We start from the raw sequence: 72,089 nt of genomic DNA, 5'->3' as shown, positions 1-72,089 counted from the left end.
AATTATAGGACTAGTTAATTAGTAATCAAACTCTAAAAATATGATAAACTATTACAGTTTTCTATAACACCTAAAGGAACTCATAATTTCGATGATTATCGATATTATATAATAATATGTCATAATCTTTCTAACTTTATCTGTCCTCATACATAAACCCAAATAAACCCATAATTAATATCCTTATCCCCAATTATGAAACCATTTGTTTTAAGTTTAATATAAAAGTTGACACAGTGACATGCAAATCAATTAAAAATGTAATAAAAGGTCACATTTGTTTTAACCACATCCAACCCTAAAATAGAAGTAGTAAAAGAGAAAAAAAGAAAAAGAAAAAGGATAAGGTAGTATTAAAATAAAACCCGGTCCGGTTTATTCGTGTCACCTTTATTAAAAAAGACTGTGACTCTGTGAGAGTGAAGCTGAATAAAGATTTATAGATATACAAATACAACATTATACCCACTACTCTATAGTGAGAGAAAGTGATGGAAAAAGCAGATGGGTCCATGTTCCTCAACCGCATGACATCCAATTGAAGGTACCCTCTCCATTTCAATCTCCTTCAAAGTTATTCAATTCTGATTACTCGATCTCTTTCTCTCCTTCTGTTTCAGTTGCTTTGCAGGAGTGGCAACCTAGGGTTCCAACTCGATTGCTTTTCAGGTGCATTTCCAGATCTGAACAACCTTCTTTTCAAACCCTAGCTCGTACTGTACTTCTTTTGCTGATTAACTTATGGTTTTGATTCAGATCTCGGAATTGGTTGACATTTCTTGAATTTGTAGTTGATTGATGGTTATGTCGTTTATGTTCTTCGCGATTGGTTTTTAACTCTAAATTGGTGAACTTGTTCTGCATGTTACCTACGATTGAATGAAAATTGAGTAACCTTTTATTTTAAGCCTGTTCTCTTTTTCATAGCTCAGACTTGTTTAGTTGCTCTTTTTGCTAGATCTAATTGACCAATTGTAACTGGAAATGCGTAGATTTTTTTTTTCTTTTTTTCTTTTTCGGCAGTGTGATATGTATAGGAGAAGCAACTAGTTAAATTTCATCTTTTTGACGTGACGATATTGTGTTATTTCAAACACTAATGAAATTGGATTCAAACAGTGGCCCTTTGGGATGATTAAATTCAAATTTCAAGTTAATGTATGTAGGAATGATGTTATTCACATTTCACAGTTTTGGTTGTGTTTTATGTTTCATTTCCTGTAGCTTCATTGAGAATTTGTTTTCGGGATAATGCAGAGAATTTAAAGCTGTAACATTTCTATTAGTCAACAATGGGGAAGTCTCCTGGAAAGTGGATCAAGACTGTGTTTTTTGGGAAGAAGTCGTCTAAATCTAATCTCTCAAAAGTAAGAAAAATGTTATTTTTTATACATCACTTGTCTCTTATTATGTGATCCTGATGTCATCTAATTCTTGCAGGATGCTACTTCAGAAATAAAAGTATCCATCACTGGTAAAACACCATCAAACAATTTTGGTGCTGATTCAATGATCATCTCAAGTCCAGTGCGCCCTGTAATTGATTCAAGTGATCATACAGAACTTGAAAAGAGCTCAAGAGCTAACTTAATAACCGATACACCTGAAAATGTAACAAGTCCCATGGACTTAACTGCTATAACTGGTGAGGAGTTAATCAAACTTGAACAAGCTGCCACAAAGGCACAAGCTGCTTTCAGGGGCTATTTGGTAATATTCTTGAGATATTTCTGCTACACATCTTGTCTCATTACTATCATACATTCATACCTACATTGAGATATGAATTAACAATATGTGAAGGCGCGAAGGGCATTTTGGGCACTCAAGGGTATCATAAGGCTTCAAGCCCTAGTTCGTGGTCATTTAGTTAGAAGACAAGCTGTTGCTACTTTGAAATGTATGCGTGCAATTGTTGAGTTCCAAGCATTGGCTCGTGGCCGAAAAGTCAGACTTGGTCAACCCCTTCAAAAACACCCTTCAAGAGAATTTCTGGTAAAATTATCTTTATCCTTTATTATTTCTATCTACAATTTTTCTTCATATTATTAATTTCTTTTTCTCATTTTTGTTTCCTCAGAATAAGAAACCATCCGAGTTGCTTCAAACATCCATCAAACAAGAAAAACTGTCAACAAATGTGTTTGCCACTAAGGTATACTCAAATATATATATATATATATATATATATATATATATATATTATCTTATAATCCAAGCGTAAAATGACTTTTTTCAAATATTTGTCTTTGTTTTAACTTTTAATTTTCTTAGCTTGTTGCTTCATCAAACACTACAATGCCATTAAGCTTCCAATACGAACCAATTGAACCAAATTCAGTCAAAAACTGGCTTGAAAGATGGTCAAAATCCCACTTTTGGGACCCACTGCCACAACCGAAAAAGTCAACCGAATCAAAACCTAAAAGAAAGCAGACTAAATTGCAAAGTGAAGAAACGGAAACAGGGAAGCCAAAAAGAAGTGTCCGGAAAGTTCCTGATAACAATTTATCAAATTCATCTGAAAATGAAAAATCCAGAAGAACAGTGAGAAAATTCTCAAACCACCAATCAGAACCAGTTCAAGAACAATCTATTAATGAACTCGAAAAAGTTAAACGTAATTTAAGAAAAATATCCTTATCCACTTCTGAAAAATCAGAAACCGAGACTGAAAAGACGGAAATACCCCTACAATCCCCAATTCATGAAACAAAAACAAATGGCTCATATGTGGAAAGTGTTGTTAAAGATCCTGAACCGGTTATGGTTATAGAAAATAAAGCGGTTGATGAAGTGGAAGTGATACAAATTGAACAGCCACCTCCTCCCATTCCCATGGAGCCATTGTTATCCATGGAAACTAATAATGAAGAACCTGCAAATGGGGAGGTAAATGGGAAGGAAGAGAATAATGGTGTGAGTGTGAATGTGAATGTGAATGGGAAGGAAAGTCAGAAAACAAGGAGGAGAAAATCTTTACCTGCAAAACAAGAATATAATCATGAGAGTGTATCACAGACCACACCTACCTTACCGAGTTACATGGCGGCTACTGAGTCAGCAAAGGCCAAGCTTAGAGCACAAGCGGCGGCAGAGGCGGCTGAGAATGGCGGCAGGCGGCAGTCTTTACCCTCCTCCGGTGGGAAACCGAGTCTGCCTTCACCGCGTATTCAGAAGCCTGTAGTGAATGGGAAAGGAGGGAGTAAACCTAACAAATCACAGATATCACCTAGAGATGGTGAGAATAGTTTTTTATTTATTTATATTTGAGTATTTGTTTTGGTGATTTAATTAGTTTATGTTTTTTTGTTTTTTTTAGAGAAAGTGATGCAGGCGGGGTGGAAGAGATGAGACAATGTGATGGTTTGGTTGGTTGGTTCTTATTGTGCGAACTTTTGTGTTGTGCTAAATTGTTATATTAGGAGGGCATTAAGAGAATAACTGATGTTTGTTTTTGGGGGTGTTAATGTTATTGTTATTGTTATAGTTGATGTTTGAATGTATAGTTATGAACTAAAACATGTTTTGGAGGTGTGTTTTACTGTCTGGGATTGTTTGAGAATATATATAACTTCCTTTCACATATCACAACATATCTTCTCTTGCTAAAGCCTTTGTCAACATATCAGAACCATTATCAGCAACACAGACAATTATCTTCAAGAGCATTTCTAATTATCCATATGATTTGTTCTTTTATGAAATGCACAATCCTTAGCACACTTTGATTATCATAAAGAACCATGCGGTGTTGTCGCTTTTAGCAATGTTCTTGCAATTTTTTTTTTCAACCATCATAGTTCTTTGCATGCTTCTATTGTGACCTCCCATTTCCAAATATTATACCCAAAATCTAGTTAGCTACTTCCCAATGATTCTTGCCCAGATTTTACAAAAACCGAGTAACAATAGCGCTATATCATGAACAATATCATGCTTTCTGCACACCATTACATACATCAAGTATCTGACACTTGATGCAAATGGAATTGTATCCATCTCTCCAATCTCCTTCGTAGAAGAGAACAATCTTTAAGGGGTGAAGTAACCACTTTAGCTTTATCCGTATTGAATTTGTAAAACACCTTAATGTAACTTCTCCAAAGCGCTACCAAGTGTGATCTATATGCCAAAAATCTGTTTTCTTGGCCCAAAGTCTTTCATAACAAAGACTTATTCAACTGTCACTGCTTCTTTAGTAAGATAATTCTCTTGGAGTCATGAACAAATTGACAAGTTCTCAAGAGCTAAATGACCATAAATGTAACATGACAATTAACAATTGAATTGAATTGTTGGGTGAACGTCCCTATCACCGGCTCTCATGTGAAAATGGAAATTTGTTACGGCTGCAGAAAAGCAACATTAAATACATGAGAATTATTTTCAACGTAGGCATGTGAAGGTAAATTTTTTGTGGCAGTCTATTAACAAAATTCAAACGGTGGCTTTATCAATTTCACATGTGTGTGAATGGAAGAAAAAGCTTACGACTCAAAATACTATAAATAGGTTTCTTCCTTTCAATTGTTATAACAACGTAAATTTTAAAACAATTTTTCATTTTTCACATAATAAAAACTCATATAATATTCTCAAATCTCATGTATCAAATGTCATCATAATAAAACATATCCCAAAATCTCAAAACATAATCCTCTGCCAGTGTGTACAAATCATGCCGGCCCCTTCCTGCGATCCTCGCTGGTACCTGAAACACATATCACATAACACGTTACGCATAAATGCTTAGTGAGTTCCCCAAAATACCACATGCAACACATAAGCCACTCGAGGCTATAACTCGATATGACCCTCCGGTCAATGTGTCTCAGCGGGACCCTCCAGTCCCGTAGCTCGCTGGACCCTCCAGTCTGGTCTAGCTCGTTGGACCCTCCGGTCCGGTCTAAATCGTTGGACCCTCCGGTCCGGTATGACTCGTTGGACCTTCCGGTCCGGTCTATATAACATATAACATACATATAACACAATGCACATAAACTCAAACATACACATAACACATAAGACCCTCCGGTCTGCACATAGATACCACTCTAGGTAATGTATAGTGAGAAGACTCACCTCGGGTAATCTCGGAAAGTCTCGAACTCGAATATCTAATCTAGCCTCCGCCTAATCACATAAAGTAATTATCTCTAATTAATACGGCTCTCAAAGGCTAAACTAATCCCTCCCTATATTCTTTCAGAAGGGGAAAAGACCATTTTACCCCTCCAATGGTCCAATGTCCAAATGTTGACCAAACCCTAAAAGTCAACCCCAGTCAACGGTCCAACTTTGACCAGACTCGTCGAGTGCACTCGGGTGACTCGGCGAGTCCATACGTGTCCTCTGAATCCTCCTAAGGCCTCACTCGACTCGTCGAGTTAACCTTTTTCTCAACGGTTACCACTGATCACGAATCGTGGTGCAACACGACCCGACTCGTCGAGTCCGCTCATGGACTCGGCGAGTTTCGTCCATGAGATTACTCAAATGACCTTCTGAGGTCAGATCTGCTTCTCTAACCTATAGATCTGACCTTCTAGTGCCCAATAATTACGTAAAGGTCCAACCTTTACGCTCATGCAACACTCCTAGGGCTTCTTTTGGTGAAATAGCTCCTAAAATGGCAACCAAGGTCCATAACTCTAAAGGGACTGCATAAAGCTGGAAGGTTGGGACTCTCTGGACCTCTTAAGGTCCAGATCTAATGCTTATTCCACAAAGGGACTTCAAATACTCCAAGATCCTTTGAAGACAAGGGTCAAGAAACCCTAGATTCATGAAATCTACACCATATAGAAAGAGAGGGCCGATTTGTTACCTCAAAGTGAAGCTCCTTGCTCCAAGATCTCAGAATGACACCCTCCTTTGGTCCTTCTTGCTGGAACCCTTCTTTTCCCTTTGCAAAATCACACCAAAATGCACTCACAATCTCAAGTAAAGCTCAAGACTCTCTCACAAGCTCAAGGGGCGTTTAGGGTTTATTCTCAGAGAGGTGTGGCCTCAAATGAGGCTATAAGTGCCTTTAAATAGGTCCCAAACCCGGGGATCTAGGGTTTCCACTTACAGCGCCTACTTGGCGAGTCTACTCTTGGACTCGTTGAGTAGTTCATTAAATTTGCGTGGCCACCCCGCTTCTACTCGACGAGTCATAGCACCAACTCGTCGAGTAGATCAATGATCCTCAAAAATAAATAATTAAAAATAACATACCTGAAAATCCGGATGTTACAATTCTCCCCCACTAGAATCAAACTTCGCCCTCGAAGTCTTACTCGGCAAACAACTCTGGATGTTGCTCCCGCATCTTTGACTCCGGTTCCCAAGTCTGCTCGGACCCTCTCAGATGTTGCCACTGGACCTGAACCAGGGGCACCTCCTTATTCCTCAGCACCTTGATCTTCCGATCCAAGATCGCGGTCGGCCTCTCAATGTAATTCAAACTCGCGTCCACCTGAATATCCTCTAGCGGCACAACCGCCGTTTCATCGACTATACACTTCCTCAACTGGGATACATGGAAGGTATCATGGATCTGACTCAACTCCTCGGGTAGCTCCAGACGGTATGCTACCTTACCTACCCTCGCGGTCACCCTGAACGGACCAATGTATCGGGGCCCCAGCTTGCCCCTCTTCCTGAATCGGATCACTCCTTTCCAAGGAGATACCTTCAGGAGTACAAAATCTCCAACCTGGAACTCGAGCTCGGATCGCCGTCTATCCGCATAACTCTTCTGACGGCTCTGGGCTGTCAGTAACCTCTGTCTGACCTGCTGTATCTGCTCAGTCGTCTTAAGCACTATCTCAGTGCTACCCATCACTCGCTGCCCTACCTTTCCCCAACAGATGGGAGTTCGACACCTCCTCCCATACAAAAGCTCGAAGGAAGGCATACCAATACTTGAATGGTGGCTGTTGTTGTAGGAAAACTCAGCCAAAGGTAGGTATGTATCCCAACTTCCACCGAAGTCCATAACACATGCTCGAAGCATATCCTCAAGTGTCTGAATCGTCCGCTCACTCTGTCCGTCCGTCTGGGGGTGGTAAGCAGTGCTGAAATGCAATCTCGTACCCAACTCCTCACGGAACTTCTTCCAGAATGTGGAAGTGAAACGTACGTCTCGATCTGACACAATCGAGACCGGCACTCCGTGCCGCGGCACCACCTCCCTCACATATATCTCTGCCAGCCTCTCCGCAGAATAGCTCTCACTGATAGCAAGGAAGTGAGTGCTCTTCGTTAGCCGGTCCACAATCACCCAAATTGCATCAACACTCCTCGCGGTCCTCGACAATTTGGTGATAAAATCCATAGAAATTTGTTCCCACTTCCACTGGGGAACCTCCAGTGGCTTCAACTTGCCATGCGGGCGCTGGTGCTCGGCCTTGACCCGACGACAGGTCAAACAACTCTCTACTACCCATGTAACATCCCTCTTCATACATGGCCACCGGTAGTCTCTCTTCAGGTCCACATACATCTTCGTGGCCCCGGGATGGATCGAGAATCTCGATCTATGCGCCTCCTCCATCAAGGTGCTACGTGCCCGCCCGTATACGGCACCCAAATACGACCACGAAAGGTCATGAGCCCTCGGCTATCCATCACAAACTCGGACACCTGTCCAATCACCCGCTCCCTTTTACGATTCTCCGGTCTCACAGCCTCTTCCTGGGCCTCTCGGATGGTATCCAACACCGGAGTCATCACCGTCATCCTCATACAAATGTCTCGAATCGGGGCACTCTCCGCCCTACGGCTCAGAGCATCGGCTACAACGTTAGTCTTGCCCGGGTGGTACAGGATCTCGCAGTCATAATCCTTTACCACATCCAACCATCTTCTCTGGCGCATGTTCAGGTTGGGTTGATCCATCAAGTACTTCAAACTCTTGTGGTCCATGTATATGATACACCGAACCCCATACAGATAATGACGCCATATCTTGAGGGCGAACACCACGACCCCCAACTCCAAATCGTGGGTGGGATACCTCACCTCGTGAGGCTTCAGCTGCCTCGATGCGTACGCTACCACGTGGCCTCTCTGCATAAGCACCGCACCCAACCCTGATATCGATGCGTCACAATACCCCACAAAATCCTCCATTCCCTCTGGAAGGGCTAACACCGGGGCTTCGCACAGCTTCTGGCGAAAAATCTCAAACGAGGTCTGCTGCTCTGGACCCCACGTAAGAGCAACGCCCTTCCGGGTCAACCTGGTGAGTGACACGGCAATCTTGGAGAAATCCTTGATAAATCTCCGATAGTAGCCGACCAACCCCAGAAAACTCCTGATCTCGGTGGGGGACCTCGGCACTTCCCAACTCATCACTGCCTCAATCTTGGCCGGATCGACCAATATCCCATTCTGATTAACGAGATGCCCCAAGAACTGGACCTCTCGTAACCAGAAATCACACTTGGAGAATTTGGCGTAAAGCCTCTCCGATCTCAAAACCTCGATGATCTCTCTCAAATGCTCCTCATGCTGCTCTCGGGATCTCGAATACACCAGGATATCGTCGATGAACACGATCACCGATCGATCCAACATCGGCCTGCACACCCTGTTCATGAGATCCATGAACGCTGCCGGTGCATTGGTGAGCCCAAAAGGCATCACCACAAACTCGTAATACCCATAACGAGTCCTGAACGCCGTCTTCTGGATATCCTCATCCCACACTCTCATCTGATGATATCCAGATCTCAAATTTATCTTGGAGAACCAAGACGCTCCCTGCAATTGATCGAACAGATCATCGATCCTTGGTAAGGGGTAACGGTTCTTGACCGTCAACTTGTTCAACTCCCGGTAATCAATGCACATCCGGTGTGAACCATCCTTTTTCTTGACAAAAAGGATCGGCGCTCCCCACGACGAGCTACTCGGTCGAATAAACCCCTTCCCCAGTAGCTCCTGAAGCTGCAAGGATAACTCCTGCATCTCTGGCGGCGCAAGGCGATAAGGCGCCTTGGCGATAGGCGCTGCCCCCGGAACCAAATCGATGCGGAACTCCACCTGCCTCTCGGGAGGCACACCCGGCAACTCCTCGGGAAAAACATCCGGGAACTCACGCACTATCGGAACATCATCAACCGAACTCGGCCTCTCTGCGGCCACTCGTGTATCCATCACATAAGCTACAAACCCGCTGCGGCCCTGTTGTATACTCTGTCTCGCTCTGGCAGCCGAACAAAATGCTGACCCACATCGGGTACCCTCGCCATATACAGTCAGTACTCCCCCACTAGGGTCTCGTATCGACACCGTCTGCCGCTCGCAGTCTATAACCGCCCCAAATCGGCTCAACCAATCCATACTCACTATAACACAAACGTCCCCCATCGCAATCGGGACCAGATCTATCGGGAACTCAACACCGATGATCTCGAGCACACATCCTCGAATCACATCAGTAGCATATACCCCTCGCTCGTCAGCTATAGAAACTCGTAGAGGTCGACTCAACGCCTCTCGTCGGTTACTGATGTGCTGGCTAAACGCTAATGACACGAAAGATCGACTCGCACCCGAGTCAAATAACACCAAAGCAGGTACAAAACTCACAAGAAAAGTACCTAAGCATACCACAGAATAAGCACAATATCTCAAACTCAGTATAAATAAATAAAAGAATACATACCAGCCACGACATCGGGCGCTGCGCGGACCTCCTCCGCTGTCAACTGAAAGGCTCTCCCGCGAGCCTTCGGTGCCTCGGCCTTCGCTGGCCGAACCTCGGTAGCTCTAGCAGCAGGTGCAGATCCCTGCGCTGATCCCTGTAGTAGCTGCGGGCACTCGGCCTTCCGATGGCCTGTCTGGTTGCAATGGAAACAAACCGAAAATCCCTTGGGGCAATCCCTCGCGATATGCCCCTCCTTCCCACACTTGTAGCACACACCCGCTCTGCACACCCCATCATGGCTCTTGCCGCACTTCCCGCAAGTGCGTCCCTTCGGACCTCCAGATCTCGAATCAGCGGGCTTTGCCCGCTTGGCTGCCGGCTGAGACTGCACCGGCCGCCTATCCCTCCTCTGAGACTCGGCCTCCTCCCTGGCATGAGTCTCTAGCTCAATCTCCCTCTTCCGGGCATTCTCCTGGAGCTCGGAAAATGTCCGGTATGTCGAGTTCGCCACGAACTCACGAATGCCCCTCCTCAGTATGCTCATATATCGGCTCATACGTGCCTGCTCGGTAGACACGTGCTCAGGGCAAAACAACGCCCTCTCATGAAACATCCGTGTAATCACAGTCACGGACTCCGTCCCCTGCTTGAGGGATAAGAACTCCTGTGCCAACCGTTCCCTCTCCACCTGGGGGAACATACTCATCTCGGAACATGGTGGTGAACCTCTCCCAGGTCACCGCTATAATCTGCAGGAGTGAAGTCTGCCGTAACAAACTTCCACCAGTCCTTCGCTCCCAAGCGAAGCTGGTTCAGCGCGAACCGTACTCTCAGATGCTCCGGACAAGAACAGGTGTAGAAGCATCCCTCAATGTCAGAGATCCACCTCATCGCGGCTATCAGATCCTGAGTCCCATCAAACTCTGGTGGCTTCGTGTTGCTGAACTCTCGGTACAGCAACGAGTCACCCCCCTGTGGCCTGGCAGCGGCGATGGCTGCGGCAACAGCAGCCTCGGTAAAAGAAGCATACCGCTCATCAAACGTCTCAATCAAAGTGGTCTTGATAGACCCAAACATCTCAGGAATCTCAGCTCGAATGGTTGCGGCCACCTCCTCGTGAATCAACCTACATATCTCCTCATCACTGGTACCACTGCCTCCTGGGTGGTGGCGCGTCCCAACCATGATGTCTCTGAAATACAACACAAAAGAAGTCAGAGACTCGCTCGAGTATACTCGCACTCGATACTCAACCCTACTTGTTCTTTAGTCCCCTAAGGATTCTTACTTGGACTGCTCACCTATCCGGTGTTTCCAGTAGTACAGGCCCTTATACTACCTTCCACAACGCATCGGTATTCACCCCAAGTCCTCCTCCTAGGATCCCAGATCACAAGTACTCTATATCTCACTAAACTCAGGCTACTCTCCAGTAGACCACTCATAGGCTCCTTGCTGCTACCTACTCACTTACGAAGTATCTCATAGTAGCAGTAACTCCTAGGCTAAGGCATCACAAATCAGGCCCACTCTAGTCCTAACTATGAATACCTAGCCTACTCTAGCATGCATAACATATCACATAATGTCACACCCCAAAACCAAGAATGGCGGAAGCGTTCTGGGGCGGAGGACGTCATGTACAGTATCACAACAATGAATAGTAGTAAACCAGCAACAACATCTTCCATTGCATTAATCATATAATTTCATACAAGTGTGTTCTGTCAAGTTATATAGACACCAAAAATATACATCAAAATAAAAGATGAGTCTTGAACGAGCTCCATCTTCTTAAAACCTGGCTCCGGTACCTGTCTATTGGTGACCTGAGGATACAAGTTATTTTGAAAGAGTTTATCAGCTTTAAAGCTGGTGAGATCATAAGTATATTAGTGTCTGAATTTGTATGAAAGCATTTGTAAGATGTTTGTAAGATGTTTGTATGAGTTTTGTAAAAGTTTGTAATTGTTTGAACTCTCCTAGAAAACCCTATGTTTCCTACTAAAAGTAGCCTTCTACTAAGGCATCTAGTAACTATGTGTGTGTCTCTTGTAAGAGCGTGTATTTTCCCAACTCTGACTATCATTTATCAAAAATATAGTTTTACATTACTGAATATCGTGTGAAGATCACAAAGTGAATGCAATGGGAAAATGAAATAGTACCGTAGTATTGTAATAAGTAACTACTGCTGTACTAACTATCTTAAACCAATTGTAATTTAAAGTAACATGTGATCGGCCTGTACCCTGCTACCAACTATAGAACGCGACAATGTAAGATGTCGGAGAAAAATGACGTTTGGCACCCGTAGACTTGCAAGTCCCACTGTAGCTAGCAGCAAGGTGTAGGATAGTCAATCCAGTATAGATCTATACGCAAACTCATGCGCTCCCCAATTAAGGAGATTCTGGATACATGAACGGTCATGACAGGTAGTGCCATGCCCCGTTACGTGGCTCACATAACTTGATACATGAACGGTCATGACAGGTAGTCCCACTTGTTTGGTAGTTATTAATCACATGTGATTGATATAATAACTATAATAGTTCAACTTGTATTCCCCCCCCCCCCCATAAAAGCATTTAAAAACATTTAAAAGGTTAATTTAGGGGTATGAACTCACCTGTAGTGAGTAGTTTGGATGAACATATTGATATAGGATGCTAAGTGTCAAGTGAAGACTTGAGCACACACAAGGATCCTAGTTAACATATAATGACACATATATGTATCCAATTAGTTATAAAACAACTAATTAACCAAGTTAAGACATCCTAGGACATGTAAAACACCTTATTTAAGTGCTATAAGTCCTAAGGATTGTATCTAAGTGTTGTAGGACATTGCTATTGAGTTTAGGGTTCAAGGGGACCCTTTATTAGAGTTTACGGTTTTGTGACCATAACTCATTGAGTTTACGGTCGTAAACTCATGAGTTTACGGCCGTAAACTCTTGTTTCTTTGACCATTTTGAGTTTTGAAGCTTTACAAGTCCTTAGAAGCATTTCTACTTGAAGTATAAGCCTTAGGAAGAGATTAGGGCACCATTTCACTCCTTTGTGGAGTTTACGGTCCTTGGACCACTTCTCCTTGGGTTTACGGCGGTAAACCCAAATGGTTTATGGTCTTTTGATGTTTTCAAGTACTAAGCACATCAAGGAAGGGGTCTAGGCTAGTTTCCAAGGCTTAGAAAGGGAATAGGGACACTTTGGCACCCTTTTTAGGGTTTACGGTCCAAGAACATCTTGGACCGTAAACACCTTTATCTTGTGTTTCCTTGGTGTTTTCTTGATGATTTGAAGTGTAACAAGTCTTATAATACACTAGAGTAGGATTACTTACTAGGTAGAAGCTTGAAAAGGTGCTAAAAGTCCAAGAACACTAGTGTGTGTTCTTGGTGTTCTTGGTGAAACTTGAAGATCTACACTTTTGGAATGATTTCACGGATGGAATCATGTTAGATCACTAGATTAAGTAAGATATCAACTTTTTAGGGTAAGAAACACTTACATAGTTGAAGATCAAGAAGAAAGGTTGGATGATACTTGAGAGAGAATTGAGTTTTGGATCTTGAAAATGTGAAAAGTGGTAAATAATGACTAAGTGTCATATTTATACCCCCTTTTAGGGTTTACGGCCGTAAACACCTTTGTTTAGGCCGTAAACTCCAAACTCTTGGAGTTTTGGGACATTATTGTTGCACAATAAACCCTAGGGCATCCTCTCTCCTGATATCTCCCGAAGTACTAACTTTAAAACACTCAAACTTATTCCAAAAAGCTTGAAAGTTTGCAGAAATTGTTCTTACTTCTATTGAATTGAATGGTTGTACAGAATAGAAATTTCGGGTTGTCACATCATCCCCCCGTTAGAAGGAATTTTGTCCCAAAATTAGAGTTTAAGCAAATAAGTAGTTACAAATAACTAAGTAAAAAGATGAGGATATTTCAGTTTCATCTGGTCCTCTCGCTCCCAAGTGAATTCAGGTCCTCGCCTGGCGTTCCAGCGAACCTTCACTATCGGGATGCGGCTTTGTTTCGTTCGCTTGACCTACCAGTCCATGATCTCTACTGGTTCTTCCACAAAGTTGAGGCTCTCGTTGATCTCGATCTCGTCGAGTGGGATTACAAGAGTCTCGTCGGACATACACTTTTTGAAGTTCGAGACGTGGAAAGTAGAATGTACGTTACTGAGTTCGCGCGGTAAGTTAAGTTTGTAAGCTACAGGGCCGATTCTTGCGAGAATCTCGAAAGGCCCTATGTACCTTGGATTTAGCTTTCCACGCTTTCCAAAGCGTATCAAGCCCTTCCAGGGTGAGACCTTCAATAGAACATGATCACCCACCTGGAATTCCAACGGTTTCCTTCGTTTATCAGCGTAGCTTTTCTGTCGGTCTCTAGAGGCTTTCAATCGTTCACGAATCTGAACGATCTTCTCTGTCGTTTCCCGAATGATCTCCGGACCTGTGAGAGTGCTGTCAGGAACTCGTCCTTTAGCTAACTGGGTATCACCCACCTCAGCCCAACACAGAGGGGATCTGCACTTTCGGCCATAGAGGGCCTCGAATGGAGCAGCCTTTATGCTCGTGTGATAACTGTTGTTGTAGGAAAATTCGACAAGGGGTAAATGATTATCCCATGCTTTCCCAAAGTCGATCACACAGGCTCACAGCATATCTTCCAAGGTTTGGATAGTTCTCTCACTTTGTCCGTCGGTCTGTGGATGGTAGGCTGTACTCATGTCCAGCCTAGTTCCTAGGGAACTTTGTAGCGACTGCCAGAACCTCGAAGTAAACCTACTATCTCTATCCGAGATAATAGATATGGGAACACCGTGCAGTCGTACAATCTGCCGAATGTAAGTTCTTGTAAGCTTCTCCATCTTGTCTGTTTCCTTGATAGGCAGGAAGTGTGCGGACTTGGTCAATCTGTCGATGATGACCCATATGGTATCAAGTCCACCCGTGGTCTTGGGCAACTTGGTTATGAAGTCCATAGTGATCCGCTCCCACTTCCATTCCGGTATCTCCGGTTGTTGTAAAAGACCGGAGGGTTTCTGGTATTCAACCTTGACCTTGGCGCAAGTAAGGCATTTACTTACGAAGGTAGCAATCTCTGCTTTCATGTTAGGCCACCAGTATAACTTTTTAAGATCCAGATACATCTTATCTGAACCTGGGTGGACGGAATAACGAGTGTTGTGCGCCTCTTTCATGACCAAGTCTCTGAAATGACCGTGTTTCGGGGTCCAGATCCGATCCATGAGATATAAGGCTCCGCCACCCTTGACTTCCAAATTCTTTTCCATCCCTCTCAGGGATTCCCTCGCCACATTTTCAGGTTTCAAAGCGTCGAGCTGAGCCTCCTTAATTTGCGTGGACAAGTGTGATTGGATAGTTAGAGTCAAATATTTGACTCTACGACCAGAGTATTCTTTCCGACTTAGGGCATCAGCTACTACACTGGCTTTACCCGGATGATAACGAATTTCGCATTCGTAATCACTGAGTAGCTCTACCCACCGTCGTTGTCTCATGTTGAGCTCCTTCTGGTCGAATATATGTTGTAGGCTCTTGTGGTCTGTAAAGATAGTGCTTTTTGTACCGTACAGGTAGTGTCTCCAGATCTTCAGAGCAAACACAACTGCTCCTAGCTCAAGATCGTGGGTAGTGTAGTTAACCTCATGTGTCTTCAGCTGTCTTGAGGCATAGGCGATGACCTTACCTCGCTGCATCAGAACACATTCGAGTCCTTGATTTGACGCATCGCAATAGACAACGAAGTCTTCTATCCCTTCGGGGAGGGATAGTATTGGTGCGGTGCACAAGGCTCGCTTGAGCGTTTGGAACGCTCTCTCCTGCTTCTCTTCCCAGCCAAAGGCCACACCCTTCTGGGTCAGTGTTGTAAGAGGTTTCGCAATGCGGGAGAAGTTCTGAATGAACCTGCGATAGTAGCCAGCGAGGCCTAGAAATTGAGGAATTTCTGTAGGCGTCTTCGGTGCTGACCAGCTCTCAATGGCTTTGATTTTGGAAGGGTCCACGTGTATTCCCTCTTCGCTAACCACGTGCCCTAAGAATTCGACTCGTCAGATCTAAAATTCGCATTTTGAGAACTTCGCATAGAGCTTCTCCGAACGTAGTGTTTCTAAGACTAGTCGAAGATGTTGACTATGTTTCTCCTTACTACGAGAGTAGATAAGTATGTCATCGATGAAGACGATGACGAATTGATCCAAGTAAGGACGACACGCCCTATTCATTAAATCCATGAATACAGCGGGCGCGTTTGTTAATCCGAACGGCATCACTACGAATTCGTAGTGCCCATAACGAGTTCGGAAGGCTGTCTTCGGAACATCCTCCCCTAGCACTCGTAGTTGGTGATATCCGGATCTTAAGTCGATTTTTGAAAAGAAATTCGCCCCTTGAAGTTGGTCAAACAAATCGTCGATACGAGGCAGAGGGTAACGATTTTTGACGGTCAGTTTGTTGAGCTCCCTGTAGTCGATGCACATACGAAACGATCTGTCTTTCTTCTTGACGAACAAGACTGGAGCTCCCCAGGGTGAGAAGCTTGGTCTTATAAAGCCCTTGCTGAGCAGTTCGTTAAGTTGACAGGACAGTTCTTGCATCTCTGTAGGTGTTAGACGATAGGGCGATTTGGCTACGGGGGTAGCCCCTGGAACTAAGTCGATTCGGAACTCGACTTGACGTTGCGGAGGTAATCCTGGGAGTTCTTCTGGAAAGATGTCGGGAAAGTCGCGTACTACTGGAATGTTCTGAATGTCTTTCGTTTCTTGGCTCACATCGACCACATGAGCAAGGAATGTGCGACATTCCTTTCACAAGAACTTCTGAGCTTGGATGCTCGAGATGATACGAAGGTTCGTGTCGGGTTTGTCGCCATAAACTACTAGAGTTTCGTCAGACGACAGATTAAGGCGAATAGCCTTTTCATAGCACATGATGTCGGCACGATGAAGACTCAACCAATCCATGCCGATAATGACGTCGAAACTTTTAATTGAGACCGACATGAGGTCGATCGAAAATGAATGGCTATCTAGTGTTAAGGTACACCCTATGAATATACTGCTAGTGCTCTCCGTCTTTCCATTAGCCATATATACAGTGAACGGTTCTTTAAGTGCTCGTGATTTTTGCTTAAGTAAATGAGCAAATTTTTGGTTCACGAAACTCCTCTCCGCTCCACTATCAAACAGAATTCATGCATAAGAGTTATCGAGGAGAAACGTATCAGTGACCACTGTGGGGTCGACAACCGCCTCCTCGTGGCCTATGGCCAGCACTCTTCCCACCCTACCGGCATTCCCTGCCTTTGGTAAGTCCCTCTTGTAGTGGCTCACCTCGCCACAACCGTAGCAAGCTTGGCCCACACCAGCGCCGGGGACTTGGGTGATTGGTTTTGCTGGAGCCTTGCAGAAGCGGGCAGTGTGCCCCTTCCTGTTGCAGTTAGAGCACTGCATTTCACGACAGGCTCCAACATGGTGGAAGTTGCACTGATTGCACTTAGACAAACTTCCTGCGTACTGCTTTACCGGAGCAGTAACAGTGGCAGGTGCTATCGCAGCATGCACTGCCACGACCCACTGCTTTTTGGCAGCCTTCTTCTTTTTCTTGTCATCCCAGTTAGAGCACTGCATTTAAAAACATTTAAAAGGTTAATTAAGGGGTATGAACTCACCTGTAGTGAGTGGTTTGGATGAACGGATTGATATAGGATGCTAAGTGTCAAGTGAATACTTGAGCACACACAAGGATCCTAGTTAACATATAATGACACATATATGTATCCAATTAGTTATAAAACAACTAATTAACCAAGTTAAGACATCCTAGGACATGTAAAACACCTTATTTAAGTACTATAAGTCCTAAGGATTGTATCTAAGTGTTGTAGGACATTGCTATTGAGTTTAGGGTTCAAGGGGACCCTTTATTGGAGTTTACGGTTTTTGTGACCATAACTCATTGAGTTTACGGTCGTAAACTCATGATTTTATGGCCGTAAACTCTTGTTTCTTTGACCATTTTGAGTTTTGAAGCTTTACAAGTCCTTAGAAGCATTTCTACTTGAAGTATAAGCCTTAGGAAGAGATTAGGGCACCATTTCACTCCTTTGTGGAGTTTACGGTCCTTGGACCACTTCTCCTTGGGTTTACGACCGTAAACCCAAATGGTTTATGGTCTTTTGATGTTTTCAAGTACTAAGCACATCAAGGAAGGGGTCTAGGCTAGTTTCCAAGGCTTAGAAAGGGAACAGGGACACTTTGGCACCCTTTTTAGGGTTTACGGTCTAAGAACATCTTGGACCGTAAACACCTTGATCTTGTGTTTCCTTGGCGTTTTCTTGATGATTTGAAGTGTAACAAGTCTTATAATACACTAGAGTAGGAGTACTTACTAGGTAGAAGCTTGAAAAGGTGCTAAAAGTCCAAGAACACTAGTGTGTGTTCTTGGTGTTCTTGGTGAAACTTGAAGATCTACACTTTTGGAATGATTTCACGGATGGAATCATGTTAGATCACTAGATTAAGTAAGATATCAACTTTTTAGGGTAAGAAACACTTACATAGTTGAAGATCAAGAAGAAAGGTTGGATGATACTTGAGAGAGAATTGAGTTTTGGATCTTGAAAATGTGAAAAGTGGTAAATAATGACTAAGTGTCATATTTATACCCCCTTTTAGGGTTTACGGCCGTAAACACCTTTGTTTAGGCTGTAAACTCCAAACTCTTGGAGTTTTGGGACATTATTGTTGCACAATAAACCCTAGGGCATCCTCTCTCCTGATATCTCTCGAAGTACTAACTTTAAAACACTCAAACTTGTTCCAAAAAGCTTGAAAGTTTGCAGAAATTGTTCTTACTTCTATTGAATTGAATGGTTGTACAGAATAGAAATTTCGGGTTGTCACACATAATATCTCATAACACATAATGTAAGGGTATTTTGGGAAATCACCATTCGGGCGTTGGCTGCTTGTACACACTGCTTCGTTTTGCGTTTCTCAAAAATCTTTTTCTCTTTTTAGAAAATTGTTTCTTTTATGCAAAATTTCTCAAATCCTCAGTTTGAGTTCAGATACACTCGAAGGTGCATCTGAGTCTCTCAAACCAAGGCTCTGATACCAACTTGTAACAACGTAAATTTTAAAACAATTTTTCATTTTTCCACATAATAAAAACTCATATAATATTCTCAAATCTCATGTATCAAATGTCATCATAATAAAACATATCCCAGAATCTCAAAACATAATCCTCTGCCAGTGTGTACAAATCATGTCGGCGCCTTCCCGCGATCCTCGCTGGTACCTGAAACACATATCACATAACACGGTAAGCATAAATGCTTAGTGAGTTCCCCAAAATATCACATGCAACACATAAGCCACTAGAGGCTATAACTCGATATGACCCTCCGGTCAATGTGTCTCAGCGGGACCCCCCAATCCTGTAGCTCGCTGGACCCTCCAGTCCGGTCTAGCTCGTTGGACCCTCCGGTCCGGTCTAAATCGTTGGACCCTCCGGTCCGGTCTGAATCGTTGGACCATCCGGTCCGGTCTATATAACATATAGCATACATATAACACAATGCACATAAACTCAAACATACACATAACACATAAGACCCTCCGGTCTGCACATAGATACCACTCTAGGTAATGTATAGTGAGAAGACTCACCTCGGGTAATCTCGGAAAGTCTCGAACTCGAATATCTGATCTAGCCTCCGCCTAATCACATAAAGTAATTATCTCTAATTAATACGGCTCTCAAAGGCTAAACTAATCCCTCCCTATATTCTCTCAGAAGGGGAAAAGACCATTTTACCCCTCCAATGGTCCAATGTCCAAATGTTGACCAAACGCTAAAAGTCAACCCCAGACAACGGCCCAACTTTGACCAGACTCGTCGAGTGCACTCGGGTGACTCGGCGAGTCCATACGTGTCCTCTGAATCCTCCTAAGGCCTCACTCGACTCGTCGAGTTAACCTTTTTCTCAACGGTTACCACTGATCACGAATCGTGGTGCAACACGACCCGACTCGTCGAGTCCGCTCATGGACTCGGCGAGTATCGTCCATGAGATTACTCAAATGACCTTCTGAGGTCAGATCTGCTTCTCTAACCTATAGATCTGACCTTCTAGTGCCCAATAATTACGTAAAGGTCCAACCTTTACGCTCATGCAACACTCCTAGGGCTTCTTTTGGTGAAATAGCTCCTAAAATGGCAACCAAGGTCCATAACTCTAAAGGGACTGCATAAAGCTGGAAGGTTGGGACTCTCTGAACCTCTTAAGGTCCAGATCTAATGCTTATTCCACAAAGGGACTTCAAATACTCCAAGATCCTTTGAAGACAAGGGTCAAGAAACCCTAGATTCATGAAATCTACACCATATAGAAAGAGAGGGCCGATTTGTTACCTCAAAGTGAAGCTCCTTGCTCCAAGATATCAGAATGACACCCTCCTTTGGTCCTTCTTGCTGGAACCCTTCTTTTCCCTTTGCAAAATCACACCAAAATGCACTCACAATCTCAAGTAAAGCTCAAGACTCTCTCACAAGCTCAAGGGGCGTTTAGGGTTTATTCTCAGAGAGGTGTGGCCGCAAATGAGGCTATAAGTGCCTTTAAATAGGTCCCAAACCCGGGGATCTAGGGTTTCCACTTACAGCGCCTACTTGGCGAGTCTACTCTTGGACTCGTCGAGTAGTTCATTAAATTTGCGTGGCCACCCCGCTTCTACTCGACGAGTCATAGCACCAACTCGTCGAGTAGATCAATGATCCTCAAAAATAAATAATTAAAAATAACATACCTGAAAATCCGGATGTTACAATTCTCCCCCACTAGAATCAAACTTCGCCCTCGAAGTCTTACTCGGCAAACAACTCTGGATGTTGCTCCCGCATCTCTGACTCCGGTTCCCAAGTCTGCTCGGACCCTCTCAGATGTTGCCACTGGACCTGAACCAGGGGCACCTCCTTATTCCTCAGCACCTTGATCTTCCGATCCAAGATCGCGGTCGCCTTAATTTTTGTGCAGAGCCTTAATTTTTGGCAGCCAAAAATTACGAGTAATATCTTATAGTGAGTAATCAGATTACAAGAGCAGTTTTAGCCTTGTATGATTGTAATTTTCTTTGATGTTAATTAAAATCCCCTCTCTCTCGTTCGCCCGTGGATGTAGGTCAAATTAGATCGAACCACGTTAAATACCGTGTTCAATTTCGTTTGTAATTTTCAGTAGTTTTTATTCCACGAGTGTTACCGAAATCATTTATCATTTTTTTAGAAGTGCTTAACTTGTTTTGTTGCATTCCCAACAAACTGGAATCAAAGCTATGGCTGAAGATGGGAAAGTTAATATCGAAAAATTTGATGGTCAAGATTTCGGTTTTTGGAAAATGCAAATCGAAGATTATCTCTACCAGAAGAAGTTACACCAACCTTTGTCCAAAGACAAACCAAAAGCAATGACGCAGGAGGAGTGGGACTTATTAGATCGGCAGGCACTCGGAGTGATAAGGTTGTCATTGGCAAAGAATGTAGCTTACAATATTATCAATGTGAAGACAACCTACAATCTGATAAATGCGCTGTCTAATATGTACGAAAAACCTTCGGCGACAAATAAGGTTTTCTTGATTCGGCAACTTGTAAATCTGAAGATGAAGGAGGGTAGCTCAGTGACGGACCATGTGAACGAATTCAACTCAATAATATCAAGATTGATATCTATTGATATTGGATTTGAGGATGAAGTCATGGCATTGCTACTATTATCATCGTTGCCCGAAAGTTGGTCCGACACAATGACCACCGTTAGCAGTTCAGCCGGAGGTGCCAAGCTATCATTCAAAGGTATTCGCGATTTAATCCTTGGTGAGGATGTGCGCAGAAGGAGTGCCGGAGAAGCTTCCAGTAGTCTTCTAACTACTGAAGGCAAGGAAGAAAGACCAACAAAGTAGGTGGTGGTAGAGGAAGATCGAAGTCAAGAAAGAGAGGTCGGTCGAAGAACAGGAAAGATATTACCTGTTGGAACTGTAATGAGAAAGGTCATTTCAGAAATCAGTGCCCAAAACCTGCGACAGAAAAAGGCAAGAAGGAAGTAAATATGGCAGCAGATTCTGAAGATGATGCGCTCATTTGTTGTGTCGAAAACTCAACTGAATCCTGGATCATGGATTCTGGTGCGTCGTTTCATGCTAGTCATTCCAGATAAGTAATGCATAATTTCAAGCAGTACAAAGGGAAAGTCGGATTAGCAGATAACAAGAGCCTGGATATTACTGGAGTTGGGGATGTGGTCCTTAAGACAACTTTGGGTACGAAGTGGACTTTGAAGAATGTCAAGTTCATTCCAAACTTGAAGAGGATGTTAATATCTGTGGGGCAGCTTGATGATGAAGGTCACCATGTTACATTTGGTGATCATCAGTGGAAAGTGACAAATGGAAACTTAGTTGTTGCTAGAGGTCAGAAGCGGGGTACACTATATATGGTGGAAGTTTCTGATGCTGAAGTACATGCTATTGAAGAAGTTGGGATATCCACTCTATGGCACCAAAGACTTGGCCATATGAGTGAGAAAGGAATGAAGATGCTAGCCTCCAAATGAAGAATACTAGATCTGAAGACTGTGACAGTTGACTTATGTGAGCCGTGTATTCCGGGTAAACAGAAGAAAGTTACTTTCACAAAGATAGGTCATCCGCCCAAGTCCAAAGTTGGAGTTAGTCATTCAGATGTTTATGGTCCCACTTCAGTTTCTTCAGTGGGAGGGTCTCGATATTACGTTACTTTCATTGACGACTGCACAAGGAAATTTTGGGTTTATTTCTTGAAGCATAAGTCTGAAGTTTTCAGCACATTCAAGAAATTTAAAGTTATTGTAGAGAATGAAACAAACTTGAAAATCAAGTGTTTCAGATCAGACAATGGGGGCGAATACAGTAGAAAAGAATTTGTTGATTATTATGCTGACCAAGGAATCAGAATGCAGAAGACGGTTCCGAAGACACCTCAGCAAAATGGAGTAGCCAAAAGGATGAACCGAACATTGAACGATAGGGCTAAAAGCATACGACTACATGCATGTTTACCCAAGATGTTCTGGGCAGATTCGGTCAACACAGCTGCATATTTAATCAACAGAGGACCCTCAGTCCCCTTAGGGTTCAAGATTCCAGAAGAGGAATGGCAAGGCCGGGAGATTTCGCTCAAACACTTGAAGGTATTTGGTTGTGTCTCGTATGTCAAAGCTAAAGACTCAGAGAGAGACAAGCTAGAGGAAAAGTCAAGGAAGTGCACCTTTATAGGTTACAAGTTGGATGACATGGGGTACCGCTTCTGGGATAATGAGAATAAGAAGGTTATCAGAAGTCGGGATGTGGTGTTCAACGAGAATGCTCTATACAAGGATGAACTTGCAAAGAGCTCCAATGGTGACAAGCAACCAGAAAAGAAGGATCAAGTTGAGTTAGAAGAAATCTCACATGATGACATTGTAAAACCTATTAGTACTCCAGAGATAGGTGAAAGTTCAGGAAGCAGTGGGAGCTCCGATGTATCTGAAGATAGTGGGAGCACAGTGGATAGTAGTTCAGAGGATGAGGTTGCAGATGATGCAGAAACTGAAACTCCTATTATCCGTAGATCCATTAGAGTACGAAGACCTCCAGTCAGGTATTCTCCTTCAGCTAATTACTTGTTGTTGACAAAGAATGGTGAACCTGAGTCTTATCCAGAGGCCTTGAGGGTAGAAGATTCCATACAGTGGAAGAAGGCTATGGAAGAAGAGTTGAGCTCACTTGACCAGAACCACACTTGGTCCTTGGTCAAGCTCCCAGAAGGGAAGAAAGCACTGCAGAATAAATGGGTGTTTCGGGTTAAAGATTAGATTGATGGCACCAAACGATACAAAGCAAGGTTGGTAGTCAAAGGGTTTCAACAAAAGAGAGGAGTTGATTACAATGAGATCTTCTCTCCAGTTGTAAAAATGACTACAATCAGAATGGTCTTGGGTATTGTAGCCTCTGAAGATCTCCATCTAGAACAGCTAAATGTGAAGACAACTTTTCTCCATGGTGACCTGAAAGAAGACATCTACATGACACAACCAGAGGGTTATCCCACAGTTGGTAAGGAAAATATGGTGTGTAAACTGAAGAAAAGTCTGTATGGATTGAAGCAAGCTCCAAGACAGTGGTACTTGAAGTTTGATAGCTTCATGCAAAGGAGTGGGTACAACAGATGTGAGATGGATCACTGTTGTTACTTGAAGAAATTTAACTCCTCATACATTATCTTGTTATTATACGTTGATGACATGTTTATCGCTGGGTCCGACATGCAGGAGATCAACAAGCTTAAGAAGCAGTTGTCCAGAGAGTTCGAGATGAAGGACCTAGGGGCTGCTAAGCAGATATTGGGCATGAGCATAACCAGGAACAGAGTTACCGGTACATTAAAACTTTCACAAGCTAAGTACATCAAGAAAGTTTTAGAAAAGTTCAACATGGCAGATGCTAAAGCCAGAAGTACACCTTTGGGAAGTCAGTTGAGACTCTCAAAGAAGCAATCCCCAAAGATGGAAGAAGACAAGGAACAGATGACTAAAGTTCCCTACGCATCTGTAGTTGGTAGCTTGATGTATGCTATGGTATGCACCAGACCAGACATTGCTCATGCAGTGGGAGTTGTGAGCAGGTTCATGTCAAATCCAGGAAAAGAGCATTGGGAGGGACTAAAGTGGTTGCTACGCTACTTGAAAGGAACATATGAGGTTGCCCTATGTTTCAGAAGAAAGGGTGTGATCTTAGAAGGGTTCGTCGATGCGGATTTGGGTGGATGTGTGGATTCAGGAAAAAGCACAACAGGTTATGTGTTCACGATTGGAGGTACATCAATCAGTTGGATGTCCAGGTTACAAAAGAGTGTTGCTCTCTCAACCACAGAAGCAGAGTATATGGCTATTACAGAAGCAGCCAAAGAGCTTATATGGTTGAAGAAATTTCTATCAGAACTTGGAATGCATCAGGAGGATTGTGTATTGCATTGTGACAACCAGAGTGCAGTTTACTTGGCAAAGAATCCAGTGTTTCATAGTAGAACGAAACACATTCAGATGAGGTACCAATTTATTCGAGAATTAATTAATGATGGAACTCTAAATTTGAAGAAAATCCTTGGAACGAAGAATCTAGCAGATATGTTCACCAAGGTGGTTACCACTGAAAAGTTGAAGCTTTGTATGGCTTCAACTGGCCTTTCAGAAGTTTGAGAAAAGGCATGGCAGAGAACGAGAGAGAGAGAGTGTGTGTGATTAAGGAATGTTGCAATGTTTTGGATGGCAGAGAAAGAATAAGTTGTTCAAGCCTCCAAGTGGGAGATTATTAAGATTTATGGAGTCGTGAACAAATTGACAAGTTCTCAAGAGCTAAAGGACCATAAATGTAACTTGGCAATTAACAACTGAATTGAATTGTTGGGTGACCGTCGCTATCACCGGCTCTCATGTGAAAATGGAAATTTGTTACGGCTGCAGAAAAGCAACATTAAATACATGGGAATTATTTTCAACGTAGGCATGTGAAGGTAAATTTTTTGTGGCGGTCTATTAACAAAATTCAAACGGTGGCTTTATCAATTTCACATGTGTGTGAATGGAAGAAAAGGCTTACGACTCAAAATACTATAAATATGTTTCTTCCTTTCAATTGTAAAATGGTAACACGACGATATAACATCATAGACAATAGATACATATATAAATTAGTGAGGTATTAATTTTTGTGCAGAGCCTTAATTTTTGGCAGCCAAAAATTACGAGTGATATCTTACAGTGAGTGATCAGATTACAAGAGCAGTTTTAGTCTTGTATGATTGTAATTTTCTTTGATGTTAAATAAAATCCCCTCTCTCTCGTTCGCCCGTGGATGTAGGTCAGATTAGACCGAACCACATTAAATACCGTGTTCAATTTCGTTTGTAATTTTCAGTAGTTTTTATTCTGCGAGTCTTACCGAAATCATTTATCATTTTTTCAGAAGTGCTTAAATTGTTTTGTTGCATTCCCAACATCTCTCTCTAAATGCTTGTCAACAATTAACACTTTTAGAAAATTTCAACAATCTCCTACTTAGGTATTATATGCTTGTCCAGATCTAATGCTTATTCCACAAAGGGACTTCAAATACTCCAAGATCCTTTGAAGACAAGGGTCAAGAAACCCTAGATTCATGAAATCTACACCATATAGAAAGAGAGGGCCGATTTGTTACCTCAAAGTGAAGCTCCTTGCTCCAAGATATCAGAATGACACCCTCCTTTGGTCCTTCTTGCTGGAACCCTTCTTTTCCCTTTGCAAAATCACACCAAAATGCACTCACAATCTCAAGTAAAGCTCAAGACTCTCTCACAAGCTCAAGGGGCGTTTAGGGTTTATTCTCAGAGAGGTGTGGCCGCAAATGAGGCTATAAGTGCCTTTAAATAGGTCCCAAACCCGGGGATCTAGGGTTTCCACTTACAGCGCCTACTTGGCGAGTCTACTCTTGGACTCGTCGAGTAGTTCATTAAATTTGCGTGGCCACCCCGCTTCTACTCGACGAGTCATAGCACCAACTCGTCGAGTAGATCAATGATCCTCAAAAATAAATAATTAAAAATAACATACCTGAAAATCCGGATGTTACAATTCTCCCCCACTAGAATCAAACTTCGCCCTCGAAGTCTTACTCGGCAAACAACTCTGGATGTTGCTCCCGCATCTCTGACTCCGGTTCCCAAGTCTGCTCGGACCCTCTCAGATGTTGCCACTGGACCTGAACCAGGGGCACCTCCTTATTCCTCAGCACCTTGATCTTCCGATCCAAGATCACGGTCGCCTTAATTTTTGTGCAGAGCCTTAATTTTTGGCAGCCAAAAATTACGAGTAATATCTTATAGTGAGTAATCAGATTACAAGAGCAGTTTTAGCCTTGTATGATTGTAATTTTCTTTGATGTTAATTAAAATCCCCTCTCTCTCGTTCGCCCGTGGATGTAGGTCAAATTAGATCGAACCACGTTAAATACCGTGTTCAATTTCGTTTGTAATTTTCAGTAGTTTTTATTCCACGAGTGTTACCGAAATCATTTATCATTTTTTTAGAAGTGCTTAACTTGTTTTGTTGCATTCCCAACAAACTGGAATCAAAGCTATGGCTGAAGATGGGAAAGTTAATATCGAAAAATTTGATGGTCAAGATTTCGGTTTTTGGAAAATGCAAATCGAAGATTATCTCTACCAGAAGAAGTTACACCAACCTTTGTCCAAAGACAAACCAGAAGCAATGACGCAGGAGGAGTGGGACTTATTAGATCGGCAGGCACTCGGAGTGATAAGGTTGTCATTGGCAAAGAATGTAGCTTACAATATTATCAATGTGAAGACAACCTACAATCTGATAAATGCGCTGTCTAATATGTACGAAAAACCTTCGGCGACAAATAAGGTTTTCTTGATTCGGCAACTTGTAAATCTGAAGATGAAGGAGGGTAGCTCAGTGACGGACCATGTGAACGAATTCAACTCAATAATATCAAGATTGATATCTATTGATATTGGATTTGAGGATGAAGTCATGGCATTGCTACTATTATCATCGTTGCCCGAAAGTTGGTCCGACACAATGACCACCGTTAGCAGTTCAGCCGGAGGTGCCAAGCTATCATTCAAAGGTATTCGCGATTTAATCCTTGGTGAGGATGTGCGCAGAAGGAGTGCCGGAGAAGCTTCCAGTAGTCTTCTAACTACTGAAGGCAAGGAAGAAAGACCAACAAAGTAGGTGGTGGTAGAGGAAGATCGAAGTCAAGAAAGAGAGGTCGGTCGAAGAACAGGAAAGATATTACCTGTTGGAACTGTAATGAGAAAGGTCATTTCAGAAATCAGTGCCCAAAACCTGCGACAGAAAAAGGCAAGAAGGAAGTAAATATGGCAGCAGATTCTGAAGATGATGCGCTCATTTGTTGTGTCGAAAACTCAACTGAATCCTGGATCATGGATTCTGGTGCGTCGTTTCATGCTAGTCATTCCAGATAAGTAATGCATAATTTCAAGCAGTACAAAGGGAAAGTCGGATTAGCAGATAACAAGAGCCTGGATATTACTGGAGTTGGGGATGTGGTCCTTAAGACAACTTTGGGTACGAAGTGGACTTTGAAGAATGTCAAGTTCATTCCAAACTTGAAGAGGATGTTAATATCTGTGGGGCAGCTTGATGATGAAGGTCACCATGTTACATTTGGTGATCATCAGTGGAAAGTGACAAATGGAAACTTAGTTGTTGCTAGAGGTCAGAAGCGGGGTACACTATATATGGTGGAAGTTTCTGATGCTGAAGTACATGCTATTGAAGAAGTTGGGATATCCACTCTATGGCACCAAAGACTTGGCCATATGAGTGAGAAAGGAATGAAGATGCTAGCCTCCAAATGAAGAATACTAGATCTGAAGACTGTGACAGTTGACTTATGTGAGCCGTGTATTCCGGGTAAACAGAAGAAAGTTACTTTCACAAAGATAGGTCATCCGCCCAAGTCCAAAGTTGGAGTTAGTCATTCAGATGTTTATGGTCCCACTTCAGTTTCTTCAGTGGGAGGGTCTCGATATTACGTTACTTTCATTGACGACTGCACAAGGAAATTTTGGGTTTATTTCTTGAAGCATAAGTCTGAAGTTTTCAGCACATTCAAGAAATTTAAAGTTATTGTAGAGAATGAAACAAACTTGAAAATCAAGTGTTTCAGATCAGACAATGGGGGCGAATACAGTAGAAAAGAATTTGTTGATTATTATGCTGACCAAGGAATCAGAATGCAGAAGACGGTTCCGAAGACACCTCAGCAAAATGGAGTAGCCAAAAGGATGAACCGAACATTGAACGATAGGGCTAAAAGCATACGACTACATGCATGTTTACCCAAGATGTTCTGGGCAGATTCGGTCAACACAGCTGCATATTTAATCAACAGAGGACCCTCAGTCCCCTTAGGGTTCAAGATTCCAGAAGAGGAATGGCAAGGCCGGGAGATTTCGCTCAAACACTTGAAGGTATTTGGTTGTGTCTCGTATGTCAAAGCTAAAGACTCAGAGAGAGACAAGCTAGAGGAAAAGTCAAGGAAGTGCACCTTTATAGGTTACAAGTTGGATGACATGGGGTACCGCTTCTGGGATAATGAGAATAAGAAGGTTATCAGAAGTCGGGATGTGGTGTTCAACGAGAATGCTCTATACAAGGATGAACTTGCAAAGAGCTCCAATGGTGACAAGCAACCAGAAAAGAAGGATCAAGTTGAGTTAGAAGAAATCTCACATGATGACATTGTAAAACCTATTAGTACTCCAGAGATAGGTGAAAGTTCAGGAAGCAGTGGGAGCTCCGATGTATCTGAAGATAGTGGGAGCACAGTGGATAGTAGTTCAGAGGATGAGGTTGCAGATGATGCAGAAACTGAAACTCCTATTATCCGTAGATCCATTAGAGTACGAAGACCTCCAGTCAGGTATTCTCCTTCAGCTAATTACTTGTTGTTGACAAAGAATGGTGAACCTGAGTCTTATCCAGAGGCCTTGAGGGTAGAAGATTCCATACAGTGGAAGAAGGCTATGGAAGAAGAGTTGAGCTCACTTGACCAGAACCACACTTGGTCCTTGGTCAAGCTCCCAGAAGGGAAGAAAGCACTGCAGAATAAATGGGTGTTTCGGGTTAAAGATTAGATTGATGGCACCAAACGATACAAAGCAAGGTTGGTAGTCAAAGGGTTTCAACAAAAGAGAGGAGTTGATTACAATGAGATCTTCTCTCCAGTTGTAAAAATGACTACAATCAGAATGGTCTTGGGTATTGTAGCCTCTGAAGATCTCCATCTAGAACAGCTAAATGTGAAGACAACTTTTCTCCATGGTGACCTGAAAGAAGACATCTACATGACACAACCAGAGGGTTATCCCACAGTTGGTAAGGAAAATATGGTGTGTAAACTGAAGAAAAGTCTGTATGGATTGAAGCAAGCTCCAAGACAGTGGTACTTGAAGTTTGATAGCTTCATGCAAAGGAGTGGGTACAACAGATGTGAGATGGATCACTGTTGTTACTTGAAGAAATTTAACTCCTCATACATTATCTTGTTATTATACGTTGATGACATGTTTATCGCTGGGTCCGACATGCAGGAGATCAACAAGCTTAAGAAGCAGTTGTCCAGAGAGTTCGAGATGAAGGACCTAGGGGCTGCTAAGCAGATATTGGGCATGAGCATAACCAGGAACAGAGTTACCGGTACATTAAAACTTTCACAAGCTAAGTACATCAAGAAAGTTTTAGAAAAGTTCAACATGGCAGATGCTAAAGCCAGAAGTACACCTTTGGGAAGTCAGTTGAGACTCTCAAAGAAGCAATCCCCAAAGATGGAAGAAGACAAGGAACAGATGACTAAAGTTCCCTACGCATCTGTAGTTGGTAGCTTGATGTATGCTATGGTATGCACCAGACCAGACATTGCTCATGCAGTGGGAGTTGTGAGCAGGTTCATGTCAAATCCAGGAAAAGAGCATTGGGAGGGACTAAAGTGGTTGCTACGCTACTTGAAAGGAACATATGAGGTTGCCCTATGTTTCAGAAGAAAGGGTGTGATCTTAGAAGGGTTCGTCGATGCGGATTTGGGTGGATGTGTGGATTCAGGAAAAAGCACAACAGGTTATGTGTTCACGATTGGAGGTACATCAATCAGTTGGATGTCCAGGTTACAAAAGAGTGTTGCTCTCTCAACCACAGAAGCAGAGTATATGGCTATTACAGAAGCAGCCAAAGAGCTTATATGGTTGAAGAAATTTCTATCAGAACTTGGAATGCATCAGGAGGATTGTGTATTGCATTGTGACAACCAGAGTGCAGTTTACTTGGCAAAGAATCCAGTGTTTCATAGTAGAACGAAACACATTCAGATGAGGTACCAATTTATTCGAGAATTAATTAATGATGGAACTCTAAATTTGAAGAAAATCCTTGGAACGAAGAATCTAGCAGATATGTTCACCAAGGTGGTTACCACTGAAAAGTTGAAGCTTTGTATGGCTTCAACTGGCCTTTCAGAAGTTTGAGAAAAGGCATGGCAGAGAACGAGAGAGAGAGAGTGTGTGTGATTAAGGAATGTTGCAATGTTTTGGATGGCAGAGAAAGAATAAGTTGTTCAAGCCTCCAAGTGGGAGATTATTAAGATTTATGGAGTCGTGAACAAATTGACAAGTTCTCAAGAGCTAAAGGACCATAAATGTAACTTGGCAATTAACAACTGAATTGAATTGTTGGGTGACCGTCGCTATCACCGGCTCTCATGTGAAAATGGAAATTTGTTACGGCTGCAGAAAAGCAACATTAAATACATGGGAATTATTTTCAACGTAGGCATGTGAAGGTAAATTTTTTGTGGCGGTCTATTAACAAAATTCAAACGGTGGCTTTATCAATTTCACATGTGTGTGAATGGAAGAAAAGGCTTACGACTCAAAATACTATAAATATGTTTCTTCCTTTCAATTGTAAAATGGTAACACGACGATATAACATCATAGACAATAGATACATATATAAATTAGTGAGGTATTAATTTTTGTGCAGAGCCTTAATTTTTGGCAGCCAAAAATTACGAGTGATATCTTACAGTGAGTGATCAGATTACAAGAGCAGTTTTAGTCTTGTATGATTGTAATTTTCTTTGATGTTAAATAAAATCCCCTCTCTCTCGTTCGCCCGTGGATGTAGGTCAGATTAGACCGAACCACATTAAATACCGTGTTCAATTTCGTTTGTAATTTTCAGTAGTTTTTATTCTGCGAGTCTTACCGAAATCATTTATCATTTTTTCAGAAGTGCTTAAATTGTTTTGTTGCATTCCCAACATCTCTCTCTAAATGCTTGTCAACAATTAACACTTTTAGAAAATTTCAACAATCTCCTACTTAGGTATTATATGCAACTGTATTGTCACCATGTTCACCATACCTACGTACTCAATATCAAATATGGGTGGAAACGACATGAAATGTAACCTTACACATGTCCATTTTAGTTGGCCCAACTAGTCTTTAGCAAGGTCATTCATCATGCAACATAAAATACTGTAAATTATTGAATTCATGATAATGATAAAAAAAATCATCTACTTTATTGTGCATATTGGCATAACAAAACGAATGGTTACAGAATACATAGTGCATAGGCAGTCCAATTAAACCAATGTATTATCTATAATAATGCTCATGAAACACCTTATGCATTAAGCCTTTAATTAGCGGGTATGCTAGCATTTATCGGTACCTATATAGTCCATACAAATTTTTTCATCATGAACTATCTCATTAAAAACTAGAAACGTATCATCGATAAGAAATTTCCACACAAAATCTTCAATGAGTTGTCAACGCCATCTACTACTCATAATTTAGAGACGAACTTTCACAACCATATTCCATAATTGAATACCTCAAAACAAGCTATGAACTCAACTACCATGTTTGAAGGAGTTGTAAGTGTTTATCATACTTCCATGATATAGCTTTTCTAACCAACATGTATGATGTGGAGTGTTGTCTTGGTATCTAAGAAAGCTTGATTCAGAGAAACCAAGGACATTAAAAATATCTTATTTGTTGCTTTCTAATGTTGCATATATATATATATATATATATATATATATATATATATATATATATATATATATATATATATATATATATATATATATATATATATATATATACTCCCCCTTAACTATTAATATACACAATCATCAACAACATTTACCTCAAAATGATACGAGGTGATAACCATATGAAACTTGTGATACCATTCATGGGAAGCTTGTTTGAGACTATAAGTCGATTTGTTTAACATGAAAACCATAGACTTTGGATCTCATGAGGCAAAGTCTTCTAGTTTAACCATGTAAATTGTTTTGTCAATATATACTTTTTATATTTAAATTTTTAATGTCGGTTCGGGGTGTTTGAGATTTCTTATTTAAGATGCTTATTAGTTTTTTACGACTTAGTATTGGTAATAAACATTTTTTAGTGTTTGGATTGTAAAAAATAAAGTTTAATTATTACGGTTTGATACTGCTGTTAAACACTTTTGAATAAGTTGATTTGTTTCAAATTAGAGGTATAAACCGAATTACATTTTGAGCCTTATCCATATTGATGGACAACAGAAGATATAAATAATTGGACCATCAAGCGATGGGTAATTATTTATAGAAATCGGATCTACACCTAAACGTAATGGGAAAATCGAGAATCAAAGAGAGAATGATGTGAATGTGATGAGGAATTGAAATTGGAAATGCTTAACCGTAATCTGCCAAGAAAAAACACAGGATCAAATAAAGGCAAACTTGTTTTATTGCCACCGTAGTTCTTTTAGTAGTACCCGTATTAATATATACTTCTATAAAATTACTATTATAAATAATGAAAAATATTGTTATAAACAGGTTAAACCCCATACGATTCGATCTTGTTCAGCTTCATGTTGAAGTGTTTCATACCAAGAGAAACACCATGATGGTGGTTGTGCTTTAATTTTCTGACCAACTAATAGAAACATCGTTTTCCTAAAAATCCCTTTCTAATAATTTTGATTGCTATTATTCCATTTTGTGTTTTATTTTCATGAGTGATAGATAGATACATTGACAAAGTGAAGTAAGCTCCGGATGTCTTTTCCTTTGGTTTATTGTTACTTTGTCATGTAAAGCTTAAGACCATAACAACACCACCAACAAACTCACAAACACAGATAGATAAACTCCCAAAAGGCAAAAACAACTTGGAAGATTAGATTAATTTTTCTCTACAAAGTCATGTCCTCATAAAATGCCAATTGTCTAAAATACCCCTTAGTAAACAAAATAAATATCAGAATCACTTATGGAAAGCATGTTACAGTTTTAGAGTGAGATGAGTCTTGTGATTAGGTCAGGAAGGTGAATGTTGAGTGCTAAACTCACCAAAAACTTGACAAAATGTGCACAGAAGCAAACACCAAAGCATTTAGCCTTTGTCGATTCACTCATCACTGCAGTTTTGCATTAAATTACTTCTTTTTATAATAAGGTGATGCATAAAAAACTTTTATAACACCAATTAATGCAACACTTGTTACCTTTTAAAGCCAACGTGTTGGAAGACATGACAAATATATCAATTATGATGATCACTAAAGAAGGAAACTCCCACACCTAAACAAATCGAAGTCAAAGTCAAAATCAGCGATTTGTATAAATTTGTCAAGAAGACGGATGTACCATCATTGCTATAAGGAACAGCTTTAAGTAGCTTGAGGCAAGGATTGCAACCCATGTGTTTTTGTATCTGTATAAGATAAAAGTTTAAATGAATCTTAAATTTGAATAAAGAATATAATAAAACACAGAAAAAAAAAATACTAAAATGGCAAAATCTACTTACCCAGAGACTTCAGAGGACATAGTTAATAAAAATCTTGTTCCAAAGAGTAATATACTGATAAACAAAAGATTTCCAACAAGGACATCTAGCAATATCTATAAATCACAATGCAAATGTTTTTTCTTTTAGTTTGAATATTTGATATAATATAGGAATTTAAGCATGAACATATTATATAGATGTATATACCTTTCCACATTCCCAGATCAATGAAGGATCTGAACCCGATCCCTCTTCATTTGTACTTAAAATGGAGATTCTGTCTTATAAGAATATATATAAATTAAGGGTAACAATACTATATACATGATCATCAAATTGCATGCTAAACGAGTGTTCCAAGTGTAAAAAATGGATACAAACATCCAAGAGAAGAAACCCAAAACTCAACTTCCACATCAGCCCCTGAAATCAAATCATGTATTAAAAATGATAAATAAGGATTTCAAACAAAAACAAGAAATAGTATTATGTAGAAAACCATATGCACCTCAAAGTTGATAGCATCATGATCAAACATGTTGTAGAACAGATGTCTATATGCTTTAGCCTTGTGTAGAATCAAATCAATTAGAAGAATCTAGAAAAAGTCAAAGTGAAAGTTAGACCAAACCAATTGATATAAATACCAAGAACGAATTACAGTTTTTTTTTTACCATGATTTCACATTCAATGAACTCGTCTGCAACTGCTTTACAGTTTTGCTGTCATCACAATTATAACAAATCTTTTATATGTAAATAAATTAGGTTTGAAATGAGCAGGAAAAGAGAGTTATGAATTAAAATATAATCCAGCTTACACATTTCATGAGGCGAATATTTCCTGGTGAATATTGCACGTATAGAGTTTTAATATGATGCCCACACTGAACACATCGGAAATTCATGTCTTTTGATCAACTGCACAGATTAACAACTTGATTCCAAGTGTTTGGTTAATGATTTACAACCATGTTATTTTTGGGTTAAGTATATTATATTATATTAGAAGTAAGATAAGTATGTTGTTGTTTTAATGGAATAACCATAACCATATATATGATGCTAAAAGGATATACTGAATTCTACTAGTGCCCATTCAAATTAAACAGTCTATGTTTGACAACATTGATGATTAGTTCCAGAAATATCTATCAAAACCAAATTCGAATCTCAAAATCAGCACAGCATCCATACAACATGTCATAATCTTATTATTGACTCCAAACTATAAATCACATATAGTTTTATAAACAGATTAAAGCATCTCAACAAAGTCTAGCAATTTAGGATTTTTCAAAAAGAAAAGGTTAAAACCAAAATTTGAAGCTTTATACTTACTTGAATGAAAAGTTGCAGAGGAAGACAGCAAGTCGCCGGAAATGGTGAATCACCCCTACCCCGGTGTTCGTCGGTCGATCTGTTTTTTTCCTCGTACCTTTGCCTTATGTCCGCGAGACAGACTCAGACTGCGACCAGCGTAAAAGGAGCAATAGTCAAGGGCCAAGGGCCTTGGGCTTCCTTACTTAATTCACATTCATAGCCATGGCCCATGGTGTTATTTAAAATTTTATTTAAATTACTTCTATGCATATATGTGTTCATGTAAACAGTTTCATTAAACAAGTCGTATGCATTATTGTATTATACTAGATTGCATACGACTTGTTTAATGAAACTGTTTACATGAACACATATATGCATAGAAGTAATTTAAATAAAATTTTAAATAACACCATGGGCCATGGCTATGAATGTGAATTAAGTAAGGAAGCCCAAGGCCCTTGGCCCTTGACTATTGCTCCTTTTACGCTGGTCGCAGTCTGAGTCTGTCTCGCGGACATAAGGCAAAGGTACGAGGAAAAAAACAGATCGACCGACGAACACCGGGGTAGGGGTGATTCACCATTTCCGGCGACTTGCTGTCTTCCTCTGCAACTTTTCATTCAAGTAAGTATAAAGCTTCAAATTTTGGTTTTAACCTTTTCTTTTTGAAAAATCCTAAATTGCTAGACTTTGTTGAGATGCTTTAATCTGTTTATAAAACTATATGTGATTTATAGTTTGAAGTCAATAATAGATTATATGACATGTTGTATGGATGCTGTGCTGATTTTGAGATTCGAATTTGGTTTTGATAGATATTTCTGGAACTAATCATCAATGTTGTCAAACATAGACTGTTTAATTTGAATGGGCACTAGTAGAATTCAGTATATCCTTTTAGCATCATATATATGGTTATGGTTATTCCATTAAAACAACAACATACTTATCTTACTTCTAATATAATATAATATACTTAACCCAAAAATAACATAGTTGTAAATCATTAACCAAACACTTGAATCTGTGCAGTTGATCAAAAGACATGAATTTCCGATTAGGAGTGAATCAAGATTCAAAGATGGAAATTAACAAAAAAAAAAAAAAAAAAAAAAACAAATTAACAGATGGAAATCGAGATTCAACCTAAAGAATCAAAAAAATCAACAAAAAAAATCGAAAATAACAGTTTAATAATCTAATCGAGATTCACATATGGAGGTTGAACAACCTAAGAAATCGATAATCGGCATATCCAATTTCACAGTAAACAGATACAATCATATTTTAGAGTTATGATTTAGAATCCGACCTTGAAGATGAGAGAGGCGAGGAAGACGTGGGAGAGCGTAAGTAGGGATAATCGGAGCGATGTGGTCCACCTTGAAGTGTCGACTGAAGTGTCGATTGAGAGACAGAGAGACGAGGGAGACGAGTGAATTTCAAGTCCTGGAACAGATTGAAGTGTCGAATGAAGCTTTGATTGAAGCTTGGAGATTGAAGTGCAGACTGAAGCTTCGATTGAAGCTTGGATCGAACAGAATGATGACTGGAGTCTGGAGCGATTGAAGCTTCGATTAACTGAAGATGGGTTTGAGAGGGGAGAGAGGAGAGTGACGAGAAGAGAAGACGGCGTTTTTTTGGAATGAAAATCATAAACCCTAAAAACGAATCAGACTAAGGTAATAGGTATAAGTTCTTTACCCTAATTTTTTAAAACAAATGCACCAAAATATAAAAATTAAATATATTTTTTTATAAAAGGCGGGTACCCGTCGGTACCGGTTCCGGGTAACCGCCGGTTCCGGGTACCCGGTATTGGAACCGGAACCGGCGGTTATCCAGCGGGTATCGGTTTCGTAAAAATGAGAATTGGAATCGGAACCGCTTAAGGCGGTTCCTAAACTTTAGGAACTAGAACCGGAACCGCCTAAGGCAGTTCCAGTTCCAGAACCGGCAGTTCCGAGGCGGTTCCGGTTCCGAAAGCAGGTACCCGCTTCCACTGCTCATCCCTAATTGTATTGATACAAACTTTGACTTTATACCACTATCCATGTATGTCAAATTTGATTTTGGAAAGTACAAAAGTTTGACTTTAAACTCAAACCAGCTCTTTTTTGTTAGGTTGGTAGGTGTCATATCATACTCACCACACTTTTTTTTTTACTGTCATGTTATTTTTTTACTGCTTCTCACAAAACTGGTGGGTGTCATATCACACCTTACCATATTTTTTTTTTAATTGAATAAAATGTAATAAATTAAAAATAATAAAAGGAAAATACTTCATTAATTAAACAAAATACATACTAAATTTAAAAAAAAAAACATAATCGAAACAAAGTATAATAATATGTGACGTCTAATCATCGTCGGAACGACATCAAAATCCTCATCCGAATCTCCTTCAAACAATTCTGATTCGGTGTTTGTATCGTCAAACAAGTCGTCTTCAACAAATCGTGGACAACGAGATTCGTTCGAGCATTGAATATTTGTTCTACAAATTCCGCACGAAAATTGTGGTTCCCAAGCCGGTCGTATACTTCCGCTCTGTTTGCCATGTACGTCTCCGAACCAATACCAACTCCTTCGACGAAGAAGAAGACATTTTGAAATAACTTTTTTTGAAAAATCTAGAGAAAGTTTTGTGTTGTTTGGTGATTTTAAAATGAGAAGTTAAGTTTTATTTATAGGAAAAAAAAATAGCCAACAGCTACTTTCAACAAAAGGGGTGAAGAGTGGAGCAAAAGCATACCACGATAAACCCTTACCGCATTTTTTTTGGTCCTCGATGTGGTGTTTACCGCATACTGCATCTTACCGCGGTATGCGGTAGGCTACACATCGTGTGGTCTTAGGAGTAATCTCTTACTAGGTCAGAACGGTCAGATTTAAATTGTTCAATACCATAATTAAAAACCTCTGATTTAGTATTATAGTTTTTAATATGCTTTTATTGAGTCTGATAAAAAATAAGAGGTTGTGTCTGACTCAATCAAACTTTCATTCAATTAGAGAAAAAGCACGAATGGCTAGACACAACCACAACCTTTGCCTAGTGAAGCAGATGAGGCTTACAATGCTTTCAAATCCAATATTTCTTAAGAGTTGCCCTTTTCAACATAGAATTAGGCCCTCTTTCTTTATTTCTTTCTTTGTTTTTCCCAATTAAATGTTGATTAAAAGATATTTGAGAAATCGATGACACACTCTGGTAAAAAAAATGGAAGGAAAAAGTAACTGGGCATAAAACACTACCTAAGAGTGAAATCCAAAGTATATTTGCCATAATAGGGAAGAAATTGAAAGTATGTTCCATTTTAGTGTAGATGATCATCTGTAATGATACTAAATAACCATTTAGTCTTGAATTATTGTTTAGTGGAAAAAGATTGATAGATGTTATAATGCCAAAAAGTGCCAACTCATGAATTATTTAAATAAAAGATATTTATATAACATATATATTCAGATTAATTCACCATATTCAATCACAACATATCTAATAATTTAAAGAGTAAATTACAGAATGGTCCTTGTGGTAAACATATCTAATAATTTAAAAAGTAAATTACAGAATGGTCCTTGTGGTATAGTAAGAATTACAATCTTAGTCCAAGTTTGCATGGATAATCCGTTTCATTTTGTTGCGAGTTTAGTTTTTTTTGTCTACACCGTTAGAAATCAAATGTTAAAGCCATGTGAAATGACAATTTTACCTTTATTTTATTATATATTAATAAAAAATAACGCAATAAAAATGGTAAAGTCAGCATTTCACATGAATTATTTTACAGTCTACTTTGCTTTCTACGGGTGTTAGATAGACAACAAGGATTACCCATGTAACGAAATGCAAACCCGGACTAAAATTGTAATTTCTACTATACCACAAAGACCATTTCTGTAGTTTACTCTAATTTCAGAAATAATTATATAAATAAAGATATACCATAACTGAACATTATAATCTGCATACAAATTTACAAATTGAAACATTTGTAAGTAATCACTTAAGCAAAACATAAAAATGAAACCATATCAATAAAAACAGTAAAAAGATAGGAAAAAAGGCAAATAAACTTCCTTACATGACAAAACAAACAAGAAATAGATCACATACACCAAACGTAAAAAGGAGGTCTGAAAACCTTAAAAGACAAGAAAGAGCCTAATAAAGTTAGCATATGAAAAGGAACAAAAGATGAACAATCTTAGTATTATTATTATTATTATTATTATCATATAGTAGCTGTGGATGTTTTCTTGAAATCAATCTTGTCAACCTTCACTTCTCCATCAATGAGTTCATAAACATAAACAACGACACGTAAGCCATCAATGTCCATAAGAACAAAACTCGGGTTCACATCATAAGTGATGCTGCTGTATGCACCAGTGGCTGAACCAGGGTTAATAACCACACCAGCCTCATGTTTATAAGCCTTGAACTGATGAGTATGACCACTAACCAAAATGTCCACATCTAATTGTCTTTGAAGCATGGCTAATGAATCCAAATCCCCCCATGGAACAACCTAATTTCATTTCAGAGTATGTATAATCACATATCATTAATTAATTACCCATCTAAATTATATTAACATAATGAGTTAATGTGTAATGACTAACCTGATGACCATGACATAATCCAAGCTTGAATTGGCCAATGGTGAGTGTTTTGGTCTCTGGGTAACGAGCATCTTCATCATATTCACCTCGAGTGATGTGTAAACTTGGGCATAGGCTTTTCAAATAATCATGAACTTCCTGTTCGTCCATGGAGACATAAACCAGAAAGAAATGTACATTGGTCAAAGAACAAATCACATTTGGATGATCCCTTAAACTAAACTAATATACTCAGGAAACCAATCACATCTTGATAAACCATTAATTGTTTGTAGAAAAGTAGTGTATAAGCGAATTATTGACTTACTTTGATACAGAGATTACCGGTGCAAATGATGTGTTGAATCTTGCCAGGAACAAGCATAGATTTGAACTTGGCAGGTAGATCAGGTGCTCTATGTGGAATATGTAAATCCCCAATTGCCAATACCAACACCATCTTCCCAACTCCCAAAAGCAGCTACACACGCAGCTCGATTTCTCGCAAGGTCCTAACGATCATGTATTTCAGCAAACCCTAAACGAAAAGAATTAGGAAAGCAACTCGATTCAATGAGGATCAATAATTAAAATGTAAATCAGCTGGATCACTGATGATCTTAGGTTTTAGTAAACCCTAATACAAACATAGACAGTAATCAAGTGACTGAAATTAGTTAAAGTAAAGTAGAGATTAACACATCCAATTACCTCAAGAATTCGATGAGAGTCGAAAATTCAACGGAACTGAGTCAAAATTTACAGATTTTTTGGTTAATTTTGGATATCAAAACCGATCGTAGAAGAAGAGGGGCGTCGTCATTAACTAGGCGTGTGCAACATTATGATTCTTCGAGTTTGAAAGAAAAATTACAAAAATGACTTTTACTTTTGTGGGTTTGGCATTTCACCCCCACTATCTTTGAAACTTTAATTAAATTCTCTCTTCAACGACTATGGTTTATTTATGCCAAATTCATAAAAACTATTCAATTTGACTATATATTTATTTCAATTATTTACTTATATTGATATGATAAAAAAATTTGATTTTTTTATTAATCTATCTAAGTCAACCTTAATGAATCTCATCCATTATTTGACAGGTTCTTGAGGCCAATAAGATTGATTATAATGAAGATGCATACATTGATCTAGAAACGAATATGCATCTCGTGTGTTGACCTTATTGAACAACCTGGATGAAAGAAAACATTTGTTGTTGACTTCTCAAGGCGTTAATCAAAATCAATAAAATAATGTAAGAAATTAAAGAGTGAATGGAAAAAAGAAAAGTAAAAAATGACATTCTGATTTATGGTATCCCAATTTGAGTAATTTTTTTTTTTAATTTGAATCGGTTTTAATGTTTGTATAGTATATTATAAACCATTAGAACACTTGAAATCACGAAGAAGAATTGATTAAAAGTTTATAAAACACAATCACTTTAAAATTACTAAAATTACAAAGTAATCTAAAAGTTTATAAAACACAATCACTTTAAAATTATATGCACCACGTAATCTAACTGCATCTTGGACTCTTGGTACTATCATGGGCTTTGATCTACACCTTTTTTATAGTTGGATAGTAACATGCTTCACAAAATCAAGCTAAAAGTCTTAGATTTCTTGTTTAAATTTTTTTGAAGCTTCTTTTCACCAAATTAAGCTAAAACCAAGATCATCAAACTTTCTAGTAATGATATCATATTGTTTGTCATAATCATAACTTGAGATGGTAAAATAATTGTTTTGACTTTGTATAAAAGTTTTATACTAGCACAAATGCTTTTTGCTATTGAAGTTGATGAGAGGACATTTGAACCATGCCTTTCTAGAGTCGAGATTGGCTTTAGACTATAATAAAACCTCACTCATGACTCAATGCCTAGCTTTAGGTTGGATGGTATACTTGTTGGGTGGGTGAAAGGAAGCGGAACCGCACGGGCACATTACATCCTGGGTATGGTTTAGGCTATGCGGTTCAGATGTGAGTGATATCCTTTTCACGTTCTCTTTCATCTCCTGATTGGACAACAACTTAAAGGTTTTTTTTGTAGTTTTTAAATATTTATTAAATTATATATATACTAAAAAATTATTAAAATTATGATTTTTAGTTGCCTACAAAACGAGTATAATATTTGTATAAAATATATTTTAAAAAAATAATAAATAAATGAAAGGTAGTGAAAACGATAATTTTCTAGCTTTTGGTAAGTGAAAGGTGAGTAAATGAAAAACTGATACGACATAGAAAAATAAATGGTACACCTTTAGGTCTTAGGGATATGAATAAAGCGATGGTTAGCCACAAGAGCAACACCTTTGGGTCTAGAAAAGTCATTATTGGTTTACTTTTACCCTAAAATATCTTTTGTAATTTGACTAAAATTTCAAGTTTCCAAGTTTGCAATGGCTGAAATGGACAATATGTGTTTATTTGACAAATCGACTTGGTTAATTTTTAATGATACGGGCGTGTTGGTGAAAGATGAATTAAGACATTGTTTTCTATTTTGACTCAACCCTAATTTTACGTCCATCAAGATTGACATTCGTTGATTTCGACCCATTCTCCCACCTTTACTTACAAAGAAAAAGTATTTGGAGGAAGTATCTAGATCGATGTTGCTAGGGCGGACCCAAAATATTTTCGAAGAGAGGGCAAAAAGATTTTTTTTATAGTGAGGAAATTCATCTAAATCGAAGACACAAGGAAACACAGCAACACGTTCACTTCCTACATTGATCTCTCCCGCAAAGGGACTAGCACTAAGCAAATATAGAACCTTAATCAATAATCTAATTCCTTCAAGTTTGACCCAATGTCAAACTGGTCAAAAAAAGTCAATGATCAATGTCAACAAAAGTCAATGGTTAACCAAATCAACACCCACCATGACGCGGAGACCTCTTGGCCACGTCGTGGGCACATCAGGACAAAACATTCGATAACCAGGACACCACCATGTCGTGGGCCTTCCTTGACCATGTCGTGGTCTTTGGCAAAATACCCTTTTATTCATTAAGAGCTTAATCTATAAAGACCAAGGCTCATAACATCAGATCTGGTACTTAATAGCTTCATAATGGATAAAGTTATTAACTTTATCCATTAGGATGATCCAAACAACCAAGATCTAAACTTTAAGTCTCAAAGGGACCAATAATGCATCTTTCTCGACCTAATCCATTAAGTCCAGGTCTCCAACCTTCAGATTTCATTCCTATAATGTCTAAATGGATAAAGTTTCCAACTTTGTACATTAAGAAGCTCCAAACAAGCAAGATCTAAAACCCTAAATCATAAGATGTGCAAAACACACTTTTATTCATGCATGGAGTAAAGAAAACTCTTGCATGTACTCTCTACTCCACCAAATGACCAAATCTGAACACAAACATTACTCAAAAGATCAAGAGTTCTCCAAATTCTATGGAACAATCCTCAAATGGGACTAAAACTCGATAAAATGGATCAAAACATTAAACATACCTAGATCCAGAGATGAAATGCAATAAAGATTGGAACTTTATGACTTACAAAGGTCTATAAGGTGAATGCAAGTTAAGATCTTCAATTTCTAAGCTTCAAGGATCAATCGTGCATGAAAGCATCACTCCAAAACCACCAAAACAGTCCAAAAATTGGTGAGATAGGAGAGGGGAGGCTCAAAGTGGTGAAATGGAGGCTAGGGTTTCTCTCAAGAGGCTTTATATATGATTGAGGATAGAAAAATACCCCAACAACACGGAACCATACTTTAAATACATAGAAAACCCCAAAAATTCATGGGCTTGGGCTGCACAGCAGCCACCTCGTGGCAATCTGCTTGCCACCTCGTGGAGACGGGTTTTCACCCTTTTTCATCCCAACTTCAAACATCCATAACTTTTTCATTTCAAATTTGTTCCGGCGATCATTATATGAATGTGAATGTATTAGCGAACCCCACAATTCTATCTAATTACTTTTGACTAAAAACATACCTAACTAAAATCTTTAATTCGTGCAAGGAGCCTGAAATATCACCTTTCCTATTTTACCCTTTTTCTTCAAATCATAATTCGAGGGATTTAATCCATTAAACAACATTATCAATATCTAATATGGTCTAAAATCTATTCATTTGAAGCTTAAGACCTTTACTTGATCAAGTTACATCCTGTTATCCCAAAATTAGAAACATCAAGGAAACTAGGTGTTACAATTCTCCCCCACTTAAACTGGATTGCGTCCTTGAAATCGGTCCTTACAAATTACTTCTTATATACCCATGACCTTCTGGAGGGTTTTCCCGATCCCACTCCAATTGCACCGGCCGACACAATACCCTTACTATGGTTTGTAGTTTCCACCCCAAGGTCTTCAAATGCAAATTCTATACTTGGACTGGACTCCTAACAATCGAATTCTCAACTGTCACACATTTGATCAATGCCCTACCAAGATGATCACTTCTGAAACCATTAACGATTTCTGATACCATCCCCATCAAATTACAATAGATAACTACATTACGAGGAACTAATTCCTTAACCATACTTCGAAGACTCCAAGGTCGCCTAACAATTTGGCGAACAATTTCATCTTATGATTCAACCATGATGAACGAAGATTCACAGATTCGCCCTGGCCAAGATCTCCCTGGCCTCATGCCGTTTTACTGATAAATTGAATATGGAACCCATGGTCGACCGTCGTCGCCGATAACCTTGCATATAAATATACTAATGAAAACTGAACAGGAACCAATCGATTGCATACATAACTAGACCATATACCTACTTGGATCTAACAACCCTGATTCGCTAACCACTAACAACTATCAGGCTTACCCTCGATCCGTTAACTACCAACAAATCTCAGGCTTACCCCCGATCTGCTAACCACCAATAGCTCTCCCAGCCTAACATAGGCACACATTGAACCTGAAAAACTTAACTATCCTTATCAGGCCTTTGGGTCGTGACTCGTACCCCAAGTTCCAATCAAACAAGAACATAAAAGGAGATCCTCAGCGCAACCCTCGACCTGAGCTCCTACTACCCTAGGGCCCTTAAGCATGACGACGCCCTACATAATACCATTAAAAGCTGCAACCAAGACAATTCGGAAGAAATTTCATCAGCTAGAAACGGCCACCCCAACACGGAACCTTGAAGATTAAGCAGTTGCTTAAAAATATGGAACTTTAGCAACCTGGCTGAGAACTTCACCCAAGAATGAAATTCTCCTGCTACGAAATCTCCACTCTCCCCTACTTAGAATATACAAATTATTCGAACGCATCCAATATAAAACTAAAACTCCAAATCAAACTAACTGGAGTACTACCCATTCCCACCCCTAAGAAACAACCAAAAATGGAGTAAGATAGTCCTTCGAACCATTCAACTCAACCCCAAAACCTTCATCAAACAAGAACATGTAGAGATGCCAGTTTGAAATTTACGAGTCTATATCACCCCAACATTGCACTCTACATAGCAACTATGTAACATACCGATTCCCAGGTATGAGATTTATTCTTTAAAGCAAGTTTTCCGTTGGAACTCGGTGATTTGATAGCCTCAACTCGGCGAGTTGGAGGGTTTTGGGCCGCGTATTTTTATGGACCAACACGGCGAGTTGGGTGAGAGAAACTCGGCGTGTTGGAGGTTGGATGAGAAACCCTAAATTTTAGGGTTTTGCACCCTATTTAATCTCCTTAAGTCCCTAGGGCAGATCTTTTATCAGCTTCCAAACCCCCATATCGGCCCTTGTGAACCCTAATCACCCTTCCCTCTCATTTTGTGAACTAGTGTGGTATTTTTGGAGCAAAAGGAGAAGAAGTTAGAAGAAGGCAAGGATCTAGCAAGCATAGCTCTCATATTCAGTTTGGCACTCTTTTGGACCTTTGTAAGTGTCCAAGATCCGATTTTTACTCCTTTATGTAGCTAGATCTTGAGTTTTATCCTTTTTTCTCCTTATTCTTGGATGTTGCATTGGATGGATCTCATAAAGGTTGCAACTTTATGAATCTACAGGTCAAGGTGACCTTATAGTGGTTTGGATCTGGCCTTTAGCCAAGTCTTGATGCCATGCATGGAGTTTAGGTCATATTTTCTCTCTTTGACCCATTTTGAGTTCAAGACATGCATTGGACATGCATGTCTATAAAGCACCAACCTTTAGGTTGATTTTGAAGCTAGAATCTCTTTTGGAAAGGTTGGGTTTCCAGATCTCAAGGACTTTGTGCTTAATGGTTAAGCCCTTGAGTTTTTAAGCCTTGTGGAGGGTTTTTGAGCACTTGGAGTAGCCCCAAAGAATAAAGTTGGAAACTTTATCCTTTTAGACAACATTTGAGTTTAGATCTGAGCCTTAGAGTCCCTGAATCGAAGAATCAACTGAACGTGTTAAGCTGGGGAAAACTCGACGAGTTTTCCAACCAACTCGGTGAATCGGATAGGGTTTTCACAACCTTCTGAGTACTATATAAACTCGACGAGTTCATTGGTGCACTCGACGAGTTGGGTCAACATGGACTGTTGACCTTGACCATTGACTTTGACTTTGACCATGGTTGACTTCTGAGGGCATTTTAGGTATTTCTGGATTTTGATGGAATTGGTCTCGGGGTGGTTGTAGGCATTTAAGTCAAGAGTTGGGATTCATAGTCAGACCTGATCAGTTTGGCACTACTTGAGAGGTGAGTGTTCCTCACTATACTTGTTAGGTCGAAGGCACCAAGGTCGACCCTTTTGGATTGTCATCCTGATTATTGCATGATTGAGTACTGTTGTGATCTATTAGATCCGTATCCTGGTAGATAGGATGATAGTATGCTTAGTGATCTGTAAGATCTGCCTGTTTGTTTGTTGCATGGTTATATATTTATGTGTAATGTATATGTCTACATGTTATGTGTGGTTGGGTTGAGGCGGTCCTGCTTTGTGCTGAAGGCCTAACGACCCAGGGCGTCCCGGATAGACTGAAGGCCAGTGGGGCGTACTAGTCAGGCCCAAGGCCCGAAGAACGTTCCATATAGGCTGAAGGCCCAAGGTGGCGTACCAGTCATGTTGTAGGTCTTGTAAGTGTACCAGATAGACTGTAGGCCAGTGGGGTGTTCCAGTCAGACTGAAGGCTCTGAATGCATGTTGTTTATGATATTATTCTGGTTTTGTGTTGTGTTGGTATTTTGGGGTAAACTCACTAAGCTTTAGACTTACAGTTATGGATTATGTTTCAGGTACCTCGGAGGATTGCGGGAAGGCGAAGGCGTGATCGTGCACCTCCTCATATTTTATTTCTAGATTTCTAGGATTTCTCTGATGTTGAACTTATTTTGGAAACAATTTGTACACAATAATGGTTTTTTGATTTAATTAAAAGTTTTAAATTTTCATGAATTTAATGAATGTTACAAATTGGAATCAGGGACTTGGTTTGAGTGAATTGGAGGAACACTAGTGTGAATCCAGTCTCAAACTAAGGAAAATGATTTTCAAATTGTTTTCAAAATACTCAAGGAGGATGTGATGTGTACGATCAGCCGGAGCCAGTAAGTAGACCCCAAAACACCATATTGTTATTTGATACTGTGACATGATAGAACAACATGGTAGTGATAGGCTAGGGATCTTCAGGAATTGCATGTTAGAATCGCCTGATTATATGATGCATGATAGCCTAGGACCTTTCTTTTATGAAATTGACATCATTATTGTAGTTGCTTAGTGTATGCATTATGGTTATATGTACCTAAGATCTTATAGCCTGAGAATGTTTGGTTTGGCCTTATTTCATGTTCTTGTTTGATGAAGGGCTTAGGTTAGGATCAGATATTCGAATGTCTATAGGGTCCAGTGTTATGTATGGCTAGCATACACGAGTGTTGCAGGTTGGTGGAAGTTTCATGGATGAGTCGTGTGAGGTCATTCAGTAAGTTGCGAGATGTTTAGCCTCCCTCTCGGAATTGAGGAATGAGTGCATGATTATACTTATGGGTATTGTGATTATCCTTGAGACAAATATGGGTAGGTGTGGAAGGTAGTATGCGCCCGTACTATTGAAAACACAGGACCCGTACGCGTAGCAAGGAAGTCACAACCCCTAGGGCTTTGTTGGGAGTTGGTTCCCTGTCATGTTATGCGTATTATCTGATATTCCCTGGCTTATTTTTAGAATGGTGATGACGAGACCATTTGAGGCAGGATCCGTGTCGGGATCAGGAGTTGGCAGTCAGGGTGGGCCAGCATTGTCAGAGGATCGCATCAGGGAGATCATTCATGAGGAGGTGGTTACTATTGTCTGGGGACAGATTCCGAAGATATTCGGGTCTATTAAGACCACGATGATGGAGTTCTTTGATGATCGATACACAACCATTTCTGAGACGGCTATTGTTGCCGCCTCCGCAGCCGTGGCGGCTGCAGGTGTTCAGACAGGTCGGGTTTTTCAGTATCGGGACTTCGATAATACGAAGTCCCCGACTTTCGACGGAGTTCAGGACCCGATTGTGGCCATGAGGTGGCTATCTGATGTTGAGGGATGCTTGTTCACCTGATCTTGCCCAGCTGACCATAAGGTCAGGTGCACTATGAACCTCTTGAGTTCCGGAGCGAAGGATTTATGGGCACTTGTTACGGGATCGTATTCTGCTGAGCAAAGGGCTGCGGTAACTTGGGATCAGTTCATAGAGATGTTTTGTACTCGTTATGTGTTGCGGGTTGAGCGTGAGAGGTTAGCCCAAGAGTTTTTGGACCTGAGGCAGGGATCGGAGTCGGTGACGGAGATCACCCGGATGTTTATTGAGAGGGTTATATTTTTCCCTGAGTTTGATTCAGAGCAGGCTCAGATGAACCGTTATCTGAGCATGCTCAAGACGGATATCAGACAGTTTGTTTCTACCCAGCAGTGTGATTCTATGTTGGAGTTGTAGGAGGCCGCCATGTGGCGTGAGCTTGAGATAGAGCTTCAGTTGAGGGAGTAGAGACTGGCCCTGGCACAGTCGCAGTCGTCGCCAAAGCGGTTCAAAGCCACTGATTCTAGGTTTGGAGGTCAGCGAGGCCGCACTTGTGGAAAGTGTGGAAGGGTTCATGACGGGGTATGTTGATCAGGAGGGGTATGCCACAAGTGTGGCAGGGAGGGGAACTATGTGAGGGATTGCCGCCAGTTAACCCCAATTCAGAGTACGAGGATTTGTTATCGTTGTGATCAGGTTGGCCATGTGAAGATCAACTGTATGTTGCTCGCCGCCAAGCAGGCTCAGGCCCCCGCGCCAGCTACATTGAGGATCACAGATGGGCACCAGGGGAAGGAGGAACCCCCGAGGGCTCTAGGTTGCAATTTTTAGATCACCGTCGAGGAGGCCGGAATAGCTCCAGATGTTGTGACTGATATGTTCCTATCCGTTATTTTGTTGATTATGTTTGTAGTATGCTTATATATATGTACATTTTGTACCTTTGTTAGGTACGTTCCTAGTGAACTCCTTGCCTGCTTTAGAGTTGTTTGACTCGAGTGCGAGTCGGTCCTTTATTTCTCAGTCCTTTAGTAGGGAGTTTTCTATACCCTTAGGGGAGTTGGAGTGTCTGTTGCGAGTTTCTATCGCCAACGAACACGGGGTTTCTGCTTCTTTGGTATATCAGGGTTGTGTTCTGGAGATCTATGGGGTATCCTTTCCAAATGATTTGATTCCTATTCCCATGGGATATGTATGCGTGATCGTTGGTATAGATTGGCTGAGCCGTTTTGGTGCTATGATCAACTGCGAGGGTCAGCGCGTGGTAGTTCGAACCCCAAGTGGGGGAGAACTGGTTATTTATGGAGAAGGCACCAGGATGGGTTTAGGTTTTGTTCTGCAGCCAGGGCTCGACAGTATATTCAGCACGGTGTGCAGGTTATTTGGCTTATGTGGTGGATACACCGGTTGGGGATCAGGTGTCGGTTGCTGATGTTTCGGTCGTCAGAGAGTTCGTTGATGTATTCCCGGAGGAGTTACCAGGTGTGCCTCCAGAGAGGCAGGTCGAGTTCAGGATTGACCTTGTGCCAGGTGTGGCCCCGATTGCTAGGGCGCCATACTGTTTGGCACCTCCTGAGATTCAGGAGTTGTCATCTCAGTTGCAGGAGTTTCTAGGCAAGCATTTCATTCGTCTGAGCAGTTCTCTGTGGGGAGCACCGATTTTATTCATCAAGAAGAAGGATGGTTCACACCGGATGTGTATTGATTACCGGGAGTTGAACAAGTTAACGGTGAAGAACTGTTATCCCCTTCCGCAGATTGATGATCTCTTTGATTACTTGGTTCCCCAAGATAGATATGAGGCCTGGGTACCATCAGATCAGGGTGAGGGAGGAGGACGTGGAGAAGACTGCGTTCCAAACTCGTTATGGGCATTACGAGTTCGTGGTGATTCCATTTAGGCTCACCAATGCGCCTTCGATATTTATGGATTTGATGAATCGGGTATGCATGCTGATGCTCGATCGCTCGGTTATCATGTTTATTGATGATATCTTGGTGTATTCCAAGACCAGGGAGCAATGAAGAGCATCTTCGTGAGCTCCTGGGAGTTTTGAGGCAAGAACGACTTTATGCTAAGTTCTCGATGTGCGAGTTCTGGTTACGAGAGGTTCAGTTCCTTGCACACCTCGTTAACCAGGATGGGATTTTGGTCGATCCGGCCAAGATTGAGGGGGTGATGCAGTGGGAGGTTCCGAACTCTCCTTCGGATATCAGGAGTTTATTGGGTTTGGCAGGGTACTACCGGAGATTCATTCAGGATTTCTCCAAGATTGTAGTACCCCTCACTCGTCTGACGAGGAAGGGGGTGGATTTATGGTGGGGCCCCGAGCAGCAATCAGCATTCGAGACCCTTCGGCAGGGGCTATGTGAGGCCCCAGTTTTGACCCTCCCTGAGGGAATTGAGGATTTTGTGGTTTTCTGTGATGCATCCATCACTGTCTTGGGAGCAGTCCTCATGCAGAGAGGACGAGTGATAGCTTATGCTTCACGACAGCTGAAGCCGCATGAGACGAGGTATCCCACGCATGACCTGGAGTTGGGGGCTGTGGTTTTTGCCCTCAAGATTTGGAGACATTACCTTTTTGGGGTCCGTTGTACCATCTACACGGACCACAAGAGTCTGAGGCACATTATGGATCAGACGACCCTGAACATGAGGCAGCGCAGGTGACTGGACGTAGTCAAGGATTATGACTGCGAGATCCTTTACCATCCGGGTAAAGCGAATGTGGTGGCGGATGCTTTGAGTCGCAAGTCGGCTAGACCTTCTGTTGGGGTGTCATGTATGAGGATATATGTGGATTATCCGCTTGTGGGGATGATTAGTGAAGCTCAGTTCGAGGGTGTTCGGGAAGAGAATTGGAAGATTGAGAGGATCATGGGCGAGATCACTAGGCTTGTTCTGGACAGCCGTGGTTTGTTGACCCATTGCAGTCAGGTATGGGTTCTTATGTCTGTTGGGGTCAGGCAGATTGTGTTGGAGGAGGCTCCTAAGTCTCGTTTTTCTATCCATCTGGGGGCTACCAAGATGTATTGGGATCTGAGGTTGAGTTATTGGTGGTCGTGCATGAAGAGGGAGATCTCCCGGTACGTTGAGATGTGCTTGACCTGTAGGATGGTCAAGGCCGAGCATCAGAGGTCGCATGGAAAGTTGCAGCCTCTGGAGGTTCCCTTGTGGAAATGGGAGCATATTTCGATGGAATTAACCACGAAGTTGCCAAAGACGGCAAAGGGTTTTGATGATATTTGGTCATCGTGGATCGATTGACCCAGAGTGCCCATTTTCTGGCGATCTGGGAGAGCTCGTCGGCCAAGAAGTTGGCCGATTTGTATATTCCCGAGATCATTGCTCGCCATGGGGTTCCGGTCTCTATTGTTTCAGACCATGATGTTCGTTTTACCTCCCGATTTTGGCAGAAGTTCCATGAGGAGCTGGGTACGAAGATGCATTTCAGCACAACTTACCATCTGCAGACCGACGACCAGAGTGAGCGGACGATATAGACTCTTGAGGATATTTTGCGTGCCCGTGTCATTGATTTTGGTGGGAGCTGGGACTCTTACCTACCTCTTGCAAAGTTCTCCTACAACAACAGTTTTCACTCTAGCATTGGTGCTCCGCCTTTTGAGCTTTTGTATGGACGGAGGTGTCGTACCCAAGTTTGTATGTAACATCCATAAAATTCATTAAAAATTTAAGCTTTTTAAAACCAACCCATATTCATAAATTGTTTGCAAAAACATCCAGATCATCATTGTTTACAAATTGTTTTCAAAATAACCAATATCAGAGTTTTCCCATAAATCAAAATCATAACATGTGAGGATGTGTACGGTCACGCCTTCGCCTTCCCGCGATTATCTGAGGTACCTGAAACAATAATCCATAAATGTAAGCTCGAAGGCTTAGTGAGTTACGCCTAAAATACCCATACACAACAATACACATATAATAACAAACAACATACTATGGGTCCAATCAACCATCGGGTTGGAATACCCTAGGCCCTCAACCATCGGGTTGGAATGCCAACATACTATGGGTCTAATCAACCATCAGGTTGGAATACCCCAGGCCCTCAACCATCGGGTTGGAATGCCACCATACTACGAGCCCAATCATCCTCGGGATGGAATACTCTCGGCCCACAACCATCGGGTTGGAATGCCCACATACTACGAGTCCAATCATCCTTGGTATGGAATACTCTTGACCCACAACCATCGGGTTGGAACGCCCACATACTCTGAGTCCAATCATCCTCGGGATGGAATACTCTCACTACCAATCAAACATGTGCACCTATATCGGATAATCATATAAAAGCCTATAGAGACAACATACTAGGGTCCAATCATCCTCAGGATGGAATACCCTCAACTACCAATCAAACATGTGCACATATACACAAGTAATCACATAACAGTCTACAGATAGTCAAGCAGATCTAGCAGATCCCTAAGCATAGCATCATCCTATCTACCAGGATACCAGTCTAACAGATCATAATACTACACAACCATAAGATAACCAGGATAACAATCCAAAGGGCCGACCTTGGTTCCTTAGACCCTTGAGTATAGTGAGGAGAACTCACCTCATAGTAGGGCTGTACTAACAATATCCAACTCCCGACTCACAGCTACGAACTCAACCACCTGTAACCTCCATATGACTAATTCCATTAAAATCCCAAATTACCAAAAAATCCTCAGAAGTCAAACTTGGTCAACCCTTGGTCAAATTCAAAGTCAACGGTCAAGGTCAACAGTCCATGTTGACCCAACTCGTCGAGTGCAGCTTACAGACTCGTCGAGTTCCTTCAGAACTCGGAAAACCGTGAAAACCTGAGTCAACTCGCCGAGTTACCAAACAACTCGTCGAGTCCATGCAGTGTCCAGAAGAATCGGGAAAACCCTAACCAACTCATCGAGTTAACTATGCAACTCGTCGAGTTCCTTCAGCCCTTTTCTTATTCAGACGCTTTTAAGCGAAACCAAGGCTCCAAACTGTAGATCTAGCCTCCTAGGGTGTAGTTACCACGTAAAGTTGCCAACTTTACATGCATGCAAGGCCTCAAGAGGTTAAAACACCCAAAACTAGTATTAGGAAGAGGTTTAGGGCATGGAGAAAGGCCAAGACTAGATAAAGCCGATAACTTTATGGCTATGGGGGTCTAGACGAGTCCAGATCTGAAGTTACAACTTCAAACCATGCTCAACTTCAAAAAATGGATCCAAAGTGGGCTAAAAGACCCTAAACTCTTGAATGGAGAGATCTAACAAGAATATGATCAAGGTAATGACTTTTTACCTTCAAATGGTTATTACAACTGAGTAGATGTCGGATTTATAGACTCCTTCTCGTTCCAAGCTCTTAAATCTTCGAGTTTCTTCAAGGGATTCAACAAACACACACTCTTTAGCCTTACTCACACTCGAAATGGAAGGTTAGCTCGATTAGGGTTAGTTTCTGGAGGATAAGGTGGTAAGGGAGGTTGGAAGGAGGACTTAAGGTCCTTTAAATAGGGTGCATACCCTAAAAATTAGGGTTTTCATAATCAGCTCCAACTCGTCGAGTTGGGTCCTCCAACTCGTCGAGTAGGTTCCCAGAATACGTGGCCCTTCTTGGTTTCTACACGATGAGTCAGGGCCTCCAACTCATCGAGTAGTCTTTCTAAAGTGCACAAATCCCTAAATTTCATTTCCTGGAAATCTTGATGTTACACTGTTGGGGCGAGGTTGTTCACATGGTCATGGGGTGGACCGAGGTGGTCCTTCAGACCATAGAGATGATCCATCAGATCAGACAGAGATTGCAGACTGCTAAGAGTCCGTGTTAACACGCTGTCGCGCGTGTATTAAACAAGTAAATTATCACTGCTGGTTGCACTAAAAATATAGCACATGGAAGCAGGGTCGAATCCTCAAGGACACAGCCTAATGGTCAATGCCTTTTTGCATCAGGCACATCTAGTCAAAACAGAAATTATAAAAGGGGGGTTTTTGATTAAACTAAAAACTAAAAATGCAGTGATATTAAATGAAACGAAAATCGATAATAAAAATAATTCCAGTTCTGCTGTGACTTTCCTAATCATGCAACTGATCCAAATCTGATTATTTGAGACGCGTTCTATCTAAGCTGGTACTGAGAAAAACTAACAAGCTCTAGTAATTTCTCTTTTACTTAAACTAGTTAATCAAAACAAGCTCTTCAATTAACCCTAACTTTTTACTGTCTAATCAAACAAGCTCTTAATTAATATCAGAAAAGTTGCATTAAGTTCTTTGTAAAATTCCCAGCAATACCCAATACTTCTCACAAGCTCGGAAGCGTAAAGATATGATTTTTACAGTTTATATAAGAGTTAAATCCCAAAACGGAACCAATCTGATACTTGTTACTTTTACCAGTTGAGAAGAACAATTACGGATTCTATTAACTTATTAACTGGAATGATAAAACCCTAGCTAGGTGATTAGACTAACAAGAATTAAAATCAAACATTCATTAAGAACAAAACTGGAGAATCTGGATAGAAACACAAATCAAAAACTTGATCTAATGATCAATCACATGAAAAGTACTTGTCTTTGAAAAACTGAAAACTAAGGTTTTAGCCAGACATGGCTAAAATATGATAAAAACAAATGAAAAGAGACATCAAACAACTAATCTTACTAATCTAATTGAAGGAGATGATCCACAGTCTTCAGATCTTCAGAAATCGTTGAAATCGGAGAAGATACGCCTCCAAACTCATCTTTTAGTTGTCTGGAACCTCTAAAATCGCCAACTTAGGTTACAAGCATGCTATCAGGGTCTATTTATACGTTCAGCAGCAAAAACGACGCGCATGCGATCGCAGGTTTTGAAGAAAACGCGTCTCGGACCTTTTTAATGAAGTAGGATGCCATTTCGAGAAATTTTGGCCAACCTGCGATTGCATGGGCACAACCTGCGATCGCAGGTTTTGAATTTTCACTCCAGGATGAATTTTTGGCACAAAAAAACCTCGAAGACAAGTTGCCACCTAACATACGATCGCATAAAGGCCACATGCGATCGCATAAAGGCAACTTGCGATCGCATGTTGTGCGTAAGACGTCCGAAATTTCGTCTACTTTTCAGATCATTTTGAATCGCCTCAATCGGAGTTACGGTTCTCGAGATATGGTCAAAATACTGACAAGGGGTCAAAGCTGCCAGCAACATCCTTTAACTTTAGATTGCAAATTCTATCTTCGTGTGATCAATTCGATCGGATGTTTCTTGACCAAAGCATCTTCCAATCATTCCGCAACATACTCCATAAGTTCCAAGCTCCATTTTAAGCTCCAAACGCATATCCAACTGCTCCAAAATCACTGCTCCACTCGAACTATCTGAAATTGACATAAAAACATGAGCAGTACGGGAATTCTAACGAAATACATGAGATGAACATTATTTAAATAAATGACATGCAAATGTACAAAATATGATCCTAAATGCTAATGAAAACTACCCTATAAGATGCATAAAATGGCATCTAACAGTCGGTAGAAGAGTTATGCCGACCGACGTCAATCTGAGTTGGAGTTTCAGGTCGACGACATGGTGCTATTGAAAGTCTCACCTTGGAAAGGTGTGATTAGCTTAAGGAAGAGGGGGAAGCTGGGTCCTTGGTATATTGGAACATTACGGGTTCTTTCCAAGGTTGGAAAGGTTGCTTATAGATTGGATCTTCCTGAGGGGCACAGTCAGATTCATAGCACTTTCCACGTTTCGTAGTTGCGAAAGGGCGTATTGGATGAGGATGCAGTGGTATCATTGGATGATATTCAGGTTGATGAGCGCCTGAACTATGTCGAGAGGCTAGTAGCTATTCTAGAAAAGAAGGTAAATGTTTTGTGTATCAAGGAAATACCTTTGGTAAAGGTACGATGGCAGCACCGAAGGGGCTCTGAGTGGACCTGGGAACCGGAGGTTGAAATGCGGGAGCATTATCCTGATTTGTTCACTGCAGCAGGCTTCGAGGACGAAGCCTAGTCCAAGTGGGGGAGAGTTGCAACGTCCCGATTTCCAGGTATGAGATTTATTCTTTAAAGCTAGTTTTCCTTTGGAACTCGGCGAGTTGATAGCCTCAACTCAGCGAGTTGGAGGGTTTTGGGTCGCGTATTTTTATGGACCAACATAACGAGTTGGGTGAGGGAAACTCGGTGTGTTGGCGGCTAGATGAGAAACCCTCAAGTTTAGGGTTTTGCACCCTATTTAATCTCCTTAAGTCCCTAGGGCTGATCTTTTATCAACCTCAAACCCCCATATCGGCCCTTGTGAACCCTAATCACCCTTCCTTCTCATTTTGTGAACTACTGTGGTATTTTTGGAGCAAAAGGAGAAAAAGTTAAAAAGAAGAAGGCAAGGATCAAGCAAGCAAAGCTCTCATCTTCAGTTTGGCACTCTTCTGGACCTTTGTAAGTGTCCAAGATCCGATTTTTACTACTTTATGTAGCTAGATCTTGAGTTTTGTCCCTTTTTCTCCTTATTCTTGGATGTTGCATTGGATGGATCTCATAAAGGTTGCAACTTTATGAATCTCCAGGTCAAGGTGACCTTATAGTGGTTTGGATATGGTCTTTAGCCAAGTCTTGATGCCATGCATGGAGTTTAGGTCATATTTTCCCGCTTTGACCCATTTTGAGTTCAAGACATGCATTGTACATGCATGTCTATAAAGCACCAACCTTTAGGTTGATTTTGAAGCTAGAATCTCTGTTAGAAAGGTTGGGTTTCCAGATCTCAAGGACTTTGTGCTTAATAGTTAAGCCCTTGAGTTTCCAAGCCTTGTGGAGGGGTTTTTGAGCACTTGGAGTAGCCCCAAAGGATAAATTTGGAAACTTTATCCTTTTAGACAAATTTGAGTTTAGATTTGAGCCTTGGAGTCCCTGAAATCGAAGAATCAACTGAATGTGTTCAGTTGGGGAAAACTCGGCGAGTTTTCCAGCCAACTCGGCGAATTGGCTAGGGTTTTCCCGACCTTCTGAGTACTATAGAAACTCGACGAGTTCATTGGTGCACTCGATGAGTTGGGTCAACATGGACTGTTGACCTTGACCATTGACTTTAACTTTGACAATGGTTGACCAAGTTAATTTCTGAGGGCATTTGGGGTATTTCTGGATTTTGATGGAATTGGTCTCGGGGTGGCGGTAGGTATTTGAGTCAGGAGTTGGGATTCATATTCAGACCTGATCAGTTCAGTGCTACTTAAGAGGTGAGTGTTCCTCACTATACTTGTTGGGTCGAAGGCACCAAGACCGGCCCTTTTGGGTTGTTATCCTGATTATTGCATGATTGAGTACTGTTGTGATCTATTATATTCGTATCCTGGTAGATAGGATGATACTATGCTTAGTGATCACTAAGATCTGCCTGTTTGTCTGTTTCCTGATTATATATTTATGTGTAATGTATATGTCGACATGTTATGTGTGGTTGGGTTGAGGCGGTCCTGCTTTGTGCGAAGGCCAACAGACCTAAGGCGTCTCGGAGAGACTGAAGGCCAGTGGGGCGTACCTGTCAGGCCGAAGGCCCGGAGAACATTCCAGATAGGCTAAAGGCCCAAGGTGGCGTACCAGTCATGTTGTAGGTTCTGTGAGCGTACCAGATAGACTGTAGGCCGGTGGGTGTTCCAGTCAGACTGAAGGCTCTGAATGCATGGTGTTTATGATATTATTCTGGTTTTGTGTTGTGCTGGTATTTGCGGGACACTCACTAAGCTTTGGGCTTACAGTTATGGATTATGTTTCAGGTACCTCAGAGGATTACGGGAAGGCGAAGGCGTGATCGTGCACCTCCTCATATTTATTTCTAGATTTATGGGATTTCTCTGATGTTGAACTTATTTTGGAAACAATTTGTACACAATGATGGTTTTTTTGATTTAATTAAAATTTTTAAATTTTCATGAATTTAATGAATGTTACAACCTAGTACCACCTCAAATGAAAATGCATACATAAAACAACAATCAACCCAAAGGAGAACTTTTAGAAACAAAACACAATTCAAAATTATGAAATTAAATAATTGGAAACATACCTGCAGTCGACATAGTCGCCATCACTAAATCCTCTGCAACAAGCGGGTAGGCTCCTCTTTCAACCCTAGGCACCTAATCTCTCCCATGAAGTCCAACTGGAATCTGCCAATCTAAAGGTATAGGGATCTGTACTTAACTGAAAACGAGAAGGGGTCAATCGGTTTTGATGTAGCCCTCCTGGTCACAATGAAAACAAAACCGCGCACTATGCCTATAATCCATGCCAAAATGCCCCTCATTGCCACATTTTTTACATGTAAAAGATCGACACACCCCATCATGATACCTCCCACATTTAACACACCTTGAATTCCTCTGCTCTACTACTCCTAATCTCGAGTTGACGGACCTGAACCGCTTGGCCGCTGGCTGCGACTGCACTGAAACTGACATATCTTCTATTTTTTGAATCCCTAACTCAATCTCTCTATTCCTGGCATTTGATTGCAACTCAACCAAGGTCTTATACTACTGAGTTAACATGAATTCTCGAATCCTTGTCTTGAGCATGCTCAAGTATCACGACATCTACACATGCTCTGAAGCAGCATACTCAGGGAAAAATAGAACCCTCTCCTGAACATCCTGGTGATCTCCGTCATTGATTTTGTCATCTGCTTGAACGATAGATACTCATGTGCCAGATTATCTCTCTCCATAAATGGAACATACTCCACCCAAAACATCTCCAAAAATTGTTCCTAAGTCAATGCAGCTTGCTCTACAAGCGAAAAGGTTTGGGTCACAAACTCCCACCAATGCTTCGCTCCCCAATGAAGAAGGTTCAGTGCAAACTTCACTTTCTGGTCCTTGGGGCATGAAAACATTTATAAACATCCCTCCATGTCAAATATCCATCTGTAACATCGTGTTTTGAGGTACTTTCATCTTTGACCATTATATTGAGATTTATTGCATTTGGTCCTTGTATTGTAAGACTTATGGATGGTAGGGGTTGTTTGTGCCACTTTTGGATTCTTGGGGTGGAGCCACGTACGCTGGGCGTACACTTTGTGTACACAGGGCGTACGTGGTGAAGTCCCAAACCCTAATCTTTTGGGTTTAGACCCTATTTATTCATCATTAACTCCCAACCTTGGCTCCTTCCATCAGCCTGCATCCTTTCAAACGACCTTGCAACCCTAATCCATATTGTGAAGCATTTATAAGCTTGTGTGTGTGTTTTATGTCTTTGAAGAAGAAGGAAGGAAGTAGAGACCATCTTGAAGGAGTGAAGCACTTTAGATCCAGAAACACACTCTCATTTGGCGTCACTTGGAGGTATAAAGTTATGAACTTGGTGAAGTTTCATTTAGATTTTGTTTTGGGATTGGTTTTAGGATCTTTTTGTCCCAAATGTGGTGTTTCATGAGCATATCATGTTCTTGACCCAATAAGTCATCCTTTCAAACCTTTGGAAGGGTCTTGAGTCATAAAAACAGGGTCTAAATGGTTGGTTTTGCTCCATGCATCTTTTAGAAGGACATAATGTATTGAGATGTTGAGTTAAGCACTTAATGGACATGCAAAGTCATAAAGTTGGAAACTTTATGACTCTTGAGGATGTTTTGTGTCACACCCCCAAACCAAGGATGGCGGAAACGTCCGGGGGTGGAGGACTTCATGTATAGTATCATAACAGCAATTGTAATAGTAATTCAAGCAAACACAACCAACATATATATAATAAAAAAAAAATTACATCATTGTATGAATTACATGTTTACGAATCAATTACAATATGTTGATAAAATATGAAATAGTAGACGCCTTAGCGTCCCATCCTCAAAAGCACTTGATTACCTGTTTAATGATTTCCTGAGAATACAAGTTGTTTGAAAAAGTGTCAACACAAAGGTTGGTGAGTTCATAAGCTTTTCGTTTGTAAAAGTAGTATTTGTGTTAGAAAAATCCAATATTTTCCTTAATGTGTAAATGTAGTCTTAAAACCCAAAGACCGAAATGTACAAGTAATTTATCATATTTATAGTAAAATAATGCAAGTTTAAATCGACATAAACTCGTTAAATTTTAATGAAGTCCCCGTAAATTCCAATGTTTGTTAATACTTTATGTGAGTTTATTATAACCATACTATGACCAAGGTTGCCTAAAACGACGTTCTTCAGGCGTCGGAAATGTTATGACATTTGTCACCCCAGACCTATCGGTCTAACTGTTGCATGCAGTTTAGGTGTGGGTTTGTCAAACCCAATATAGATCTATACACAAGTATCACGCTCTCCCTCAAGGAGACTCTGGTTACAATACAGGACTTAATGGTAATTTGAAGTAAATGTCTCACAAAGTCATTAACGGAATTACGTGTTATGAAAACTTGGTACCGTATGACCGTACCTTGCTTAATGAAAATATCCTTTGTATAAATGTGCCCTTTTTAAATGTATGTGTTATGTAATGTATCATAAACTATACCTATTATAGTTTATCAACCAAGGGTAGTACGTGGTAATGTATGCAAACTATATTCAAAATAGTTTATTTAATGTTTGAATGTATCGATTGTACTTTGATTATAATCACTTGTTATTCTTTATATTTTATATGACCAAATCCATTTGTAAACTGATGTGTGTCTAAATATTAAGATAAAATGTCATATATTGCAATAACATATAATCACATAAAGATATACACCTTGCTCAACATGTTACAAGGTGAAATGAAATTAACAGCAACTTTCCTTTGAAAACAGTTTCTGTTACTGTTCTTAGAAAATTTATAGAAAAATCATCAAAGCCCTAAATCCAAATCCGCAAATTTTGAGAGTTTGGAATATGAGTCTAGTTTGTTTGTAAATTTTATCATGATTTTTAGTGATCTCTAACAGAGGTGAAAATGTTCATAATCACAGACTGGTCCGGGTTTGCCTCTGAAATGACAGGCAGTTTTGTAAAAATCACCATAAATTGTAGAAAAATCATATGGAGATGTGAAAGTAGCCATTTTAAAGCTAAGAGTTTGAACTACTTGCACCTGGAACAGTTTTGAAAACTAAAATATTTAAGTTGACCAAAACAGTCCGTGATTAACGTCCATCTTTTCTGATGTAATCTGTTAGAAAAAGTTTAATTGTGTTTTTGATGATTTTACTTGTATTCCCCCCTTAAAACTTAATAAAAACATGTAAATGTAGGGGTATGAACTCACCCTTGAAGCGTGAGTTCGATTGGTACGGCATTTGCATTCCTTTGAGAAACGAAAAACATTCCGAGTGAACCGCAAATTCAAAATCCTTGAACCTTGAAGTATTACCGGGACCGTTTTGTAACAGGTTTACAGTATATGGATTGTTTGTAAATTATTTTAACCAAAGTGGGACTGATTGGGTAAAAATAATTTCAAAGGAGGGGTTATTATCAACAATTGGAATCAAAGATTGGGGTTTGGACTGAAATTGCAAGGTATTTGTCAAAGGAGGTTAAGTTTTGATAATTTAAAAGGAGGTTTGATTTATGTTTGACCTTTGACTGGGTCAAACCCGGAACCCGTTTTCTTTTCTGGTTGAAGCTCCATACCCGACTACTGGATCCATCTAAAGGAGATTAGGGTCTTTAAACCCGTTCCATTTATTTTGATCGGGTAAGAAGATAAAGGGGATACCATCGTTCAAACTTCAAAGAAGTCTCGAGGAACACAGATGAACGGGAGGAAGACGAAGGCGACGTCTCAACGGTGGTTGATTGGTGATGCAAGGGGGGAGGTCGCAACTATCTTCGGTCGACCCTTGTGGCTTTCTACTCGTCGACGGCAGCAGAGAGGACCAAAGGAAAGATCCCCTCACGTTCGTCTTCGTCTGATCGAGATGGGGAAGACGAATGGGTCGAAGCAAATCGAAGGCAGAGGGTCCGCTCTCCGGTGACGATCGTGTTAATCCCCGGTAAGGGCGCCGATCGATGGGGATTTTGCAGTTCCGATTTGTGGGAGGAAAGGAAAAGGAAGTTGGGTTCGGGTGGTGCTTCATCTACCGGAGGGGAGAAGAGGCTCCGAAGGCCAATCAGATTTCTCCTTCGTCTGAATCTGGTATGAATCCTTTTTCTTTCTTGGCTTGTTTTGACCGATTTTAATTCAGTATCAATAGGGTCGAATCGGATAGATATTAACTGCACTTAACTCGGCCGGAGAAGGGAGAAGGTCGGCGGAGGAGTTACCGATCGATCCCAACAGCAAGGAAAGAAAGAAAGCAATTGTTTTGAGGTGAGCAATTTGGTTCATCATTAGCTTGAGTAATAGCTTGTGAGCTTTGTATAATATGTAGTGTGTGGTTTTGGGTAAGGTGAGGTGCAGAAGAAACGGCAATTTTCTTTGTCTGTGTTTGTGATTTTGATTGCAAATCATGGAGTTTGATCAACAGGTTTTCGATAGGTGATTGTGTTTGATTGCTTGACAGAATTTAACAGGGAATGAAAGAGAATTCAATGGTGTTTGGGACCTGTTTTTCTCATCAAAACAACAGGAATTAAGCTGGAATGAAAGGGGGCAACAACCTCCCGTTTTGGTTTCTAAGAGAAGGAATGGGGACAGATAGATTGAAATGAGTGGGTTTTGTTTGATGGTTTGCAGGAAACCAGGAGAAAGGAATTGAGTAAGCAGGAATCACGGAAGAAGATTTACAGTTGCCTCAATTTGACAGCTCACATAATTGCTATATATTTGAATACTTGTAAATTTGTTAAATATTTGTTAGTGTATAATGATAATGGTTATATATTTGAATAATTGTAAATGGTTATATATTTGAATAATTGTAACTTGTTATATATTTGTTAGTGTATAATTTATTTCGAATATATATACATCATATATCATACTTGTATTTAGATATTTTGCAAAAGTAATTAACACACACACACACACATATATATATATATATATATATATATATATATATATATATATATATATATATATATATAATGAGGACGTAACATTTATTAATTCGTTAAATCTCGGTTGGTTAAATTAGAAATACAAACACATATACTTAATAGACCCCAATTTACGTGCCATTGGTCTTTATTGCATAACGGCTCACGGGGGTTTGATCGTCGAATTCTGACTGAATTTTACCGGTTTTTACATTATCCCCCTGTTGAAGGGAATTTCGTCCCGAAATTTAAGAAAGGAGTACCTTAAGAGAAAAGTTGTGGGTTTTCGGTACCAGTTTTAATTCATTACGATATTAGATACATATGTTTGGACTAGTTTTGTGAAAATTTGCCCCATTGGGTTTGCTCATTATTTTCAAACTATAGGACGAGTAATATAAAATTTACAAATATGTATAGGTTCAAAAGGATTTTATCAGATTTGAGGAATTATTTCAACCAAATGAGTTGTGTAAATTAAACTTAGCTTTGCTAATTTTATCGGTGAAATTAAAATTCTTAGTTTACTATACGAAAGATGTTGATTGATCATCATCCGTCATAACCATTTAGGATGTTAATGATGTATACCGTCGTGGTGAACATACGATGCTTTGATTAGGGATAATCGACTACAAGATAAGTTTTGTATGGATGAAAAATATATATGGACTTGTTTATGGTTTACAATATTGTTAGGTTTTCACATTTAGTGGAATGAAGTTGTTTGATAGCGATGAGAATGATTGATTTATTCTACTTTGCTGATATGGGAATTAAGGGTTCAATCATTTCTTCGTAAATTTAAAATGCTAAAGCATGACAATGTTAGAATTATAACAGAGAAGGGAACTGAATACAAAACATGTTTCTCTTCCAGATGTTATATATGTATGATAAAACTAGATTGTCCTTATACGGTTGAGGTCTTCCTTAATGAATCTGCAACTCACTAAACCTAATTCTTACTCAAACATAAATTTAAAATTCTGAAACACAAAAGAAATTTACATAAATATTGGTAGTAATGTCAAAGTATGATGTTTACAAAGAAGTTATATGAGACGTAACTACTAATGATGTCAAGTTTATTTTATTACAATGACTTGTTGTTATCATGAGAGATGAAGTATGTTGCCCAAATGAGATGCAACTTTCATATTCTCAGGGGAAACAAAGTTTGTTGCTAAAACGTGATACAAGATTTGTTGCTAACATGAGATACACGATTTGTTGCTAGAATGAGATACCATATTTGTTGCTAAAATGAGTATACAAGATTTGTTGATAAAACGTGATGTAAGACTCGTAGATGTACCAAGTCCCCATTCATGAGTTCATAACCCCAGCCTAATGACCGAATTGTGTCCCAGTGACTACTATGTGTATCAAAAACATAGTGTATAAAATGGTAAAATGCACTCAAGCGAATCGTGCAAGTGAGGAGTTGTCTACTTCTGGCTAGCGTTATCCATGATGACCATATACTCAAATGAGTTAATGATTAGTGTGAACTGGTTCCAGGGACTTAAATGTGATAAGACCTCATGAATTGACTCTAGCATACACATACAAAGCAACTTATAGCAACCAAGTTTATACGAGTCAAATAATTATAACGAACGTAAGTAGTTTAGCTACAACAAGTCATGTTTTCTTTTGCATGATTGAAGACTTGTAGTATGCAGTGAAAATAATTTAATCTGAGGTATATGGGAACTGATACGTCGCTTCAAAGTCAAGAATATGCAGTAGGCATGTGATGCATTAAATGCATGAGGCACACAAGTCATAATTTGCAGCAACATATCCGTATATGTGTGTGAATTGAAGAAGAAGGTTACGGCTCAAAGAATATATATATATATTCATTTTCTCTTCATTTGTTAGATACACAATAACCATAACATCATAGACTATATATATTCCATTTCATTTGTAATTTTCACTAGTTTATATTCCGCGAGTGTTACTGAAATCATTTATCAATTTTTCAGAAGTGCTTAACTTGTTTTGTTGCATTCCCAACAATTTGCTTATTAATTACTTCTCCCACTTTACTTATATAAATCATCACATTCTTACCACGACTTTTAACTTCTCCCTCACAAATGGATCCACCTGCAGGTCATCAAAACCCCATAGATGACCTCGATTGGTTTCAGTACTTTGATCATCAAGATCTTTTCAGGTATATATAAACGTCACTTATTACACCATCTTACGCACATAAAAGTGATTTTGTCGACATTGATCAAAACATGGTTTGGATTTGTAGTGATTAAAAAGAGTCTTTCATCGTGTTGGATTTGATTATCTTGAGTTTTTTTTTTTTTTTTTTTTTTTTTTTTTTTTTTTTTGCAGTGGAGACATGCTCAACCATCATGATTACGAGTTGTCGGAAAAATTGCCTGAAGTGCTCGATCAGAACGTTTCCACAGTACTTAACAAAGATCAAAACATCATTTCTAGAAATGAGTTTCACGATCTTGATCCCCTTGAAGATATAAGCTTATGGGATTGTTGGGAGGATGGTAATTTACCATTGGTTAGTTTCAGTGAAGACTGTAAATCCGGTGGTGAGGCTACATGTAGTTCTAGTGCTGCCACCACTGATCACGGTGGCCGGAAGGTGGCAAAGAGATTGAGACCATTGGAGTTTGAAGAGATAGAGAAGTATTTTGGGATGCCGATAATCATGGCAGCAAAGGAACTAGGGATAAGTTTAACAGTGTTGAAGAAAAGATGCAGAGAGCTAAACATAAACAGATGGCCTCATAGAAAACTTAAGAGCCTTCAATCCCTCATTGAAAATGCCAAGGTAAATTATGATAATAACCTTCTATACATTACTCATGCACTTGGTAACCAAAGTAGTTTTGGTATTTTCTAAAATTTTAATCGTTAGCTTCTTTATAACTAAACATAGGTCCTAGGCATATGCCACATCAAATCAATTGATTTACTACGATCTCCTGATTTATATTTATATAAACTTAACTCATTGTAAATTTTGTGAACTCACATGAAAAATATATTGTATCTACCTTTAAAAAAAAAAAAAAAAATTAGGAGTTGGGATTAAAGGAGGAGATAGAGACGTTAGAAGGGCACAAGAAGATGATGGAGAAATTGCCAGGTATGGAATTGACAGAAAGAACAAAGAAGCTTAGGCAAGCTTGCTTCAAAGCTATTTATAAGAAGAGAGGACTTAACAATCCCTAGTCATTTTGTTATCATCAGTGGATTTTAATCTACATTGTATGTGTTTTTCTCTTGATAGTTTGATACCCTTTTTAGTTTCATTTTATGTATTTGTCTACTGATTTTTAATGCAGAAAAATTTGTATAATTTGGGTATTATAGTTTGTATTATGTATTTAGCCATATTCTAGATTGCCGACACGACTACGCCGACGACTCTATACCAGAGGTCTATATAAATAGACTTATGAATTTAGTAGGAATAACTTGATTATAATCTTGTGATTTGTTCCATGTCTGATCCACCCCTAAGATTCACTTGACATGCCCCCAGTTATGTGTAATTAAAATTTTATTAGACTGTTGATCCTAATGAGTCTACCCTAAGTCCACAACCAAACAAGGAACAGGTCCTAAGGCGGACTCACCATTTCTAGGTCAATCATTCCTTAATTACACATAACTTCGAGGTACACCTAAAAAAATCTTAGAGTTACCAGTTGTAAATTGTTTGTAATACCAAGTAGTGAGATTCAATGAAATAAAATGCATGCCTATTTCATTGATAAACCTTTTAGTAAATATCCTTACCATTTATATACACATGTATAATTTTGCACTTTAGTGAACTATTCTTGGTGTTTCTGTTAACGTCTTGGAGACGGAGTTATGGTAGTGGGTAGAAGTAGGTTTTGTACAGGCGTTAAAATTTACACATCATGTTGCTCGTGCGAGAATAGGGGTAGAAGAGATAATTAATAGACGCCTAATCCTATAATTACTTATAGGGGTGATCCTTATTAGTTACGTCTATAATCACGTAGTGCATATCAGTTATACATAATTTGAGATAGAATAGACTTTCGAATAAATGACTCTACTCTAAGTCCACAACCAAACAAGGAACAGGAAGTAGAGCAATAGTCATAGATTATGAGTCTATAATATCTTTAATTATGTATAACCTTGGCGTATGCACTCAGTTATCATAGGCCTACTAATAGAGGTCTTTAGTTTTCACATAAGTTGGTTATAGTATCACCAAATACTCCTATAGTATTTTTAGCTGTTTAGATTCGATTCTTAAAGTATTCTCTGTAGGGTGTAGTTAGGTTGATAGATTTGTTGCCCATTATGACTATCCCCCAGTATATGCAAGTCACTCCTCGGACAGATATAGTTGATCAGGCTATATCCTTCCCAGACTTGATTTACATATACCAAGGCATACCCATAATGTACAACTCCTCTTCTTTTATTTTATGTTCTTCTAGTTATGACACTATATGAGCATGTATGCATGTATTTATACTTTTAATAAAAAATCATTTATTTTCTAAAAGTATATTTATTTGAAAAATGCACAAATCAGAGACTATTAGTCCCAATTGTGTTTATAGTTTGTATATCTTATGTGGTTTGATATACTTAATTCACTATAAACTGTGCTCTGATACCAATCTGTCACACCCCCAAACCAAGGATGGCGGAAACGTCCGGGGGTGGAGGACTTCATGTATAGTATCATAACAGCAATTGTAATAGTAATTCAAGCAAACACAACCAACATATATATAATAAAAAAAAAAATTACATCATTGTATGAATTACATGTTTACGAATCAATTACAATATGTTGATAAAATATGAAATAGTAGACGCCTTAGCGTCCCATCCTCAAAAGCACTTGATTACCTGTTTAATGATTTCCTGAGAATACAAGTTGTTTGAAAAAGTGTCAACACAAAGGTTGGTGAGTTCATAAGCTTTTCGTTTGTAAAAGTAGTATTTGTGTTAGAAAAATCCAATATTTTCCTTAATGTGTAAATGTAGTCTTAAAACCCAAAGACCGAAATGTACAAGTAATTTATCATATTTATAGTAAAATAATGCAAGTTTAAATCGACATAAACTCGTTAAATTTTAATGAAGTCCCCGTAAATTCCAATGTTTGTTAATACTTTATGTGAGTTTATTATAACCATACTATGACCAAGGTTGCCTAAAACGACGTTCTTCAGGCGTCGGAAATGTTATGACATTTGTCACCCCAGACCTATCGGTCTAACTGTTGCATGCAGTTTAGGTGTGGGTTTGTCAAACCCAATATAGATCTATACACAAGTATCACGCTCTCCCTCAAGGAGACTCTGGTTACAATACAGGACTTAATGGTAATTTGAAGTAAATGTCTCACAAAGTCATTAACGGAATTACGTGTTATGAAAACTTGGTACCGTATGACCGTACCTTGCTTAATGAAAATATCCTTTGTATAAATGTACCCTTTTTAAATGTATGTGTTATGTAATGTATCATAAACTATACCTATTATAGTTTATCAACCAAGGGTAGTACGTGGTAATGTATGCAAACTATATTCAAAATAGTTTATTTAATGTTTGAATGTATCGATTGTACTTTGATTATAATCACTTGTTATTCTTTATATTTTATATGACCAAATCCATTTGTAAACTGATGTGTGTCTAAATATTAAGATAAAATGTCATATATTGCAATAACATATAATCACATAAAGATATACACCTTGCTCAACATGTTACAAGGTGAAATGAAATTAACAGCAACTTTCCTTTGAAAACAGTTTCTGTTACTGTTCTTAGAAAATTTATAGAAAAATCATCAAAGCCCTAAATCCAAATCCGCAAATTTTGAGAGTTTGGAATATGAGTCTAGTTTGTTCGTAAATTTTATCATGATTTTTAGTGATCTCTAACAGAGGTGAAAATGTTCATAATCACAGACTGGTCCGGGTTTGCCTCTGAAATGACAGGCAGTTTTGTAAAAATCACCATAAATTGTAGAAAAATCATATGGAGATGTGAAAGTAGCCATTTTAAAGCTAAGAGTTTGAACTACTTGCACCTGGAACAGTTTTGAAAACTAAAATATTTAAGTTGACCAAAACAGTCCGTGATTAACGTCCATCTTTTCTGATGTAATCTGTTAGAAAAAGTTTAATTGTGTTTTTGATGATTTTACTTGTATTCCCCCCTTAAAACTTAAGAAAAACATGTAAATATAGGGGTATGAACTCACCCTTGAAGCGTGAGTTCGATTGGTACGGCATTTGCATTCCTTTGAGAAACGAAAAACATTCCGAGTGAACCGCAAATTCAAAATCCTTGAACCTTGAAGTATTACCGGGACCGTTTTGTAACAGGTTTACAGTATATGGATTGTTTGTAAATTATTTTAACCAAAGTGGGACTGATTGGGTAAAAATAATTTCAAAGGAGGGGTTATTATCAACAATTGGAATCAAAGATTGGGGTTTGGACTGAAATTGCAAGGTATTTGTCAAAGGAGGTTAAGTTTTGATAATTTAAAAGGAGGTTTGATTTATGTTTGACCTTTGACTGGGTCAAACCCGGAACCCGTTTTCTTTTCTGGTTGAAGCTCCATACCCGACTACTGGATCCATCTAAAGGAGATTAGGGTCTTTAAACCCGTTCCATTTATTTTGATCGGGTAAGAAGATAAAGGGGATACCATCGTTCAAACTTCAAAGAAGTCTCGAGGAACACAGATGAACGGGAGGAAGACGAAGGCGACGTCTCAGCGGTGGTTGGTTGGTGATGCAAGGGGGGAGGTCGCAACTATCTTCGGTCGACCCTTGTGGCTTTCTACTCGTCGACGGCAGCAGAGAGGACCAAAGGAAAGATCCCCTCACGTTCGTCTTCGTCTGATCGAGATGGGGAAGACGAATGGGTCGAAGCAAATCGAAGGCAGAGGGTCCGCTCTCCGGTGACGATCGTGTTAATCCCCGGTAAGGGCGCCGATCGATGGGGATTTTGCAGTTCCGATTTGTGGGAGGAAAGGAAAAGGAAGTTGGGTTCGGGTGGTGCTTCATCTACCGGAGGGGAGAAGAGGCTCCGAAGGCCAATCAGATTTCTCCTTCGTCTGAATCTGGTATGAATCCTTTTTCTTTCTTGGCTTGTTTTGACCGATTTTAATTCAGTATCAAGAGGGTCGAATCGGATAGATATTAACTGCACTTAACTCGGCCGGAGAAGGGAGAAGGTCGGCGGAGGAGTTACCGATCGATCCCAACAGCAAGGAAAGAAAGAAAGCAATTGTTTTGAGGTGAGCAATTTGGTTCATCATTAGCTTGAGTAATAGCTTGTGAGCTTTGTATAATATGTAGTGTGTGGTTTTGGGTAAGGTGAGGTGCAGAAGAAACGGCAATTTTCTTTGTCTGTGTTTGTGATTTTGATTGCAAATCATGGAGTTTGATCAACAGGTTTTCGATAGGTGATTATGTTTGATTGCTTGACAGAATTTAACAGGGAATGAAAGAGAATTCAATGGTGTTTGGGACCTGTTTTTCTCATCAAAACAACAGGAATTAAGCTGGAATGAAAGGGGGCAACAACCTCCCGTTTTGGTTTCTAAGAGAAGGAATGGGGACAGATAGATTGAAATGAGTGGGTTTTGTTTGATGGTTTGCAGGAAACCAAGAGAAAGGAATTGAGTAAGCAGGAATCACGGAAGAAGATTTACAGTTGCCTCAATTTGACAGCTCACATAATTGCTAATTTGAATACTTGTAAATTTGTTAAATATTTGTTAGTGTATAATGATAATGGTTATATATTTGAATAATTGTAAATGGTTATATATTTGAATAATTGTAACTTGTTATATATTTGTTAGTGTATAATTTATTTCGAATATATATACATCATATATCATACTTGTATTTAGATATTTTGCAAAAGTAATTAACACACACACACACATATATATATATATATATATATATATATATATATATATATATATATATATATATATATATATATATATAATGAGGACGTAACATTTATTAATTCGTTAAATCTCGGTTGGTTAAATTAGAAATACAAACACATATACTTAATAGACCCCAATTTACGTGCCATTGGTCTTTATTGCATAACGGCTCACGGGGGTTTGATCGTCGAATTCTGACTGAATTTTACCGGTTTTTACATTATCCCCCTGTTGAAGGGAATTTCGTCCCGAAATTTAAGAAAGGAGTACCTTAAGAGAAAAGTTGTGGGTTTTCGGTACCAGTTTTAATTCATTACGATATTAGATACATATGTTTGGACTAGTTTTGTGAAAATTTGCCCCATTGGGTTTGCTCATTATTTTCAAACTATAGGACGAGTAATATAAAATTTACAAATATGTATAGGTTCAAAAGGATTTTATCAGATTTGAGGAATTATTTCAACCAAATGAGTTGTGTAAATTAAACTTAGCTTTG

General features: G+C 39.8%; 3 protein-coding genes across 7 annotated transcripts; 1 reads left to right on the top strand and 2 right to left on the bottom strand.

Moving 5' to 3' along the window:
* Positions 1 to 427: 427 nt before the first annotated feature.
* LOC145160492 (protein IQ-DOMAIN 31-like) lies at positions 428 to 3,588 on the top strand. The gene is made up of 8 exons (XM_079079714.1): positions 428 to 544; positions 621 to 669; positions 1,258 to 1,367; positions 1,441 to 1,710; positions 1,804 to 1,995; positions 2,081 to 2,155; positions 2,275 to 3,241; positions 3,323 to 3,588. Exons 3-8 carry the CDS (start codon positions 1,293 to 1,295, stop codon positions 3,352 to 3,354), a joined length of 1,611 nt encoding a protein of 536 aa, XP_078935840.1. The 5' UTR covers positions 428 to 544; positions 621 to 669; positions 1,258 to 1,292; the 3' UTR covers positions 3,355 to 3,588.
* Positions 3,589 to 33,537: 29,949 nt separating this feature from the next.
* ARV2 (Arv1-like protein) lies at positions 33,538 to 37,180 on the bottom strand. Of its 5 annotated transcripts, none has more exons than XM_079079709.1 (10): positions 36,811 to 37,180; positions 34,994 to 35,109; positions 34,848 to 34,895; positions 34,681 to 34,770; positions 34,550 to 34,595; positions 34,380 to 34,453; positions 34,191 to 34,285; positions 34,028 to 34,094; positions 33,886 to 33,961; positions 33,538 to 33,798 (listed from the first exon to the last, which is right to left on the bottom strand). In XM_079079709.1, exons 2-10 carry the CDS (start codon positions 35,078 to 35,080, stop codon positions 33,671 to 33,673), a joined length of 711 nt encoding a protein of 236 aa, XP_078935835.1. In that variant the 5' UTR covers positions 35,081 to 35,109; positions 36,811 to 37,180; the 3' UTR covers positions 33,538 to 33,670. The 5 variants fall into 5 exon arrangements, with proteins under 5 accessions (XP_078935835.1, XP_078935836.1, XP_078935837.1 ...); XM_079079710.1 differs by having other exon boundaries at positions 34,994 to 35,093; XM_079079711.1 differs by having other exon boundaries at positions 34,994 to 35,082.
* A 2,346-nt stretch (positions 37,181 to 39,526) lies between these two features.
* MAG1 (Calcineurin-like metallo-phosphoesterase superfamily protein) lies at positions 39,527 to 40,962 on the bottom strand. The gene is made up of 4 exons (XM_079079708.1): positions 40,824 to 40,962; positions 40,441 to 40,650; positions 40,134 to 40,271; positions 39,527 to 40,039 (listed from the first exon to the last, which is right to left on the bottom strand). The coding sequence occupies exons 2-4, from the start codon at positions 40,570 to 40,572 to the stop codon at positions 39,743 to 39,745; spliced, it is 567 nt and encodes a 188-aa protein (XP_078935834.1). The 5' UTR covers positions 40,573 to 40,650; positions 40,824 to 40,962; the 3' UTR covers positions 39,527 to 39,742.
* Between the last annotated feature and the right edge of the window lie 31,127 nt (positions 40,963 to 72,089).

Source organism: Lactuca virosa, chromosome 2 (assembly GCF_052849685.1).
Source record: "Lactuca virosa cultivar CGN04683 chromosome 2, Lactuca_virosa_CGN04683_v6, whole genome shotgun sequence".
In the NCBI taxonomy this organism is placed as follows: Eukaryota; Viridiplantae; Streptophyta; class Magnoliopsida; order Asterales; family Asteraceae; genus Lactuca; species Lactuca virosa.
Note: the sequence above shows the minus strand (reverse complement) of the source record. Positions and strands in the feature narration are given on the sequence as shown.

What these genes read in the sequence shown, in the direction of transcription:
- LOC145160492 (XM_079079714.1), top strand. Translation starts at nt 1,293, where the DNA reads ATGGGGAAGTCTCCTGGAAAGTGGATCAAGACTGTGTTTTTTGGGAAG. An exon ending in CTGCTTTCAGGGGCTATTTG is followed by an intron (nt 1,711 to 1,803) that starts GTAATATTCTTG and finishes CAATATGTGAAG; the next exon opens with GCGCGAAGGGCATTTTGGGC. An exon ending in CAAATGTGTTTGCCACTAAG is followed by an intron (nt 2,156 to 2,274) that starts GTATACTCAAAT and finishes TAATTTTCTTAG; the next exon opens with CTTGTTGCTTCATCAAACAC.
- ARV2 (XM_079079709.1), bottom strand. Translation starts at nt 35,080, where the DNA reads ATGAATTTCCGATGTGTTCAGTGTGGGCATCATATTAAAACTCTATAC. An exon ending in TCATTGAATGTGAAATCATG is followed by an intron (nt 34,771 to 34,847) that starts GTAAAAAAAAAA and finishes GACTTTTTCTAG; the next exon opens with ATTCTTCTAATTGATTTGAT. An exon ending in TGTTCCTTATAGCAATGATG is followed by an intron (nt 33,962 to 34,027) that starts GTACATCCGTCT and finishes CGATTTGTTTAG; the next exon opens with GTGTGGGAGTTTCCTTCTTT.
- MAG1 (XM_079079708.1), bottom strand. Translation starts at nt 40,572, where the DNA reads ATGGTGTTGGTATTGGCAATTGGGGATTTACATATTCCACATAGAGCA. An exon ending in CCGGTAATCTCTGTATCAAA is followed by an intron (nt 40,272 to 40,440) that starts GTAAGTCAATAA and finishes ATGGACGAACAG; the next exon opens with GAAGTTCATGATTATTTGAA. An exon ending in GATTATGTCATGGTCATCAG is followed by an intron (nt 40,040 to 40,133) that starts GTTAGTCATTAC and finishes AAATGAAATTAG; the next exon opens with GTTGTTCCATGGGGGGATTT.